At 39.8% G+C, this 69,956-nt stretch overlaps 7 protein-coding genes across 10 annotated transcripts in view; 3 read left to right on the top strand and 4 right to left on the bottom strand.

Annotated features, from left to right (window-relative positions):
• Nucleotides 1-10,513, top strand: part of LOC307151775 (von Willebrand factor A domain-containing protein 5A-like) — an 11,099-nt gene extending 586 nt beyond the window's left edge. The window contains exons 2-23 of the mRNA XM_079859922.1: nt 1-144; nt 220-442; nt 524-690; nt 769-883; nt 955-1,130; nt 1,575-1,663; nt 1,751-1,895; nt 2,901-2,980; nt 3,057-3,171; nt 3,257-3,415; nt 3,502-3,605; nt 3,688-3,947; nt 4,501-4,563; nt 6,481-6,555; nt 6,833-6,857; nt 6,986-7,023; nt 7,502-7,582; nt 7,875-7,899; nt 8,017-8,069; nt 8,935-9,053; nt 9,131-9,254; nt 9,376-10,513. The exon at nt 1-144 is cut by the window's left edge and continues 59 nt beyond it. Of these exons, the coding sequence (XP_079716048.1) occupies nt 1-144; nt 220-442; nt 524-690; nt 769-883; nt 955-1,130; nt 1,575-1,663; nt 1,751-1,895; nt 2,901-2,980; nt 3,057-3,171; nt 3,257-3,415; nt 3,502-3,605; nt 3,688-3,947; nt 4,501-4,563; nt 6,481-6,555; nt 6,833-6,857; nt 6,986-7,023; nt 7,502-7,582; nt 7,875-7,899; nt 8,017-8,069; nt 8,935-9,053; nt 9,131-9,254; nt 9,376-9,455 (2,460 nt within the window). The 3' untranslated portion in view covers nt 9,456-10,513. The remainder of the gene's footprint in view (nt 145-219; nt 443-523; nt 691-768; nt 884-954; nt 1,131-1,574; nt 1,664-1,750; nt 1,896-2,900; nt 2,981-3,056; nt 3,172-3,256; nt 3,416-3,501; nt 3,606-3,687; nt 3,948-4,500; nt 4,564-6,480; nt 6,556-6,832; nt 6,858-6,985; nt 7,024-7,501; nt 7,583-7,874; nt 7,900-8,016; nt 8,070-8,934; nt 9,054-9,130; nt 9,255-9,375) is intronic.
• Nucleotides 1-11,133, bottom strand: part of LOC307151674 (uncharacterized protein) — a 15,235-nt gene extending 4,102 nt beyond the window's left edge. Inside the window, exons 1-2 of the mRNA XM_079859790.1 lie at nt 10,502-11,133; nt 1-454 (exon numbers count right to left, since the gene is read on the bottom strand). The exon at nt 1-454 is cut by the window's left edge and continues 7 nt beyond it. Coding sequence (XP_079715916.1) covers nt 1-454; nt 10,502-10,977 — 930 coding nt within the window. The 5' untranslated portion in view covers nt 10,978-11,133. The remainder of the gene's footprint in view (nt 455-10,501) is intronic.
• A 7,214-nt stretch (nt 11,134-18,347) lies between these two features.
• LOC307151777 (von Willebrand factor A domain-containing protein 5A-like) lies at nt 18,348-29,450 on the top strand. Of its 4 annotated transcripts, none has more exons than XM_079859925.1 (22): nt 18,348-18,718; nt 19,924-20,126; nt 20,202-20,424; nt 20,528-20,694; nt 20,771-20,885; nt 20,959-21,134; nt 21,746-21,834; nt 21,934-22,078; nt 22,966-23,045; nt 23,123-23,237; nt 23,323-23,481; nt 23,576-23,679; nt 23,773-24,017; nt 25,256-25,279; nt 25,833-25,898; nt 26,573-26,635; nt 26,816-26,845; nt 27,599-27,623; nt 27,725-27,771; nt 28,634-28,752; nt 28,830-28,953; nt 29,077-29,450. In XM_079859925.1, the coding sequence occupies exons 1-22, from the start codon at nt 18,679-18,681 to the stop codon at nt 29,154-29,156; spliced, it is 2,439 nt and encodes an 812-aa protein (XP_079716051.1). In that variant the 5' UTR covers nt 18,348-18,678; the 3' UTR covers nt 29,157-29,450. The 4 variants fall into 4 exon arrangements, with proteins under 4 accessions (XP_079716051.1, XP_079716050.1, XP_079716053.1 ...); XM_079859924.1 differs by having other exon boundaries at nt 27,719-27,771; XM_079859927.1 differs by lacking the exon at nt 25,256-25,279.
• A 4,765-nt stretch (nt 29,451-34,215) lies between these two features.
• LOC307151673 (von Willebrand factor A domain-containing protein 5A-like) lies at nt 34,216-35,476 on the bottom strand (the record flags this gene model as incomplete). The annotated part of the gene is made up of 4 exons (XM_079859789.1): nt 34,216-34,570; nt 34,684-34,807; nt 34,885-35,024; nt 35,467-35,476. The coding sequence occupies 4 exons, from the start codon at nt 35,474-35,476 to the stop codon at nt 34,491-34,493; spliced, it is 354 nt and encodes a 117-aa protein (XP_079715915.1). The 3' UTR covers nt 34,216-34,490.
• Nucleotides 35,477-38,366: 2,890 nt separating this feature from the next.
• LOC307151778 (von Willebrand factor A domain-containing protein 5A-like) lies at nt 38,367-49,852 on the bottom strand. The gene is made up of 12 exons (XM_079859928.1): nt 49,794-49,852; nt 48,910-49,112; nt 48,606-48,828; nt 48,360-48,526; nt 48,167-48,281; nt 47,918-48,093; nt 47,369-47,457; nt 47,153-47,297; nt 46,991-47,070; nt 46,800-46,914; nt 46,556-46,714; nt 38,367-38,493 (listed from the first exon to the last, which is right to left on the bottom strand). Exons 1-12 carry the CDS (start codon nt 49,831-49,833, stop codon nt 38,386-38,388), a joined length of 1,620 nt encoding a protein of 539 aa, XP_079716054.1. The 5' UTR covers nt 49,834-49,852; the 3' UTR covers nt 38,367-38,385.
• A 1,318-nt stretch (nt 49,853-51,170) lies between these two features.
• On the bottom strand, nt 51,171-61,649 carry LOC307151672 (von Willebrand factor A domain-containing protein 5A-like). Its single transcript, XM_079859788.1, has 21 exons — nt 61,534-61,649; nt 60,983-61,185; nt 60,679-60,901; nt 60,419-60,585; nt 60,226-60,340; nt 59,977-60,152; nt 59,800-59,891; nt 59,567-59,711; nt 56,704-56,783; nt 56,512-56,626; nt 56,268-56,426; nt 53,647-53,750; nt 53,334-53,551; nt 53,157-53,218; nt 52,989-53,012; nt 52,828-52,837; nt 52,450-52,485; nt 51,878-51,904; nt 51,607-51,725; nt 51,406-51,529; nt 51,171-51,290 (listed from the first exon to the last, which is right to left on the bottom strand). Exons 1-21 carry the CDS (start codon nt 61,571-61,573, stop codon nt 51,211-51,213), a joined length of 2,319 nt encoding a protein of 772 aa, XP_079715914.1. The 5' UTR covers nt 61,574-61,649; the 3' UTR covers nt 51,171-51,210.
• Nucleotides 61,650-68,683: 7,034 nt separating this feature from the next.
• The window catches only part of LOC307151779 (von Willebrand factor A domain-containing protein 5A-like), a 10,281-nt gene continuing 9,008 nt past the window's right edge, over nt 68,684-69,956 (top strand). The window contains exons 1-3 of the mRNA XM_079859929.1: nt 68,684-68,897; nt 69,605-69,807; nt 69,889-69,956. The exon at nt 69,889-69,956 is cut by the window's right edge and continues 155 nt beyond it. Of these exons, the coding sequence (XP_079716055.1) occupies nt 68,858-68,897; nt 69,605-69,807; nt 69,889-69,956 (311 nt within the window). The 5' untranslated portion in view covers nt 68,684-68,857. The remainder of the gene's footprint in view (nt 68,898-69,604; nt 69,808-69,888) is intronic.

Genomic DNA, 69,956 nt, shown 5'->3' with positions numbered 1-69,956 from the left:
TCCACTCTGCTGTATGTGAATGAGGAAGAGCGCCCCCTGGAGGCCTTGTTCGTGTTCCCTCTGCCCGCTGATGCTGCTGTCTGCCACTTCAGTGCCAAGATCGGAGAGCAGGAGATTGTGGCAGAGGTGCAAGACAGAGAAACCGTGAGTCCAAATATAAGTCTGCTGGACATTCATTTGCATATTTTTTGCACCACGTAACAAAATTGTGTCTTGCAGGCGAGGGATCATTATGATGACGCCGTGAGTTCGGGTCAGCAGGCGTTTCTGCTGGAAGAGAGCGCAGAGAGTCCTGATGTGTTCAAACTGAGTGTCGGGTGTCTGTCGCCGGGTCAGAACGCTGCCGTCACCATCATCTACGTCACCGAGCTCGATGTGCAGGCCGACCACTCGCTGCGCTTCTGTCTGCCGGCTGTACTCAACCCCCGATACACACCAGCAGGTACAGCAGCTGCTACACACACTTTATTAGCGGAGAGAAGCTGATTCTAACACACTCTCTCTCTCTGTGTGTGTGTGTCAGGTTCAGGAGCTGGTATAGTCTCAGAGATTTCATCAGGATGTGGAGCTGTTCCCTACACGCTGACTCTCAGTGTCCATGTGAGCTCTCCAAAGCCCATCTCCAAACTAGAGTCCAACTGCACTCTGGATCCTCTAGTGTTCCTCCGCCCGGATCACACTCAGGCTACGGTACTGTGTGTGTGTCTTCATGTGTTTATCTGGATGTGTGAGCACAGCAGTGTTATGCATGTGTTTTTATGTGTGTAGGTGAATCTGAGTCCTGGTCACATGTTTGATAAGGACGTTGAGCTGTTTCTGTACTATCAGGATACCCATCAGCCCTCTGCTATAGTGGAGGCAGGAGTGGCCACTGCCCCATCAGGTCGGACCTGCAGATCACTGGCATTATGGGATTGAGTGATCAAGGTTTCACTGACACTCTCTCTATTTCAGGCTCTCTGATGAGGAACCCAGTGGTCATGATAAGTTTGTACCCAGAATTCCCAGAGGAAGTGATGTCATCACTGGCAACACAAGGAGAGTTTATTTTCGTGATGGACAGATCAGGCAGTATGGGTGTCATGATGCATTATGGGAAAGGAGCACAGATGCGCATAGAAAGCGCAAAGGCAAGATTTAAGATTCAAAGCATCATGCTTTTTAAGTGGAGGAGATTTTTACACATTCATAAATTTTGTGCATATTGATAACATTGCAACACTTTTTTGCATTGCAGCCATTTTTTTTTTGCATTTTTTATGCATTTTTTGCATTTTTTGGAAGAAATTTATAACATTTGAAAACATCAAACACAACAAAAAATGGAAAACCAATATTCATGTTTTTCCAAAAACTGCTCATTCTGATGGAGCGCATCACAAATAGAGTCAGTTTTGATGTCATGTTGAGTTTAAATCATGACTTCTGTCATGAATGTGTGGTTTGCCCTTGTCTCTTTATCTTGTGTTTTGTTCAGCACTTTGGTCTGCCATGTTTGCTGATTTTAAATGTGCTATATAAATAAATACAATCTTGAAACTTTAGAAATACCTGTCCATGTCTCTCTACTATAGGACACTCTGCTGTTACTGTTGAAGAGTCTGCCCATGGGATGCTACTTCAATATCTTTGGATTTGGCTCTCATTTTGAGTCCTTCTTCCCGTTAGTAACTAGATCTTCATTCATAGATATTCAGATATTCAATTTTGAAATCTGTCAGAGGAGATGTGTTTGTGTGTTTCACTGCAGTGAGAGTGTCGAGTACAGTCAGGACACAATGGATGAGGCTCTGAAGAGAGTGAAGAGAATGCGAGCAGACCTGGGCGGCACAGAGATTTTACAGCCTCTAAAACACATCTACAGTCAGCCCTGTAACCCTGACCATCCCAGACAGGTACGACAACACCTCAACATGCACCTGAACGACACACTGACAGTCATGTGGAAGTATCAACTAGGCTAAAAAAATATAAATTCTGCCATTATTTTCTCACCCTCATGTCGTTCCAAACCCATAAGACTTTTGTCCATCTTCAAAACACAACTGAAGATATTTTTTATGAAGTCTGAGAGGTTTCTGTTCCTCCATTTAAAGTCCATTCACCCAATACTTTGATGCTTCAAAAAGTTCATAAAACGCAAGTGAATGTAATCCATATGAATCAAGCAGTTTAATCTAAGTCTTCAAAGGATGAACTTATAAACACTGATAAACACACATACACACACTCTAAAAGTGAACATGTGCAGTTGTTGCTTTAAGGAGGTATTTTTACCTGATTATACCTATAAATTCAAATTTTGTTGTTGTAACCTACTTCAATCAGTTTGATGTAACATAAAACAAGGGAATGCTGTTTTAACTTAATTGAGTTACACTGACCCACCAACATGCAATTTCCAATAAAGCTCAGGATGGACACAGTCGGCACATGCTCACCTGCTCCTTGGCGAATTTTGCCTCAATGAAAAATTTTGATTTGGGATCATTAAACACATTAACTTGCATCAAAGTGAAAACCACAATTGACCGTGCTACTCTTTGCCACAATGGTAACCACAACATTCAATAACAGAAACTCCTCTAAATGTCATCTTTCACTTTACTTAAAAACATAAAATAACACTTAATCCCTAATTGATGGCAAAGGCTCTGTGGTCTACTTGGGTTCACGATGATGAAGGCAGCCCTGGGCAGTGGATCTGTAGTTGATGTTCAATGATGTTCATGCATGACGCGCCAGAACAAACCTCATTGGTTCTCGTGTATTAAGCACACACCTTTGAATCTCTGTGTTTACCAAGTTTAGATGTGAAAAGCCCAAATTGAATCTGGTTATAATATACAGCAATCGTGTCTCTTCAGAAGTATCCCTTTAAGATGCTTTTCTCTCTTCAGCTGTTCATCTTCACTGATGGAGAGGTGGGAAACACTAAAGAGGTGCTGGACCTGGTGAAACATCATGTTCACTCTCACAGGTAAAGGTCTGCTGGGTTTGATCTTCCCATCATTCATCTCTTCATCACTTACAGTAACAGAGTTTATTGTCTTCAGGTGTTTCTCATTCGGGATTGGTGAGGGTGCAAGTACCTCCCTCATCACAGGAATGGCCAGGGAAGGATCTGGTCACGCTCAGTTCATCACAGGCACCGACCGCATGCAGCCCAAAGTAAAGCTCTCCACTGGATTTCACAGGCACAGATGTTTCCTAGTCAAATGTCTCAATGGTTTCTCTTTCTCTTAAACTATATCAGGTGATGCAGTCCCTCAGGTTTGCGCTGCAGCCTCCTGTGTTTAATATCTCTGTGGATTGGAGCCTTCCAGATGGCATTACTGTTGACACACTATCTCAACCCATCAAAGTGCTCTTCCAGGGTCAAAGGGCACTCATTTACGCCCAACTTAAAGGAGAGGTGGGATGATTTAGCATGTTAATGAGAATAAGAGACCACTGTCTCTCATTTGTTTAGATGATAAAAAATCTGCCCCTCTTTTATAGAGTTCAGAAGGTTTTGAGGGAAAAGTTACGGTCAAATACAGGCTTAAAGATCAACCAGTAACAAACCAGCTCCACTTCTGCCTCAAACCAACTGAGGAAACTGGGTAACACACACAAACACATTGAATTGGATGACATCAACTCTTTGCTTTTCAAATCCAACAAATTTCCTCCATGTTTTTGCAGGTTGTCCGTCCACCGGCTGGCGGCTCGGACCCAGATTCGTTCCCTGGAGCAGGAGGAGAGGTCACGTGGTGCAGATGTTGAGGGCATCAGGAGCAGGATAGTGGAGCTCAGTGTTCAGGCAGGAGTGAGCAGTGTTCATACAGCCTTCATTGCCGTTAATAAAGACAGCAGACAGACTGTGAAAGGACCCCTGATGCAGAGAAGAGTGCAGACATACAGTCCCAGGATGCCAGTACAGTATGCATTTGGAGCTTTGACTGGTAAGATAATTAATATATAGACTCTTCTTTTCAGTCTCATATCAGTGCTGTTTTAAAGCTCTGATTGTGTCTGTATGGTTGTGTGTGTTTTGTGTTTCCCTGACAGCAAGGATTTCATATGCTTTTCTTGTCATTTCACAGTTTAATACATTTGAGTAGTTGAGTTGCCCTCATTAAGATATAAAATGTTCAGTTTTAGGGAGGATGTGGTCAGTGGTTCTTTTCAGTCTGTGGGGGTTTCTTGTGCTTACAAGAATGTGTTTGTGGTATTTGCTAAGACAAACTTCCCAACATAACATAAAATCAGAACAATTGAGTAACATTCACTGGAAATGACAGAGTGCTAAAAATGGCTCTTGTACCTGTTTTTATGGGTACATCGACAAACAAAACAATACAAATGGTTATTGAAAGATTGTTTTGGGACAGAAATATCCATATCAGTCCATCTCTATTCCAAAGCTTTTCTTGTTTGTTAGTTCTTTTGGATGTGTCTGTTCTTGGCTTTCTCCAGATCTGAATCTGTTCTGACCTTTGGTTTCTCTTCCTGTAGGTCAACAACCTGCTCAGTCACTGACCTTTCAACATAGGTCTTTAAATTCTAGCTCACTGCTGGGTAACTGCACTTCAATGTAATATTATTTTTATGAAAGTGTGAAGTATGCAATGTTGAAGAAACTGTTGCATTAAATTATTGCTTTATACGCCTCACCAAACCACATCACTAAACAGAGAGCACTAAATGATTCACTGTCACATTACAGTTAACAACATGTAAAATTAATTTGTTTTCAGGGAGAGTATCTCAAGCCCAGGACTGCGTTCTCCGAAACTACCTTAACGCTACGTTGTTCTTAAGTTGTACCTTAAGAAGTACCTTATCGTTAATACGTGTTTTCCGAAACCTTCTTAGTTAAGTATACCTTCTGTAAGTCATACGTTCGTAAGGTTGGTCTGGAGCGCTCTTAGCTATACCTTATCGCTGCTGACGGTTCATACCGCTAGTGGCCACCACTACGCAAAAAGCTTTTTTACATCGCAGTTTAATTACACATAGAAAATTTTATATGAACATTTAATATAAAATCTGATTTAGTATTAAAATTACATTTTTACTTTACTTTAAAATTTTACACATAAAATACTTAAGTTGTTATAGCCTACACCCAGTGTATGGAAGTGTTTTCATTAATAAAGTTTCCATACACTAATGGTTGTTAGCTTTTTTAATTACTATCCTAAGGCACATCAGCTGGCGAACCATTTGACAGAAAAGGCTTAGGAGTCTATATAAAGAAAGATGAGTTTACACAAACTTTATAGCTATGGCAGCGAGACAGCGAGTACTTGTTTTAAATCAAAGACGGCGCCGTCCGCGGAGCCAGTTAGTGTATGTCAACTACATGGCTGGTGGATAATCAGCATACGTTGTGGAGAACATTAACACACTTATGGCCGTGAGGGTTTGGGATTGCACACTTGCTAAATTATAAACACATACTCATATTTATTTCTGCATGTACATATTTCAATGAGCCCCGATAAATGCAGTTTGTACTATTTCTAAAATGCTTCTTTATAAAGAACATTGTTTTCTCAATACTTTACCTATACCGCTGTGAAGGAAAGAGCGCACAATCGATCATCGAGGCCTCGATATCAACCTATTCAGCGCCTCCACCATGGACAGCGCCTGCTAAGGTCGAACTTAAGAAGGTTTACCTTAAGCAACATCCTAAGGTATAGTTCGGAGAACACACGTAGGAAATGTATACCTGTAGTTAAGGTGTACCTTTTGAGTCTTCGTAGCGCGCTAAGAGACAACGTTATCGGAGAACGCAGCCCTGTTTAAAAAACATGGTAAGATAAATCATGTTGACTAATCTTCTTTTGTGGTTTTGTGCTTAGGTGTTTTTTGTTTTTGTTATGCAGCTTTGCATGTGAACATAAAAAAAAAAAAACATGTATGTTTTATTCTAAGGTGCTATATAACACACACACACACACACACACAGACTTCAACATTAAGCCTTGTTATACTTATTTTATAACATATTTTTATACTTATTTACTTATAGACTTTACTATTAATCTCAATTATGTAAAATAGTCATAATAAAGAATGAGGAGATGTTAAAACTTTTGACTAGTAGTGTATAAATATTTGGGCTATCAAATTAAACCTATTAATGCATGTGATTTAACCGTTTAACATTTGTTAATGCAAACACAGTTAGAGGACTACATGTTTGTACATAAGACTGCATCTGAGGAAAGATTATTTAATTATTGCTGATTCAGTTTAAAAAAAAATGTTGTTGAGTGGTTGTTGTTGTTGTTGTTGTGGTGGTGGTGCGTGTTAACCAAGAAATTAATTTTGCATTCATTATTCATAGCTTTACATATGGTGTTTATGGTTTTTCTTTAGAGATGGCAAGATCCTAATGTGGCTCTGCAAGAAAAATAAATGTTTATGTATTGTTCCTGTTTGTTCACTTTTATTTCTTATCTGAATGTGCTTGCATATTGACAGTTGTAGCAGATTCCCAGCAGATTCAAAGGTCAGGGATTCGGAGGATGGGCGATTGTTATTCACCACTTTCTATGAGTAAGTAAGTTTCTGAGAGGAAGTGAACATACACACCGAAGGCCATTTCACAAACTTCTGTCAGGGCTCCGACATTGTGATGTACATCATCATCAAACAAATGTGTTTAATTTGTGCTGATCATAAATGTGTTCATGCCTCATTTTTTAGTCTGTTACTTTGAATTTTTCTACTGTAACAAGAGAAACATACAGTCATTTTAGAGTGATTTTATAGTGAAAATATAATTCTTCAGATTTACTTAAGACATGAATTCTCTTGTTTTCTGTCTTTTCAGGGAAAAAAACTCAGCCTCCTGGAAAGTAAGACAATGAATCCAAAGTGATTGACATGTTTTTGTGATATGTGTGTGCGAGTTTTATTTCAAACTCTATGTGAACCTCTAATGCAAAGTCACCTTATGGTTAATGATTGTTGTTGTCAATTGCAGAAAGTCTCATCAAGCAATATTTAATGGCAAGCAAAGGGGTATACTAACACATACACAACTCACGTTGGGTTTTGATGTTTTATGGGGACTTTCCATAGACATAATGATATTTATACTGTAAAAATGGTATATTCTATCCCCTAAACACAACCATCACAGAAAAAAATATTTTTCTAAAACTTCATTTACTATGATTTATTAGCTCTTTTCCTCATGGGGACCTAAAAATGTCCCCACAAGGTCAAAAATGACTAAAAAAAAGAAGGTTATTACTGGGACATTTGGTCCCCTTTATGTGTTTACCACACACTAACTGCTAAACAATTCAAATCAATTTGCAAAATGCCTAGGTTATGTATTTCAGAAATGTACATATACAAAATCACAGTAAGCTAAAAATGTATTAATTTAAACAATGTAATAATTTAATGCAGAAACAATGAGCTCATTGAAGTTATGAATACTTGTTCACTTTTATTTCTTATCTGAATGTGCTGGCTGCTGGCATATTGACAGTTGTAGCAGATTCCCAGGAGATTCACTCAAGGATTCAGAGGATGGGCGATTGTTATTCAACACTTGAGCCAAACTCTCTGAGTAAGTAAGTTTCTGAGAGGAAGTGAACATACACACTGAAGGCCATTTCACAAACTTCTGTCAGGGCTCCGACATTGTGATGTACATCATCATTTATCATTTTGAGATTACTAAACAAATGTGTTTAATTTGTGCTGATCATAAATGTGTTCATGCCTCATTTTTTAGTCTGTTACTTTGAATTTTTCTACTGTAACAAGAGAAACATAGTCATTTTAGAGTGATTTATAGTGAAAATATAATTCTTCAGATTTACTTAAGACATGAATTGTCTTGTTCTCTGTCTTTTCAGGGAGAAAACCTCTGCCTATTGGAAAGTAAGACAATGAATCCAAAGTGATTGACATGTTTTTGTGATATGTGTGTGCGAGTTTTATTTCAAATGTGAACCTCTAATGCAAAGTCACCTTATGGTTAATGATTGTTGTTGTCAGTTGCAGAGATTTTAGAGAGTCTCATCAAGCAAAATCTCTTGGCAAACAAAGGGGTATACTAACACACACACACACACACACAGTTGGGTTTTTGATGTTTTATGGAGACTTTCCATAGACATAATGATATTTATACTGTAAAAATGGTATATTCTTTCCCCTAAACGCAACCATCACAGAAAAAATTCAGCAATTTTACATATTCTAAAACTTCATTTACTATGATTTATAAACTCTTTTCCTCATTGGGTAAGGAAGGTAAAAAAAGGTAAAAAAAACAAAAAAACCTCAAGGTAAAAAATGACTATTAAAATAAAAAGGAAAAAAAAAAAGAAGGTTATTACTGGGACATTTGGTCCCCTTTATGTGTTTACCACACACTAACTGCTAAACAATTCAAATCAATTCACATTTATTTGAATAGCACTTTTCACAACACACATCATTTTTAAAGCAGCTTTACAGAACGTGCACATTACAATTTAGAGTGATCTGTTATCAGAGGTGACTGTCTAAGTTATGTATTTCAGAAATGCACTGTACATACAGTATACAGTCACAGTTAGCTAAAAATGTATTAATTTAAACATTGTAATAATTTAATGCAGAAACAATGAGCTCATTGAAGTTATGAATACTTGTTTGTTAACAAATGATTGACATTTAGAAAATATAGCATTGAAATGAAGATTTCAATGCATAGAGATGAAACAAGAGATGAGTCTTTTTATAATCTTGGAAATAAATTTTATTTTCCCTTTTTTTTCTTCAAATTTGTCTATAATTGCATCAACTGCGTCATTCCTAACATAGTCCAATATTGAGGTCAAAACAACCAACAAGGACAAAGAGGCAAGAAATTTCGGGATTATTTTTGAACAGATTTTCCTCTTTCTCTATATGTGTGTTCAACTGCAGACCCGTTACTCCAGCTGGTTTCTCTCCAAAAGGCGTCAGGCTGCTGGGATCTGGACGCCACACTGGCTGATGCGTTTGGGAAGACGGAGGATGAGCTGACCAATCAGAAGCCAGCACAGGTGAGAGATGTGATGAATAATAAGACAGCGGTGATTGTGTCCAGTAACAAGTGCAGTGTATGATGGTTTGTGCACAGGTGGAGGGGTCAGTATGGGCCACTCTCCTGGCTCTGATCTGGTTATACGGCTGTAAAATAGACCAGCGGGTCGAGTGGCAGTTTGTGGCCATGAAGGCGGCGTCATGGATCGGCTCTCAGAAAGGTGAGATCTCCATTCCAGACCACATTCACTCAGTCAGCGTTCATCAAGACACGCTTGAGCAAATACCTTCAGCTCTTTGACACACACTGATGATTTGAGTGTGTGTGTGTGTGTGTTTCAGTGGGGGATCTGTCTCAGTCTGTGTGTGTGGGTAATGTCCTGCTCGGATGTCAGGTGACCAAAGAGACTCTGGGAATCTGAAGACGTCTGTGTTTCTACTTCCTGTGCCGTCAGAAGACAAAAGAACTACTAGATTCATTTACTGTTTCTGTTAGTGTTTCATTAGAATTTAGTTCTTATCTGAAATCAGCAGCATATTTTTATATAAAATATTTTAAGAATCTCATTATGTTTTTGCTGTTTTGAAATTGAAAATAATTTTAATCAGATTAATCAATCACTGAGGATACTTTTACACAGCAACAGAATCCTGTTTAGGTGCTAAAATGATTATGTTCACACAAACATGTTAATGTTGAATTATGGCAGCAAAAACTACTATTAAAGTAATAAAAAATATTTAAATAATCTTTGTCATTCTTTTTGATTGATTGATTTTATTTTAACCCTTTTTTTTTTTAAATACGATACAGCTTTGCATAAAAAGAAACATATCGGGAACGTTGTTAGTGGAAAGGGAGCGCTGTCATCAGAGAGGTACAGGCTCAGACTGCTGGCATTCAGAGGACTGTGGCAGGAACCTCAGAAATGAATGGCCATGATGGAAACCTCTTGGACTCAGGATGGTGCAAACCAAAACAATCAAAAGAAGTATGTACAAATATACAATATGTACAAATCCCTCTGGAAGCAGTGCCGCCAGACGCAAATACTGCTTCCTCAAGCTACACAAGGTTTGCTCGCCCTGCAAGACACCAACTGAAGTGGCCTTATGTGACGACCTGAAAAAAAGAACAGAAAAAAGATAGATGTGACTCAGCACATTCTTCTCATGAGAAAATTAATGATTTTTAGCCGATCTTAGGTTTACTACCTTAAACCAGTTGTGGGACAGGATCAGCCCCAGACTAAGTCGCCGTCTTGGCTTCTCCTTTAGCAGAGCCCTGAGGAGGTGACAGCATTCTGTGAAGGAATACGTCTGATTATTACCTTTAACTTTACATCTGCTCTATTGGATCATGTTAAGATGTTTTGTATGACTGTGAATTATTGATTCTAGATCTCACCTTTTGACAGGTTGGGTCTGGATCATTGCTTCTGCTTCAGCAGCATCAGGTCATAATCACTAGGGAAATGTCCACACAACATCACGAACATCAGAATCCCTAGTGACCATGCCGTCGCCTGCCTGCCGTGGTACTTCCCTCTGAGATGGTACTCGGGAGGACAGTACGCTGCTGTGCCTGAGGAAAGAGGTTATGTCTGATGTGTACGTTTGCATTATCTCGTAACTCATCACTGGAGGTAAAGTGCCAAACTGCAGCTTTGAGTGACAATACATACCCCAGTATGACCTGTACGCCGAACTCCTCAGAATGTCCCCACACCCGAAGTCAATCAGCTTGACTTCAGACGTCTCGCTGTTGATCAGGAGATTGTCCAGTTTAATGTCACGGTGGAGAACTCCGCGACGGCAGCACGTGTTGGCAGCGTGAGCCGCCTGCCTCATGATGTGCCGGACCTTCTCTTCATAGAGTCTTCCACCGTGACGCCTCATGAACTGGTCCAGATCCTCACAGGGAGAGGGACATTCGAGGACCATGACGAAGTGGTCAGGGTGGTCCCGCCAGTCCAGCAGCCGGATGATCTCTGGCACACTGGGACCTTTACTGGCCAGGATGGTGAGGGCGATCTCTTTAGGAAGAGGCTTTGGATGATCAGGCTAGAAGAATTTTGCAAATAAATATTCAGCTCAGTCTTGGACCAGTTTGTTAATTGAATAAACAATCAAATTTGTCTGTGATAAATGTTAATATGAGATGTTTTATAGTGTGCAGCGTACTTACACTGAATAAACATTCAGTGTCTTTCGTCTTTGTGACGTATTTCACGGCCACCTGATGAACAAAACAAACAATTTGTGTGTAGAAGCCATAAAATACACTAAGCGGGCTTAGAGTGATTTATCATAAGATAATTCGCTAACTAGATCATGTTTAATTTATTTGTACTTACTTTGAGATCATCCTCCAGACGTCTCCCTTCGTACACCACACCAAAACCACCTTTCCCCAGCTGATCACCGATAGTGTAGTGACTGAAGATGTAGTCTATCAAAAGAAAAAAAAATTACATGATGTTTCGAACTGCGAGAGCAGTTTTTTGTGACGTGACGCTGTATTTATTCTAAAACGTATTTAAACTAACTTTCATATAATTATTAGTTTTAATTAATAATAGAGACTACATAGAATTATAAGGAAAGGGCATTAGAGACTTCATACTATAGGAGAGATTAATCATTTTCTTTTTCCAATTAATGGATATTTATATATGGTGATTACTTTTTAATGTACATAAACAAGATAAACATATTCTCATAAGATGGTCTGGTGTAATTTACCATCACTACTTCTTGCATCCCATGCTACCTTCCTCTTCTCTCCCTCATCCTGCGTCTGCTTCTCCTCTCCCTGACCTGAGCTGCTCTCTGGAGCCTGTTTGCTGGCAGCTCTGAAGAAAGAGGCCAACCTCCTCCACCACTTCTTCCTCTTTCTACTCTCCTGCACTCTCCCTGACTCCTTCTTCTCCCCCTCCACCACTTTCTCCTCCTCTGTCCATCACCCTCCTCTCCTCCTCCTCCTCACATCCTTCCTCTCCATCACCCTCCTCTCCTCCTCCTCCTCTCCTCCTTCCTCTCCTCCTCCTCTCTCCATCACCCTCCTCTCCTGCTCTTCTCCTCCTCCTCTCCTCCTCTGTCCATCACCCTCCTCTCCTCCTCCTCCTCACATCCTTCCTCTCCTCCTCCCTCCTCTCCTCCTCTCTCCATCACCCTCCTCTCCTCCTCCTCCTCACATCCTTCCTCTCCATCACCCTCCTCTCCTCCTCCTCCTCTCCTCCTTCCTCTCCTCCTCCTCTCTCCATCACCCTCCTCTCCTGCTCTTCTCCTCCTCCTCTCCTCCTCTGTCCATCACCCTCCTCTCCTCCTCCTCCTCACATCCTTCCTCTCCTCCTCCCTCCTCTCCTCCTCTCTCCATCACCCTCCTCTCCTCCCCTCCTTCCTCTCCTCCTCCTCCCCTCCTTCCTCTCCTCCTCCTCTCTCCATCACCCTCCTCTCCTGCTCCTCTCCTCCTCTCTCCATCACCCTCCTCACATCCTCCCTCTCCATCACCCTCCTCTCCTCCTCCTCCTCTCCTCCTTCCTCTCCTCCTTCCTCTCCTCCTCCTCTCTCCATCACCCTCCTCTCCTGCTCCTCTCCTCCTCTCTCCATCACCCTCCTCACATCCTCCCTCTCCTCCTCCCTTCTCACATCCTCCCTCTCCTCCTCTCTCCATCACCCTCCTCTCCTCCTCCTCCTCTCCTCCTTCCTCTCCTCCTCTTCTCTCCATAACCCTCCTCTCCTCCTCCTCTCCTTCTCTCTCCATCACCCTCCTCTCATTGCTCTTTCCCTCACCAGCATCAACATGGGTCTCAATCTCATCGCGATGATGAGGATGTTGAACCGCCGTGTTGATGCTGGGTTTTGTGGGTGTGCTTTGATGTTTATCGCTCACCTCGCCAATCATCGAAATCACTTTACAAACTCGCTGTCCCATCGCTGTGAAAAATCACTGTCTGTCACTCTCAACCACTACAACAAACCCACAAAGTGTGTAAGACTGTGACGCGCTTATCTATCTATAAATTACAGAAACGTTTCTCTGTCTGTCTGTGTGTCTGTTATTCGCATATCTCTCGAACCGTTAGTCCGATGGATTTCAAACTTGAAAAACATTCTGACATTACAGAAACATCTGTCTGTCTGTTACAGTGTCTGGTTTGTGTTTCCCCAGGTGTCCACTAGAGGTCTCTTCCCCATACTGTCACCATTACTTCTGGAACTGCATTTCCCACAATCCCTGTCTGGACTCATCACTGTTCATTGCATTCAGCTGTTCCCTATCACATTGTTAGTTTCTGTGTATATATACCCTGTCTGGTTAGTGTTTGTCACGGAGTCGTTGTTTGATGTCACTTACACACTTCTGAAGTTTGTTTTGCGCCTGTTTTTGTTTTGGTTCTTGTTTATTTGTTTATTGGACTGCTAATATGGATTTTGAACCCTGCATGGATGACTACGAATTGGATTGCCCTAACAATAAATATACTGCTTATAGATCTACCTGTTTTCCCATGTGTTCCCGTGACAGAACGACTCCGTCTAAACATAGATCCAACGGTATGGATTTTCGTGTCTCTTCCCCAACCACGAAGACAGAGAGGAGGCAGCAGAGGGGGAATTTGCCAGTGGAACAGGTTCCTCCCCGTATGAAAATTTTTCAATGCTTTGCATTATGGGCCCGCCAGACTGAGGAGGCCATGGTGGTCAATTCCCCTGAGCAACCTTCCACCGATGACAGAGAGTCTTTTAGGGGAACCCATCTGGCCAGGTTTTCGGGGGCTCGTGGAGGCCGCAGGGGAGGAGGTGCTAGAGGTGAGCCTTGGACCCACTCTCCACTTCGGTCTATGTTACAGTGTCTGGTTTGTGTTTCCCCGGGTGTCCACTAGAGGTCTCTTCCCCATACTGTCACCATTACTTCTGGAACTGCATTTCCCACAATCCCTGTCTAGACTCATCACTGTTCATTGCACTCAGCTGTTCCCTATCACATTGTTAGTTTCTGTGTATATACCCTGTCTGGTTAGTGTTTGTCACGGAGTCGTTGTTTGATGTCACTTACACTTCCGAAGTTTGTTTTTTGTATACTGTCTATGGGAGAACTCAGCCAGCACAGCTTCTCAAGAGCGGCTGCACGAGGGCTGATGGCGACACAGCTGTTCCATGATTGGCCGGATTCACCGCATGACAACGATCACGTGTGTTTCGTGTTTATTCGAACACCTTTAGTTCCTCTAAAGCTCACAAATCAGTTTTTTTTATAACAGTAAACACTCTTTTCATGTAGTTGAGATATTATATTGTGTCATGTTTATCAAATTAAAACTGATTAAAAAACGTAGACTCCACTTCATTGATAGTAGCTTATGTTGAACTTTATTCTTGTTCAAACAGATGCTGTATGAAGCAGTACATAAAGTATTGAATGAAAATGTCTCTGAAACATTGTGCATTATTTGGCAAATATTGCATTTATTTCACTTCAGCTGTGGTAAAGTATGCAAACACTACGTGAGCAGTCACTACGGGAACCAGAAAGTGTCCGACTTCACGTCTATGCTTCACGTCTCCGTTTGCAGCTCCTCCCCGCCTGCACGCGGCTACTCTCGCCGATCGGTTACATCCAGCCGCAGCCGATGTCTAACACACCTATCAAAAGAAAAGGGCAAAACACAATGAAAACTGGAGGTGGCCAATACAAACCAGCACAGATTCGACTACATAATAAGGAGCTTAAATTACTATTATTATTATTATTAAATGTCATCTTGTTGTGTTGTTGGATTCTAGAATCGACGGAGTACAGGCTCCAATTTTACATTTTATCGCATAATGTTTTCTAAATTATTGTGATTATTTGTGTATCATCTATGATTGTTGTTTTGATTGATTGGGACTAGACTTTTTGAAGAACCTGGTAAGAAAGGGTAATCAAATACTTAGTTAAAAAATGAATATGCTGTATCTGGAATTTTTATGTCAAGAAAATATTCACATAATTAAAATTGCACCGTAATGTCACTCTTTACATTGTCGTCTTCTGGCCTTGGCGCTGGCTAGGCAGAACTTTGTGATCGTACCACACAAGTCTTGTAACGTTAAGTGGCCATTCAGCACATAGTTATAGGCATCTAAAGATGTATATGCCCTCATGTTCTCTTTACACTCAGTTTCTCTATCGGGCAGGTGTAGAGCAGGCTTCTCAACCGGAGGTTGCGTTAACGTTAATACTGTCAGATCGTCCATCCATTAACTGAGTGTACGGGAAATACGGACTGCAAATAACAATCGCGGCCCTGGACAGTGAGTGAACTTGCACATTAAGATAAAATTGGATTTTCTCCAGTAATTGTTAAAAAACAAGCTAACAAAACTGGCAAACTAACGTTAGTGAAGCGGCCAGAGGGATCTTTCTGCCTCCAGCCTCCACACAAATACGTCACAATGTTTACCAACTGTAAAAGGGTCAGCAGCCGCCATTTTGAAATCGAAAGTGAGGCCATATTAGACATTACATAGCCGTTTCTCAATATGCGTTCTTGTCTGTTTGTGTTCTTGTGAACTTGTGAAACGTCATCAGTTGCTGCCCAAGTACTGTTCCAATTCAAAGTTCACATCTAGCCAAGTCCAGTTCAAATCCCCGGATGTGTTCTTGATCCGCCCCTTTTACCGAGGATGCATCGAGAGGTGACTTGTGCGAACTTGAGACAGCCAGGTATCCCAGAATGCATCTCACACCAACCAGCAGCGGAGGAGAAACCCCACGTAATTTAAAAATACTGCTGTAACTGTGTCACGAAATGTAGTTTTAGGAGTATTTCAGGCGAGAATGTAGTTGTTTAAAGATCAAATCTTTGGTTTATTCATAAAGATAGCGCCTATTTGAAAATTTGATCTGACGTTTTCGGAGTTGTGAGAACCAGGCAATCGGACGCTCGGCGCTCGTACCCCGCCAAGAACAGCTTTCCTCGGCTAGTGCTGCTGACTTGCTGCTGGCTCGGATGTCTCTAGTCTAGTGGTTTAACATGAGATATAAATCGTCTTGTGTATATCTAACGGGCGATTTATTTATTTTATTTGTCTCATTAATCTATAATTTGTTCCCTGGCAAAACGTTAAGCTGAGGGCAAAGTGAAGTTCCATAGCTTTATTTAGTCTATTTAAAGGGGCATTCCACCCATTTGAACATTGTTTTTTATTTAAAGTGTGTCATATATGTAGTCGAAATGTAAAATAAATTTTGAATTTGGTGCCTTTGTGACCGAGGAAAGACAAAAAATAACTTCAGGACGCATTTGTATGAAAGACAACAACTCCCACAATGCACCACATTGCACAGCTCCGCAAGCCACTCCCACTAATCCAGAAAGCGCATATCTGCCTATAAGAGAAATCACTCTTCCGTCAACAAGGCTAGCTACCACCAGAGCTTGAAATTAATTTCACATTCACACAAAATGTCTAGTTAGTTGGCGAACTCATTAGTGCATTACTCCTCGTTTGTATTTCTTTCGAAAAGGTGAATTATTGCATGGTACCTGGATGTTCAGAACATATGCGGTGCGAAACTAGGATAGTTCACAACACAAACGTCCGTGTCCTCGTCTGATTTAGAGATTTCGTCCAGGAGAAATTGTCATCGTTGAAATTCTTTGCCGCAGACGGACTCTATCTCTGTGTTCGTAGCGGTTCGTAGTTGCATAGTGAGATCACCGGCGCCACCAGTCCGCCCTAACTCGAGCCAGTCCGGGCTCCTCGTCCGTGGCAGGCAGGTCTTCTGCCTCGGCTGCTCTTCGCTATAATGCGGCTTGTAAAGGTAGCCACAAACACCTGATTCAAGCATCAGACTTCCGAAATCCTCTTCTTCTATATCATATTGAGCACACTCCTCCGCTATTGTCATAACTTTACATCTGTCTCCACAGCGCCTGTTAGCTTAGCTTCAAACAAGATGGAGGATATTGCTTTCAGTTTCAGAGAGTAAAGTCCCACCCACTGATCTGTAATAGGTCTGTAGCGTGAGCGGGTCCCGCCCCCTGGGAAAGATGAGGAACGAGTGCTTGTAGTCTCAACAGAAATCCCCTCCTCTTACACTTCCTCCTACAATGACGCAAAATGACGATTTTTGCGTCATTGTAGGAGGAAGTGTAAGAGGTAAATAACGGATTTCTCCCGTCTCAGGGGAAAATGAGAGAGTGTTGCACGACCAGAATGACTGGGTTTCTAACAATGCAAAGCTTAATGCAAATGGGTGAAGTGTCCCTTTAACGTTGTAGCCTAGAGAGCTGACTTTTGTTTGACTGAATCGTTTGCTTTATTATTGTATAGCTTCTTATACCTTTTAGGCTACTTATACTTTTATAATGGCTATTATTGACATTTAACAAAAAAAGGTTATGTCATTTTATTTTATATATTTAAAACATATAAAATATTTTATTATAGCCTACATTCTCTTCACTGAATGTACATATATAATAAAATAAAATTACACAACCCTGTCTCTTTTTGCTAAATGTTAATTTTAATGATCAATATTATAATGTTTTTTTATTCATCATTCATCAAGAGTCAGGGTTGTGCTTTATATTTCGTGTTGTTATAAATATGCAGTTAAGATAATCAATTGCGTTGCCTGAACCACATTTGTGTGGCCATTATGTTTAAGATTTTTTTAAATGAAAATGAAAAGAGGCAGAGTGGTGGTTTATAACATATTTTGTTTTATTTGTAGCCTAGATATACATAAAGAGATAACCGGAGTAGCCAGAGCGAGCTGAGTGACGCTATCAAGTACGCCGCTGTTCCATTTCAGAATTATCGGACTTGTGTCCTCCCGTCCTCGGGAGTTCGTTCTCCTGAGTCGAACTTGTCAAGTCCGAACTACCAAGGACTCAAGTCCGAACTTTGCGTACTTGGTATTGAGAAACGGCTAATCTCTAGTGAGGCTCCGGTGGGAAGAACTCCGGAAGTAAAGATAAACAACAATGCCTTGGACTACCAACCTGAAGCTGCTGCCGCGATTTACACTATGTTAATATCCAATATAGGATATGTAGTTCATTCCTGCTTCTTTTTTTACTTTCTGAATTATATAGGATAATACACTTATTAAAACTTTTTTTAAGGAATATCACAATTTTTAATTTTTACAGCAAACCTTTCTTGTGCAGGACTTTACTCATTCTATATATATATATATAAAATATTTTATTTATAAATGGATTTCACTGTATATAGTCTAAAGAATGAAAGAAATGTATGTACAGGTTTAGAATTGACACTACATAATTAAACACAACAATACGCATCGCATTCACGACTCTCCTGTGATTAAAGGCGACACTTCCGGTTTTCTTCCCACTGGAGCCTTACTTTCGATTTCAAAATAACGGCTGCGTGGAATCAGCGCATAGCAGGATCTTTGATCTCAGTGCAGACTTCAACGGTCTTCTGACTCGGACTGAAACGACTTCTTGTTTCAACGACTTCCAGAACTGCGCTAGAAACACTTATTTACTCATTAATTGAGTCTTCTGTCAATATTAAGGCACATTTAAAAGGTGTATTTTCGGTTTTTGATTTTCACTTTCGCTCACTTTTAAAAGTGGGTCATCTTGTCAGTTCCTCTAACGCTGTGTGAGAATGATGAACTGCGGTCTTGTGACTGAGACAAATGAGCCGGGTATGAATTCACCTGTTTACTTTTACTGTTTCTTTATTTATTTTTTAATATGTGGGAGAGCTGGAGTGTTTTTCAAGTTGGGAAGTTTGTTGCGAAGTCTTTATCTCGGTATTATTTTATAGTGAAGGTAGGGTGACCACCTGCTAATAAGCCCAAGGGGGGACAAGGGGTATGAGGGACAATGTGGGACACTGTCTGGCGCGGCGGTGCCCCACTGGCAGACTCACTGATAGTGGTTTACCCATTTCTAGCACATACCACCTTGCATAGTATTAATAATGCCCTATTCTCCTAAACGTGTAATTTTTGATGTATGCTCATGAATAGGCCAACCAATGTGTATTTTTTTTCTAAATAAAGACTCATAATATTTTGAACATTCAATGAATTGACAGATGTACTTCCACTTCTATTTAATTTTATTTATTTTTCATTACAATTTATTTACTTTAAATAAATTAATAAATTATAATATAAATTTATAGGATTAACAGGAATTGTAGTTGCTCAACACCACAGGAACAGTTAAAAAAAAAGTATTTAAAAAAAATACGATTGACCTCGTATTCCCCTCCCTCCATGTCCGATTGAGAAGGACGTTTTGCAAAGGTCACAAAAAGCCCTCTCGGTATCCCCCTCAACACCTTTCAGCCACAAATATTAATTTCCCCAGTCTTTCTTGTACCCACACCTTCTTCTGTTTAATTGATGATGGCGTTGCCTCTCAGACAGTCTCTTTCTCGAATTTTTCGAATTGGAAAGCGCGCATTTAAAAGTTCCTTCCTTCCAAGTGTGTCTGGTATGCGCGTGCGTGCGCTGTCATGACAACAACGAAAAAGTTGACAACCTAGTCAGCAGTTCAACTGAGGGGTTTGTGTGGCAACAATAGCGTGCTGAAATGTCAAGTAATGTTCGTTTGTCTGCTTGGGGCTCGTGTATATAGAGCGACCAACTTTTTTTGAGCAAGCATAGATTATGCGTGACACGGTCTCAATTTGCGTGACGCGTGAATTGGGCTTCAAACGCTGTGCGCGCACGCGCTACGCGGGACGGGTGGTCACCCTAAGTGAAGGTAGTTCACAAATGCCATGTTCTTCCTAATTTGGAAATTTTTATTATATATCCAATCTATATCTTGTTTTTATGCTAAAATAGACGTTTTGTGATGTGATGTTGTTCTTGTTCTGTTGGTTTGTGTGACTCAGTGCCTCTGAAGAGCATCTCAGTGGAGGTTCGTGTTCAGGATCATGTCTCCACAGTCTCCTCCACTCTGCTGTATGTGAATGAGGAAGAGCGCCCCCTGGAGGCCTTGTTCGTGTTCAGTCTGCCCGCTGATGCTGCTGTCTGCCACTTCAGTGCCAAGATCGGAGAGCAGGAGATTGTGGCAGAGGTGCAAGACAGAGAAACCGTGAGTCCAAATATAAGTCTGCTGGACATTCATTTGCATATTTTTTGCACCAAGTAACAAAATTGTGTCTTGCAGGCCAGGGATCATTATGATGATGCTGTGAGTTCGGGACAGCAGGCGTTTCTGCTGGAAGAGAGCGCAGAGAGTCCTGATGTGTTCAGACTGAGTGTCGGGTGTCTGTCGCCGGGTCAGAACGCTGCCGTCACCATCATCTACGTCACCGAGCTCGATGTGCAGGCCGACCACTCGCTGCGCTTCTGTCTGCCGGCTGTACTCAACCCCCGATACACACCAGCAGGTACAGCAGCTGCTACACACACTTTATTAGCGGAGAGAAGCTGATTCTAACACACTCTCTCTCTGTGTGTGTGTGTGTGTGTGTGTGTGTGTGTGTGTGTCAGGTTCAGGAGCTGGTATAGTCTCAGAGATTTCATCAGGATGTGGAGCTGTTCCCTACACGCTGACTCTCAGTGTCCATGTGAGCTCTCCAAAGCCCATCTCCAAACTAGAGTCCAACTGCACTCTGGATCCTCTAGTGTTCCTCCGCCCGGATCACACTCAGGCTACGGTACTGTGCGTGTCTTCATGTGTTTATCTGGATGTGTGAGCACAGCAGTGTTATGCATGTGTGTTTATGTGCGTAGGTGAATCTGAGTCCTGGTCACATGTTTGATAAGGACGTTGAGCTGTTTCTGTACTATCAGGATACCCATCAGCCCTCTGCTATAGTGGAGGCAGGAGTGGCCACTGCCCCATCAGGTCGGACCTGCAGATCACTGGCATTATGGGATTGAGTGATCAAGGTTTCACTGACTCTCTCTCTCTATTTCAGGCTCTCTGATGAGGGACCCAGTGGTCATGATAAGTTTGTACCCAGGATTTCCAGAGGAAGTGATGTCATCACTGGCAACACAAGGAGAGTTTATTTTCGTGATGGACAGATCAGGCAGTATGAGTTTCAAGATGCATCGTGGGAAAGAAGCACAGACGCGCATAGAAAGCGCAAAGGCAAGATTTAAGATTAAAAAAATCATGCTTTTTAAGTGGATTGTGTGCATATTGATAACATTGCAACACTTTTTTGCATTGTAGCCGCTTTCTCCCCTTGTTGAACTGAAAGAATGACACACTTTCTCTCTTTAGTCGGTCAGCATATCCTCGTTTAGATGAATGATCATTAGATGTTCCCTTACATTGTTCATTCATGATCATGAACAGATTGTCTCTTGTTCAGACTCAAATCACTGACTCTCGTTCAGTAAAGGGGTTTATTCGTTCAGTAGGTCGAATGATCCTTCACAACCCACTCGAATGCTTTTGGCTGTAGTCACACGGTTTAAAATAGAGTTCACTAATTTAAAAAAAGAGTGTACAAGAAATAACAGTGTATTAAAAAGTGAACAAGAACGATTTGTTAAAAAAACACTGATTTGTTAAATTTTCTTTTTTGGAAGAATTTTATAACTTTTGAAAGCATCAAAAACAACAAAAACCAAATTCATGTTTTTCCAAAAATTGCTTATTGTGATTTATGCTTATTCTGATATAGTGCATCACAAATAGAGTCAGTTTTGATGTCATGTTGAGTTTAAATACCTTTCCATGTCTCTCTACTATAGGACACTCTGCTGTTATTGTTGAAGAGTCTGCCCATGGGATGCTACTTCAATATCTTTGGATTTGGCTCTCGTTTTGAGTCCTTCTTCCCGTTAGTAACTAGATCTCCATTCATAGATATTCAGATATTCAGTTTTGAAATCTGTCAGAGGAGATTAGATGTTACATGTGTTTGTGTGTTTCACTGCAGTGAGAGTGTCGAGTACAGTCAGGACACAATGGAGGAGGCTCTGAAGAGAGTGAAGGGAATGCGAGCAGACCTGGGCGGCACAGAGATTTTACAGCCTCTAAAACACATCTACAGTCAGCCCTGTAACCCTGACCATCCCAGACAGGTACGACAACACCTCATCATGCATCTGAACGACACACTGACAGTCATGTGAAAGTGTCAATTAGGCTAAAAGTATAAATATAAATTCTGCCATTATTTTCTCACCCTCATGTCATTCCAAACCCATAAGACTTTTGCCAGCACATTTCAAACCAAACTGACGCCCATGTAAATTCGACTACGAGGTTCATAGTCGAATCAGACCTCTCCGAATCGAATCGTCGAATCCTCGACTATTAGAAGTCAGCCCTAGTCCTGAAATTTGAAATTAAATTTTGTTATATTTTAGCTTACCTCAAGGGCATCCAAGATGTAGGTGTCTTTGTTTCCGCAGTAGTTTCAATTTTGATATTTTTAGGTCAAACTGTTCTTGTCTGTTAGTCATATAGTGCAGGTCTATGGTCACCACCTCAAAGAGCATGCACAGAGAAGTCCAAATTAAACAATTCCCCATCGTAAGTACACATTGATGGCCTAAGACACGAAACGAGCGGTTTGTGTCAGAAAACGAACAGTATTTATATCGTTTTTACGTCCAAGTGATCTGCACACGTCACACACCTTTGCATCTCTGTGTTTACCAAGTTTAGATGTGAATAAAAGCCTAAATTGAATCTGTTCATAATATACGGCAATCTTGTCTCTTCAGAAGACTTGGATTAAACTGCTTGATTTATATGGATTACGTATACTTATGTTTTATGAACTTTTTTAAGTAAATCTAAACGTAAATCTACTTTCAATGCCGGGACAGAAATCTTTCATTAAAATTATTTTCATTTGTGCATCAAAGATAAACAAAAGTTTTACAGATTAGGAACGACATTACAGAATTTTCATTTTTGGGTGAACTATCCCTTTAAGACTAAGATGCTTTTCTCTCTTCAGCTGTTCATCTTCACTGATGGAGATGTGGGAAACACTAAAGAGGTGCTGGACCTGGTGAAACGTCATGTTCACTCTCACAGGTAAAGGTCTGCTGGGTTTGATCTTCCCATCATTCATCTCTTCATCACTTACAGTAACAGAGTTTATTGTGTATCAGGTGTTTCTCATTCGGGATTGGTGAGGGTGCAAGTACCTCCCTCATCACAGGAATGGCCAGGGAAGGATCTGGTCACGCTCAGTTCATCACAGACACCGACCGCATGCAGCCCAAAGTAAAGCTCTCCACTGGATTTCACAGGCACAAATGTTTCCTAGTCAAATGTCTCAATGGTTTCTCTTTCTCTTAAACTATATCAGGTGATGCAGTCCCTCAGGTTTGCGCTGCAGCCCCATGTGTTTAATATCTCTGTGAACTGGAGCCTTCCAGATGGCATTACTGTTGACACACTGTCTCAACCCATCAAAGTGCTCTTCCAGGGTCAAAGGGCACTCATTTACGCCCAACTTAAAAGAGAGGTAGAATGATATAGCATGTGTTTCTTTAATGAGAATAAGAGACGAGTGTCTCTCATTTGTTTAGATGATAAAAAAATCTGCCCCTCTTTTATAGAGTTCAGGAGGTTTTGAAGGAATGGTGACAGTCAAATACAGGCTTAAAGATCAACCAGTAACAAACCAGCTCCACTTCTGCCTCAAACCAACTGAGGAAACTGGGTAACACACACAAACACGCAGAAACACATTGAATTGAACTGACATTCACTTTTTGCTTTTCAAATCCAACAAATTTCCTTCATGTTTTTGCAGGTTGGCTGTCCACCGGCTGGCGGCTCGGACCCGGATCCGTTTTCTGGAGCAGAAAGAAAGGGCTAGTAGTGCGAATCTGAAGAAGAGTGTCAGGAGAAAGATAGTGGAGCTCAGTGTTCAGGCAGGAGTGAGCAGTGTTCATACAGCCTTCATTGCCGTTAATAAAGACAGCAGACAGACTGTGAGAGGACCCCTGCTGCAGAGAAGAGTGCATCAGAGAAGAGTGCAGCAGCAGCAGACACACGGTTAGTGCGACGATTGTGAACTTGTGAGGATGTCTGTGTCTGTTCATATTATCATTACAAAAATGATGTTCTTGTTACATATTTTACATTTGGTTTGTTCAAAAAATCGAAATCAAATGCTGTTTCAGGGTCACAGCAATGAAATGTATGGCCAATACTGTATGTCAAGTTAATCTAGTGTTTGTAAACCAAGTTTTCAGACAGATGTTTAGTGCTCTGATTGTATGTGTAAAAGTGACTTGACTATTTACTATAGTACATTTGATGTGTTAATCTCATTTGGATGTAAAAGCAAATGTTTTTATATATACATATCAGCTTAATCCAACATATAATATATTTAAAATTAATTGCATGTCATTCAGCAACACAAGTCATCCAGCTTTTATTAACAGGATATTCTAATATCAATCTAGATTACTGCAAAGTGCAACAAGTCTTTCATACCAGCCACTGAGCGTACACACAGAGTAACGTTTTAACTTTTAACACAATCAAATGTATTTAGAAAAAGAACGTTTCTAATGATGATTTCTGTCAGTCGTTTAACATTTCGATTGTAATTTACAGCTATTTACAGCTCTCACATTGTGAACATAAAGCCTTGCCTACTTAGATTTGATTGGTCATCTCAAACATTTTGACACCGACGAGCAGTGTTGCAGCACCAAAGTAGAGTTAATATTAGGCAATTATATCACAACCTTTATTATATACACCTCAGAAAAATACAGAGGTCTGAACATTGGGGACGGCCCTGTCCATATGACCTCATCAGGTTGCATGTGAAGGAAGTCTAGTTACCATATTGGAAACAAAACATTAGTTTGGCTTTTTTTAATGTAAAAATGTCTCAACTTTTGACAGTATGAATGAATTAGTCAAAGAACAAATATCGAAAATGGCAGCTTTTTAAATGACAAGCTCCACTCACATTTTTCAAGTTAAAATTATGATTTCAACACACTGTAGTTCTTGTGGTGTGTGCAACTCATTTTAATGTGAAATTAATTTGTGTTTTAGGCATGGCTTTTGGAGGCTTTAAGTAAACTCTTCTTTTCAGTCTCATATCAGTGCTGTTTTAAAGTTCTGATTGTGTCTGTATGGATGTGTGTGTTCAACTGACAGCAAGGATTCAATATGTTTTACTTGATCATTTCAGAATAGTTCATTGTCAGGTAACAGTTTACATTTAATATCTACAACTAATGATGATGTGAAATTAATTTGTGTTTTAGGCATGGCTTTTGGAGCCTTGACTGGTAAGATAATTAATATATAGACTCTTCTTTTCAGTCTCATATCAGTGATGTTTTAAAGTTCTGATTGTGTCTGTATGGTTGTGTGTGTTTTGTGTTTCCCTGACAGCAAGGATTTCATATGCTTTTCTTGTCCCTTGACAGTTTAATACATTTGAGTAGTTGAGTTGACCTCATTAAGATATAAAATGTTCAGTTTTAGGGAGGATGTGGTCAGTGGTTCTTTTCAGTCTGTGGGTGTTTCTTGTGCTTACAAGAATGTGTTTGTCGTATTTGCTAAGACAAAATTCCCAACATAACATCAATTCAGAACAATTCAGTAACGTTCACTGGAAATGACAGAGTGCTAAAAATGGCTCTTGTACCTGTTTTTATGGGTTCATTGACAAACAAAACAATACAAATGGTTATTGAAAGATTGTTTTGGGACAGAAATATCCATATCAGTCCATCTCTATTCCAAAGCTTTTCTTGTTTGTTAGTTCTTTTGGATGTGTCTGTTCTTGGCTTTCTCCAGATCTGAATCTGTTCTGACTTTTGATTTCTCTTCCTGTAGGTCAACAACCTGCTCAGTCACTGGCCTTTGATCAAGGGCCTATCATTTCTAAGCTACTGCCGATTGGTAACTGCACTTTACTGTAATATTATTTTTATGAAAGTGTGAAGTATGCAATGTTTGAAGAAACTGTTGCATTAAATTATTGGTTTATAAGCCTCACCAAACCACATCACTAAACAGAGAGCACTAAATTAATCAGTCATTACACAACATGTCAAATCAATTTGTTTTCAGGGAGAGTATCTCAAGCCCTGTTTAAACTTTGATGCTTCAAAAAGTTCATAAAACGCAAGTGAACGTAATCCATATGAATCAAGCCGTTTAATCTAAGTCTTCAAAAGATGAACTTATAAACACTGATAAACACACTCTAAAAGTGAACATGTGCAGTTGTTGCTTTAAGGAGGTATTTCTACCTGCTTCTACCTACAAATTCAATCAGTTTGATGTAACATAAAACAAGGGAATGCTGTTTTAACTTAATTGAGTTACACTGACCCACCAACATACAATTTCCAATAAAGCTCAGGATGGACACAGTCGTACCTGTTTTTATGGGTTCATCGACAAACAAAACAATACAAATGGTTATTGAAAGATTGTTTTGGGACAGAAATATCCATATCAGTCCACCTCTATTCCAAAGCTTTTCTTGTTTGTTAGTTCTTTTGGATGTGTCTGTTCTTGTCTTTCTCCAGATCTGAATCTGTTCTGACCTTTGATTTCTCTTCCTGTAGGTCAACAACCTGCTCAGTCACTGACCTTTGATCTAGGGTCTCTCAATTTTAGCCCTCTGCCGGGTAACTGCACTTCACTGTAATATTATTTTTATGAAAGTGTGAAGTATGCAATGTTTGAAGAAACTGTTGCATTAAATTATTGGTTTATAAGCCTCACCAAACCACATCACTAAACAGAGAGCACTAAATGATTCACTGTCACATTACAGTTAACAACATGTAAAATGAATTTGTTTTCAGGGTTTTCTCAAGCCCTGTTAATAAAAAAAGGTAAGATAAATCATTTTGACTAATCTTCTCTTGTGGTTTTGTGCTTAGGTGTTTTTTGTTTTTGTTATGCATGTGAACATTTAAAAAAAAAAATCATATGTATGTTTTATTCTAAGAATGGACACACACACACACACACACACACACACACACACACACACACACACACACACTTCAACATTAAACCTTGTTATACTTATTTTATAACATGTTTTTATACTTATTTCTCTCTTGTCCTTCACTGTCATGACTCCTCCTTTTATGCTTCCGCTCCTCCGTGAGAGATACGAGACCAGTGCGTCACGCAGGTGTCGCTCATCAGTAATCACACCACCGGCCTAATGACTTTACTATTAATCTTAATTATGTAAAATAGTCATAATAAAGAATGAGGATATGTTCAAACTTTTGACTAGTAGTGTATAAATATTTGGGCTATCAAATTAAACCTATTAATGCATGTGATTTAACCGTTTAACATTTGTTAATGCAAACACAGTTAGAGGACTACATGTTTGTACATAAGACTGCATCTGAGGAAAGATTATTTAATTATTGCTGATTCAGTTGAAAAAAAAAAAATTGTTTTGATGTTGTTGTTCAATTTGTGCTGATCATAAATTTGTTCATGCCTCATTTTTTAGTCTGTTACTTTGAATTTTTCTACAAGAGAAACATACAGTAGTTTTAGAGTCATACAGTCATCTTCAGATTTACTTAAGACATGAATTCTCTTGTTTTCTGTCTTTTCAGTTAAACAACCTCCGCCTCCCGGAAAGTAAGACAATTAATCCAAAGTGATTGACATGTTTTTGTGATATGTGTGAACCTCTAATGCAAAGTCACCTTATGGTTAATGATTGTTGTTGTCAGTTGCAGTGATTTTAGAGAGTTTCATCAAGCAAAATCTCTTGGCAAACAAAAGGGTATACTAACACACACACACACACACACACACACTCACGTTGGGTTTTTGATGTTTTATGGGGACTTTCCATAGACGTAATGATATTTATACTGTAAAAATGGTATATTCTTTCCCCTAAACGCAACCATCACAGAAAAGATTCTGCAATTTTACATATTCTAAAACTTCAATTACTATGATTTATAAGCTCTTTTCCTCATGGGGACCTAAAAATGTCCCCACAAGGTAAAAAATTACTATTAAAAAAAAAAAACGAAGAAGAAGGTTACTACTGGGACATTTGGTCCCCTTTATGTATTTACCACACTATAACTGCTAAACAATTCAATTCAATTCACAACACACATCATTTCAAAGCAGCTTTACAGAAAGTGCACGAGTCCACATTACAATTTAGAGTGATCTGTTATCAGAGGTGACTGTCTAAGTTATGTATTTCAGAAATGCACTGTACATATACAAAGTCACAGTTAGCTAAAAATGTATTAATTTAAACATTGTAATAATTTAATGCAGAAACAATGAGCTCATTGAAGTAATGAATACTTGTTTAACAAATGATTGACATTTAGAAAATATAGCATTGAAATGAAGATTTCAATGCATAGAGATGAAACAAGAGATGAGTCTTTTTATAATCTTGGAAATACATTTTATTTTCCCTTTTTTTTCTTCAAATTTGTCTATAATTGCCTCAACTTTTGAGTCAAAGAACCGATCAAGAATGTTATGCTTTTATGTCATTCCTAACATAGTCCAATATTGAGGTCAAAACAACCAACAAGGACAAAGAGGCAAGAAATTTTGGGATTATTTTTGAACAGATTTTCCTCTTTCTCTATATGCGTGTTCAACGGCAGACCCGTTACTCCAGCTGGTTTCTCTCCAAAAGGCGTCAGGCTGCTGGGATCTGGACGCCACACTGGCTGATGCGTTTGGGAAGACGGAGGATGAGCTGACCAATCAGAAGCCAGCACAGGTGAGAGATGTGATGAATAATAAGACAGCGGTGATTGTGTCCAGTAACAAGTGCAGTGTATGATGGTTTGTGCACAGGTGGAGGGGTCAGTATGGGCCACTCTCCTGGCTCTGATCTGGTTATACGGCTGTAAAATAGACCAGCGGGTCGAGTGGCAGTTTGTGGCCATGAAGGCGGCGTCATGGATCGGCTCTCAGAAAGGTGAGATCTCCATTCCAGACCACATTCACTCAGTCAGCGTTCATCAAGACACGCTTGAGCAAATATCTTCAACTTTTTGACACACACACTGATGATTTGAGTGTGTTTGTGTCTGTGTTTCAGTGGGCGATCTGTCTCAGTGTGTGTGTGTGGGTAATGTCCTGCTCGGATGTCAGGTGACCAAAGAGACTCTGGGAATCTGAAGACGTCTGTGTTTCTACTTCCTGTGCCGTCAGAAGACAAAAAGACTGTTTCTGTTAGTGTTTCATTAGAATTTAGTTCTTTATTAGCTTAAATCAACAGCATATTTTTATATTAAATATTTTAAAACTTTCATGATAATGTTTTTGCTGTTTTGAAAATGAAAATAATTTTAATCAGATTCATTGGACGAGTCCTCAATCTCAAAAATATATGTGCTAAAACGATTATGTTCACACAAACATGTTAATGTTGAATTATGGCAGCAAAGACTACTATTAAAGTAATACAATATTAAAATAATCTTTGTCCTTCTTTTTCATGCAAAGAAAGTAAAAAAACACCTTAAAATAGTCCATACAGTACATTGAAGCCATATAATACCTTACTATGTTTGAATTCCACACATGAAGTTTCAACATAAATTTAATTTCACAACTTACTCAGTACAAATTTGATATCATGTGCAGGTTTGTGAGAGAGCAGCGTTTGGTGGTTTCTTCACAATAAGGTACAAAGCCACAAGGCACTTCCTGTAACTAAATTCTATTAAAACACCTGCATTTTCACCTCTAGCTTTGGATCAAAGCATCTGATAAATGACTAATTGTAATTATTAATTTCAGACCTTTTTTAAATTCAGATTTGCTTTCACAGGCTGGATGGACCCCCAGAATGAAACAAATGGAGCTCTGACATCAGAACGGTCAATTTATTTAGGCTAGTGTTGTTGCCTTGTATACACTGACAAAAGTTATTGACAAAATGAACTCCACTGAAAGAGCTTTAATGATTATTTTTAATAAACAGATTAAAATCATTCGACTGACTGAGATAAATCACAAAACCTACTACTGAGTAAAACCAAAGGGACTTTGTTTGGACCCAGAGGCTTTTTTGACTCCATCTTGACTATCAATCTTATATGCAAGTAAATTTTACAATTGCGATGTAATTCTAATACATTTGATGTCATTTCACACACCCCTCCCCCCATAGTTTATTAATTGTCATTAGTTGTCACTGTATTGCTTATGTAACTTTATACAGCGACTGTAAATAGGTCAGCAGCAAAAACCCTCACAGTAAAATGTAATTTCCTCTAAAAGAGCTTGAGAATGTTGATCTCGTGTCTGAGATAAATTAGCCAGGTATGGCTCACCTATGCTTACCGCGTTTTTCCATCTTAAAAATATATCTAAATTACGACAAGCTCTCAATGACAAATGCAGAAAAGTTATTTCATGCGTTCATGAGCTCAAAGCTAGATTATTGTAATGCTCTACTGGGTGGTTGCCCTGCACGCTTAATAAACAAACTGTGACCATGTGACCTGTGCTATATTTTTGAGTCTTTGACCTTAGAAACACATTTTGAGTTTTATAATAAAACATAAAGCCTCAGGTCTTAAATAATATAATTATGTTTCCAATATATAATCATTTAAATGGACATTGTCTGTCAGTGATTTACTAAAGCCATTGGACCGGACCTCAATCACTGAGGATCCTTTCACACAGCAGCAGACTAATGTTGGAGTGCTTATTATGTTTAAACACAAATTTAAGATAAATAGTCAAAAATTGCATTCTATAACCAAAAGTATGTGTATATAAAATTTCAGCACCCTTAAAATTACGAAAAATTAAAGAGCTACAATTAAAAAAGTTTCTAAAGGATGAATTCTGTTTGTAAAGTACAAATAACTGATAAATCACCCGTATTGAAGTTGCCTGGAATTTTCCATTGGAAATTCCACTTGGCTCAGAAGTTTGAGTCGTTTTTGAATATAGCCTAAATAATATTCATGTTTATAGACAAACTTATAACTCAGTTTAACCCTCATCTTCTCCTTGTCCAGAAAGCTTATCATTTAATTTTGATATTATTTTTCGTTTTTAAATGCAATTTCTTTGGAGATATTTTGTTTACCTTAAAATTACTAGATTTGATCAATAAATAATTTAATTTAAGCAAATTCTTCACATTCTTTCAACATAAATACAAAATTAAGTCCCCAATATGCATTCCCCTAGCCTGACGTCGTCATACTCAGATTCTAGTAAGAACTTCCCGACTTAAAAATTTTGTGGGCGGGGCTAAGTTCGGCTGGCATCCAGGCTAGCATTCCCCTGTTATAGGAGGATCTTTGTTGACATCTTTGTACGCATGCGCGAGTGGTTGTGTGGCAACAAAACAAACAGTATGGCGGGCTGTAAAGACGCGACGAGCACTTTCAAGAGAGTTAGCGGGCGAAATCCACAATATATAAGCACTTTAACATCTGAAGAACGGAGGAGGTTTGGAGAGAAGCTCGAAATTTGTATTGGTGACAAAATCGAAGTTATTCAAAGCCCATATGAGATCTGGGATGACAAAAAAAAAACGTATATATGAAAACAGTTCTAAAATAGGCCATTCATTGAAGGTGCGCCTTATAGTGCGGAAAATACGGTTGTCTGGGTGCTGTGGATAGCGGTTGTTTGGGACACCTGAATCAGAACGCGAAATCATATGACTCGGTTGATTTGACTCAGTTTTTTTTATTTTTTTTATTCAATCTTCTATAAATACATAGTCACCAAGACTTAGGCCTACCATGAACAAAATGAGCCTCACAAACTCGATCAGTAACGTTAGCTGCAGGAATCCAGGCTTTCTTCTGAGCGTCCAGGTTCAATCGCCTAATTGCATGCAACCATTTCTTTCGTTTTTCGCAATCCTTTTCGGAGGGAATTCGAAAAAACTTTTTATCAGGCCCCCAACGAGCCACACAATCGACCACACAACAAGAGTGAACCATCCTCTTATCTAAATCCTCCTCCAAAACGTGCAAAACAATCAAATTACAGGTATCTAGCGGTGTTTCTTGCCACACGATTCCCATGATGCAACGCGACAAACATAAACAATGACATCACAAAAGATCCGCCTATATCAGCTCAAAATATCTTATCTGATCTCTGCCGACCTCTTGTGGGGAAAATATATATATAACATGATATTTCATGACACTTGCCACTTCAGCACCCGTCGGGACTTTTTTACCAGAACATAGCCGAGCCTTTACTCGGGGTAAGGGTGTTCGTTCGTCAATCTGCTCCCCGTCCATAAAATGGTACGAACACACATAACACATGTGTTCTTCTTCTTAACACACATGGTACGAACACACAGCGCTTGGGTGAGCACTTCAAGTTTAGCGCCTTCCGCCATTGCCTCAGGTGCTCCTCGTGTAAATCGTAAAGTAGGCTACACCACAACATTCCGATCGCTTTAGCTACATTGTGTTCGTAACACCGTTGGTTAAATTGTTCTATCCTCTTAATCCAATTGTTATGTCAGCCCCTAACTGAGCATATAATACTTAACATATTTTACCGTTACAACTATAGAATTACGCTAGAAACTAGCGTAGGTCCTTTCAGCCGGAAGTTGAAGTCCCGCTTAGCCGGAAGTAAGATGACAAAATTAGCGTAATAGAATGCCGAAGTTATGACGTCATTTTGTAGGACAACCCGGAAGTTAGCGGCGCATGGGTTCCCTCGATCGAAAAGCAATGCATTTTCCCCATAGACTTTTTGGAAAATTGCAAAAAATATAAATAGAGAAAAAAATAAGATCTGTGTTCAACAAGAGTTGTGACCCTAACACGTTTTGTCTATCAAGATAATCTTTACAAGTTAATCCAAAATCTATACATTTTGAAGCCTAAATAAAGCCGTCAGATATAAAATGCTAACGGTAGGCTATAAACGGACTACAGCACACCATGGCCGCGGATCAACGTCATCATCAAGCTTCCTCAAACTTTGTTAACCAATGTTTTATATTTATCATCGTGTATTTTATATTGTGTGTGTGAAAAGCGGTTAACGATAACGTTAGCGACATGGTGCAGTGCTTTGTAGTTTGTACCTGACTGCAATCACCGCTCAGTGGTTAACACACATGACGCCACGATCTGGTGGTCCGCGGCGTTCTGCTCATCAGTTTCAGCGGCCCACGGGCAGGTTGCTGACAAATGCCTCAACAATTTCCCACATGTGGTCCATGCTCATTTTATTCATGAAGTTATAGTTCATCCTTAATTTTAATAACATTTAATGTATTTTCTTAATAACAACAAGTGAAAATTAAAAAGTGATCAGCAAACCAGAAAGTGCATCATATTCAGTTTATTAACTTGCCATGAATTATTACACAAATGTTCAGTAAATGCATGAAGAGGTATGCCTAAGCTAAATATTGTTTTGACAGTGGCATCATAAAATGCTTGATATATGACTCATACCATATGGAGGCTACAGTAGCCTAGCTAAAGTGAACGATAATGCTAACTAACGTTGCCATGCAAAACTCACCACAACTAACTTAGTTAGTCTTGTCCCTCATGCTGGCCCTTACAAAACCCACAAGCTGACCCTCGGACACGCTACACTCAACTACATGACCCGATTTGAAGTGGTTTTCACCCCTTTTAACACTTTTGTTTTCCTCCTTGAAAAAAGCCATCATGGCAGCCAAGGAGATCATGATTGCACTGATCAATCTACCGTGCAAAAAACGCAACACAGGTTTTTTTTTTTTTTTTTTTTTTAATGATCTTCAGTCTTCACAGACTTTCGCGGGGTTTAACCGGTTTAACCAGACAGTTACACGAGCTCCACCAATCAGATGCATCACTGTGGGATTGTTCAGGATTGTGGGTAATGAAGTACTTCTCCAAGACATCGCGAATAAAAGGCATTTATCTCAAAACAAGGTTAGTGCCCCATGAACTTTTGGCGGTTATATGAGCATATACAATCGCTTAGTACAGCCGAAGCTGGTTTTAAGTCTACCATGTATGGTTACGTTTTTATGGCTTATACCCCAACTGTCAATGGAGAAATTTTATTGAATTTTTACTTCCGGCACCGGCTGTGGGCGGGACTGTGATGCTCTATTTAGAGCTTGATTAAATACATGCTTCGTTTATAATGGGGAGGACGTCTTAAGCTATGAAACTTGCAGGACGTTTTAATGGTACAAAGACCTCTTATATACCAAAAGATCAAGGCAAATTTGGTTTCTCATGTCATGACCCCTTTAAATGATTATATCTTGGGGGGGAAATTACATAAGAAGAAAAAAATCCAGAACTATTTTTCACTTTGGTACAAAAAACTCAAATGATCTTGCAGGTCACTCACATATATTTTTCCAAACTGGTGTTGATTTGAACAAATTAAACAGATTAAACCTTAAGGAAACAAGTAACGGAAAAACAGTAAATGAAACTGTAGTAGTTCCTTTGTCTTCTGACGGCACAGGAAGTAGACACACTGACGTCTTCAGATTCCCAGAGTCTCTTTGGTCACCTGACATCCGAGCAGGACATTACACACACTCACACACTCAGACAGATCGCCCACTGAAACACACACACTCAAATCATCAGTGTGTGTCAAAGAGCTGAAGATATTTGCTCAAGCGTGTCTTGATGAATGCTGACTGAGTGAATGTGGTCTGGAATGGAGATCTCACCTTTCTGAGAGCCGATCCATGACGCCGCCTTCATGGCCACAAACTGCCACTCGACCCGCTGGTCTATTTTACAGCCGTATAACCAGATCAGAGCCAGGAGAGTGGCCCATACTGACCCCTCCACCTGTGCACAAACCATCATACACTGCACTTGTTACTGGACACAATCACCGCTGTCTTATTATTCATCACATCTCTCACCTGTGCTGGCTTCTGATTGGTCAGCTCATCCTCCGTCTTCCCAAACGCATCAGCCAGTGTGGCGTCCAGATCCCAGCAGCCTGACGCCTTTTGGAGAGAAACCAGCTGGAGTAACGGGTCCTTCTGAGGATCAGGAGCAGCTGAACACACAAAATTATGTTGTTCATATTATGTGCATAAAATTTGTTTAGAAAGACCTTTGTCATTGTCAAAAACATTCTAATAATATATAACAATAATAAGTATTTTTAAATAAATCAAAATAAAATCTAATGAATTTTATGACCTACTACATTTGTCAAAATGTTAAATATATCGATACAAAATATATTATATACACAATAATTGTATTATATACAATATTATATACAAAATAATGTTCAGTGCATTGGGGCTTTTACCTTCTGTTGGCTCGCTACAGTCACATTGTAACTCTGAGCATAACCATTCACCTCCAACCAAATCAGGGTGCCCAAAAAGAACAGACAACACACACAAATTTATGATATATTATTAAATGATTTGTACTTAAAAAAAATCTTATTATTTATTTGGGGGGGGGGGGGGGGGGGGGGTAGTTACCACTCATCATTATTCCACATTGAAACTCTGAATATGAATCTGAAAAACATTTGATTTCTCATATCATTGAGGTGAACACAAAATGCATATTTTTATATGATTTCTTTTCAAAATTAAATCATGACAAACAAATTCAGTCAAGTGTGGTTGAAGTTCAAGCTCAGTCAACATTTCATTACATACAAATAACAGATTGAAATAGTCAAGTTACAGTAAAAGCAATTTATACACACACAATAGCTGTGCTTCCTCTGGAGTCAGGAGACGGTCAACACCGCTGCTCATTTCCCATTTTATTATAATCAGGCTACCAGCTAACTTCAACATTTAAGACAGTTTCAAATCTTTTCAGCTCAAAACTCAAAACTCACTTTCAGACACCAATGAGTGTTAGAAATAACTTCCTTGCGATCCAATGGGGATTCTGATCACCGAATGAGGCAGAAATATATTTATGTGCGATGCTAAAGGCTACTAATGCTAGCCATTGCAATAATAAATACACGTTTATGGATAATACCAGAGACTGTTTGAAGAACGTAGACAAATCATATTATGATTATAATCCTATATTTATTCGGTTTCATATTTTATCTGTCTCTTCCCTGTGCCTTTGTTGATACTGGAATAATATGTCATAAATTACATGCACTCCGGTTAACTCGTATAACTCATAACTCCTGTTTTCTTCTCGTGAAAGGATAACAGTATAGTGAAACGGGAGTGAAGGGGATTTGGATTGGAATCCACTGCTGCTTCAATGTTTATGTAATGAGTGACTATAATCAAGGTATTAATCAATATTTTTCCTTCTAAATATCACATGAGTTGAATGACTTCTCTGGAGGTTTTATTTTGTTATTGAAGTTACCAGTGTGATTACTGAAATGTTCTTTTCATGTATTCTTTTTAATGTCTGTATTTGATATCTGAATGCAGTAACATTGCTTGCTTATTTATCCCAGCTTCCAGAAATTAAATATGGACTTTTGTTTTTGACACATAGGGGTCATTGAAGTCTATAGTTTAAGGGACCATTTGTCAGTTAAAGCCTATATTTTCCATTTAGACTAAACTGTCCTATCCTGAGAGAAAGAATTTGTTATCTTGATGTTTTGAGACGACTACGTTGGTACGTTCATAGTTAGAGCCTGGCCAAATCCAGCCTTGGAAAAGCTGTGTGTCGGTGTGTGTGTTAGTCTTCTTGGTTGCAGGTTAAGGAACCACTGGCATTATTGGAGATTGACTGAGTTGTTCGGGACACGCTGGCGCCCAGAAACCCAAATCCCCGACCTGGAAGGTCACGACGTGCCTAACTTCAGGGTCCGAGTGTCAGCTGCATAATCTATGGAGATATGCTTCAGTCTATGTATATGAGTGGAAAATTACTATGTTTATCTATTTCTTAGCCAATGAGAATCACTCAACCTGTGAGCAATGACGTAGCTTAGACCTTGGGTATAACTGCTGTCTGTGTGTGTGTGTGTGTGTGTGTGTGTGTGTGGTATAACTGCTGTGATCTTTGTAACTGTAAGCGAGACGGCCTACGAACTCCTGTGTGAGTCTTGAAGCTGAACTTCTGCTGATGAAACTGCAAACTATCTTCAGTAAAACTTTTCTTCAATTTTTTCTTCTTTCAAACATCTGGTCCTTGAGTCCTAAACTGTTAACCCCCGACAGGAGAGATCGCTCGACCCTCGTCAGATAGCATCATTTTGTGGAAAATTAATAGAAATGCTTACTCTTTCTAAAGAAATGTGATGTAAACATGATATTTTATCAATATATTTCTTAATGTGTAAACCTTTGGATTTAAAAGCCTTATGATTTGTGCATTCCTGTGATCATAAATAAATGAAAGTAGGTGCTTTTTATGTAAAATGGTAAATGGTTTGATGATGTGCACTCCTGATACAAATTAATAAATTAATGTCAGGGTAAAAAAAATGTATTGTAAAACACTGGCCAAATATCAATGCTGGAAAGCAAACGTTCGCTTCTGTCATGCTCATTAGCTGGTGGAAAGGTGGGGTTGTGTGACGTTGTTCTATGGAGGCGTGTTAAGGGTGGGTTTTAGGGTGGCAACTGACCTGACAGTGGAAACACAGCATGATTTTGGGCTCAGTGCTTGAGGTCCAAGGCTACTGGCCCCAGCCAGAACACTGTTAACCCTGGCTCGCACTGGCCCGACAGTGGAAAAGCGGCTAATCGTCGCACTAACCGTATGTCTGCACTCTTCTCTGCAGCAGGGGTCCTGTCACAGTCTGTCTGCTGTCTTTATTAACGGCAATGAAGGCTGTATGAACACTGCTCACTCCTGCCTGAACACTGAGCTCCACTATCCTGCTCCTGATGCCCTCAACATCTGAATCACATGACCTCTCCTCCTGCTCCAGAAAACGGATCCGGGTCCGAGCCGCCAGCCGGTGGACAGACAGCCTGCAATGGCAAGATAGGCAAAAACTGTTTACTGGGATTCATTATGATCAAATAGCAGATGCAATTAAATAGTATCAAATTGTCAGTAAATAAACTACATAAGTAAAAAAGTAACTTTGATATGGATGCACTAATATTAATCCTGGCCAATACCAATAAGCCAATAATTATTTTCATGTTATAGCTGAAAAACAATAATTGGCTGATATAAAAAAAAAGCTATTTTATTGTGTCGAAAAATAAACAAAAACACTAAATTGATAATCAAATGAGGTATGACTATCTATATTGTAATGGATTGTTGATTTTGTAAAGAAAAAGTGTTAAAAAAAGTCTTAAAGTGTTGTCCTAGCATGTGTTGCATGTAACACGTTACCCCAGCACTTGTTATAGATCTAGTCATTTAAAATGTGTTTTAGAGGAGAGTTGGTCTGAAGCAGGACTGGAGCTGTTGTCAGTGTTTGTATATGTTTGTGTGTGTTACCCAGTTTCCTCAGTTGGTTTGAGGCAGAAGTGGAGCTGGTTTGTTACTGGTTGATCTTTAAGCCTGTATTTGAATGTCACTGTTCCCTCAGAGCCTCCTGAACTCTATAAGAGAGGGAAAAGGCAGATTTCTATCATCTTCGGTTTTCTTGGTTATTTTGGTCTGGACCTAAAAAGATAATTATACATTTGGTCCTGATTCGCTTCACGTTCATATTGTAATTTTTAGCACCGAACCTAAAGATACAAAACAAAAGGCTTTTATTATGTATATTCTAAGATGGTATTTACCGAACATCCAAAACAAGGTATTTTTTCCAGCTGCACAACTCGTGAAGTGCTTACAAAATGTTTAAAGGAGTCAAAAGAGCAGCAGGAATCCCTCCGTCACACACACTAACAAAGATTTGCAGGTGAGACGCGGTTCTGATGCCTGTACTGAACTGTGATGGGAAACATCATGACTATGACAAGAAAAACTTTATTAGGGTTGCCTTTTTGTGACATCAAGCCCTGTGTTTAGGTTATTTTCACTTTGATTTCTAATTTCAAAAAATAAGAGAGAAGTCTTGTGGCTGACGCGTGTTCCAGGATGCAAAAATAAAAACGAACTCTTTCTCTTGAATCACGGTTGCAGGTTTATTTTAACAAACAATATGTGACTTCTGTATATACAAAATAAAACGTTCCTTCCAAACACTGACTCGTGCACATGCACGTCTATAAACTGACAGGAAAAACACGGTCAGAAAAACCGTGCGACTCCTTCTCCATCAACCCTTATCTTTTTTTTTAGCACCGTCGTTGTCTACGTGCTTAAAGTGGCAGTACTTATTGAAATTACAAATGCAACGCTAAAATCCAATTCTTAATTATCTACATTATAAATCCTAAATTATGAATTATGTGGATCATGAACAAAATGAAATATCAAATATAAACTTATTTTACGTTCTTGAATGTAAAACAAACATTTGGCACCTACATTACCGGCCCCTAATTGTTCTAGTAACAAATACCTTAGAACAATTACTGTATTTCTCTTAACTATGCACAATAAACAGTATTCACATTAGAAAATATTCTAATTTCTCACAAAACAAAGATGCTATTAATAAGCAAGTTAAATGTCTATTGCTTAGTCATTTAACCTTTCCAAGATATAAAGTCCATTACCACTCCATTTCTTAAGGAGAAATAACAAAAAACAAAGAGAGCCAGAGGTTACTAGCACATGGCTCATCGTTGGGGCTTAGTCTTTACCACTAGCCCAATCAGATTCCACAAGCAGACAAATCTTCGTAATGGGTCGGTCCAAGATGTTAGTCTTTGTCTTTATCCTTACTCTGCGAACAAAACCCTTCTTGTCTGGGAAAGCTTCGATGATTTTGCCCATAATCCAAGAATTTCTTGGCGCACAGTCATCTACGAGAAGAATGACGTCACCTTCTGCAAAGTTCCTAGATGCTGTGGCCCACCGCTGGCGCTCTTGGAGTTGAGGTAGGTACTCTTTAATCCATCTCTTCCAGAATAAGTTGGACATATATTGCACCTGTTTCCATCTGCGTCGTGAGTAGAGGTCGTTTTGGTCAAACAATCCTGGCGGTAACAATGGTGTTGTTTTCAGTAACAGCAGGTGATTGGGTGTGAGAGCCTCCAGATCGTTAGGGTCACTGGATACCCTAGTGATCGGTCGGCTGTTGATGATCGACTCTGCCTCACATAAAACTGTAAGAAGGCCTTCCTCATCAAGAATTTGCTCTCTTGCAGTGGAATTCAGCACCTTTCTGACTGATCTTATCAACCTTTCCCACACACCACCGTGATGTGAAGCAGTAGGAGGATTGAATGTCCATTTGATTTCATGCTGATGGAATAGATGCTGAAACTCTGAGGTGTTCCAATCAGCAATGGCAGCCTTCAGCTCGCGATTGGCAGCAACAAAGTTTGTACCGTTATCTGAGCGAATCTCCTTAACTTGTCCTCTACGAGCCATAAAACGCCGAATTGCATTTATGCATGAATCTGTGTCTAATGACGAGGCAAGCTCAATGTGCACTGCACGAATGGTCAAACAAGTGAATATGACTCCGTATCTTTTCAAGAGTGTTCTTCCACGTCTCACCTCGAACGGTCCGAAATAATCTACACCTACTCGGGTGAAGGGAGGATCATCTGGCATCACTCGCTCTTGTGGAAGATCAGCCATTAGTTGATTTCCAGCCTTTCCATGTAAGCGTCGACACGTCATGCACTTTGCAATTACTTTTCTGATGGCTGTGTTGGCCCTCGGAAGCCAAAACTTCTGGCGTAATTCAGAGAGCATGTGATTGCGCCCTCCGTGTCCAGTCTCTTTATGTATCTGTTGGAGAATTAAATCGGTGATATGAGAATCTCGGGACAAAATAACAGGCTGTTTGTTACTTTCTGGCATAGCTGCCCGGCTCAGTCTCCCACCAACTCGCAACAGGTCATCCTGAAGTACAGGGTTCAGTTTATACAAGTGACTACTGCGCCTCATACTCTGTCCTTTGTGTAAAGCAAAAATCTCTTCTGAGAATTTCTCTTTTTGACAGAATTTGATTATGTCAAGTTCTGCTTGACCCAGTTCTTCTACTGTAAGTTGTGTATGCCTAAAGCTTGCTTTGAAATGATCAATCTGATTTTGAATCAGATGTTGACTAAAATCTAGGCTGTTCTTTGTATTAGACGCACACAGCTCTCTGCGTTTTTGACAGAGACTCCGTAACAAGGCTTTAAACTTCAGGAACCATGCCACAGCTTTTTTCAACTTAATCCATGATGAGAAGTAGTTGATCAGTCTCATGAATGGAGTAATGTTTTCTTCCACTTCTATTTGGTTTACTGTGACATTTTTGATTTCAGGATCATCTGAAGTGATGTCTGTGTGATTCAATGGAATGCTGGGCCAACACTCTTCAGGACTGTGAAGAAACTCAGGTCCAGACACCCAAGTCGTGTTCTTCACGAACTCATCCACTCCTTGCCCTCTAGAGGCGCAGTCAGCCGGATTCTTGTCTGTGCTGACATGTCTCCACTGATCCACATCAGAGTCTTTCAGAATAGATGAAACTCTGTTTGCCACGAATGTGCGGAAACGAGTGGTCTCATTTTGGAGATACCGTAGTACTACCGTACTGTCAGTCCAAAACATTGAATTTGCAAGATTCAGTTGTAGTTCTCTTCTTAGAACACCATCCATCTTGACAGCAACAGTAGCAGCGGTTAATTCCATTCGAGGAATAGTAGGAGGTCTGAGAGGCGCTACTCTGGATTTGCCCATCATAAACGCACAATGTGTCTCATTGTTTGCGTTGCGCAGGAGAAGGTAGCTGACTGATCCGTAAGCATTCTCACTCGCGTCCGCAAAGTGATGTAATTGAGCAAATACGCAACTTCCAAACCCTTCAGGTTTGAGACATCTTGCAACTGAGAAGTGTTCTAAAGCAGAAAGACTGACTAACCAGTCAAACCACCGCCTTTTCACATGCTCGGGTAAGTCGTCATCCCATCCAGTCCTCAGTCTACACAGTTCTTGCAGCATAATCTTCGCTGGTAAGACTACAGGTGACAAGATGCCTAAAGGGTCATAGACTGATCCAATGACTGACAGAAGACCTCTTCTTGTAAATGGGCGATCTCTAATGGTGATCTTGAATTTGAACGTGTCTGACTCGACACACCAGTTGAGACCGAGAGCCCTCTCCAGAGGAAGTTCCTCATTATCCAGATCCAAGGTTTTCATTTCTGTAGCCAGTTCAGACTTCGGGATCGAATCGAGCACTTTACGTCGGTTGCTCACCCATTTGTTGAGACGGAATCCTCCATTAGCACAGATCTTCATAAGATCCTGACACATTAACATGGCTGCCTCCTCTGTGGCAACAGACTTGAGACAGTCATCGACGTAAAAATTCTGTAAAACCGTCTGAACCACTTCTTCTCTGAACTGCCCACGCTGATCTTCAGCACACCTCCTCAAGGCAAAATTGGCGCAACTGGGTGAGGATGTGGCCCCAAACAAATGCACAGTCATCTTGTGCTCGTTCAGTGTTTGATTGCAGTCACCGTCCGTCCACCAGAGGAACCTGAGTAAATCAGAGTCTTCATCAGACACCTTTACTTGGTGGAACATTGCTTCCACGTCCGCCATAATCGCAACAGGCTCTTGTCTGAATCGGATAACAACACCAATCAGACTGCTGGTCAAGTCTGGACCCTGGAGAAGTTGATCGTTCAGGGATGTGCCTCTATAGGACGCTGCACAGTCAAACACAACTCTCAATTTCTGTTTGACAGGGTGGTACACAGCGTGGTGTGGTATATACCACACTTTCCCTTCTTTGTGCTTCAGTTGATCATTGGACAATTTCACTGCATAGCCCTTTTGAATCAGGTTGTCCATAAAGTCTGTATACTCCTGTCTAAAGCAGTCATTCTTGAGAAACTTTCGCTCTAAATTGTGTGCTCGTTGCTCAGCAATTGGGCGATTATTTGGCATGTTGACCAATCTGTTTTTGAGGGGTAGACATAAGGAGTAATGGCCGTCTATCAGTTTAGCAGATTCCATGACCATATCCATAAACTGATGGTCCTCTCTGGACATTTCCACTTCGTCATGCTTTCCACTTTCGGAAAAATCCATTTTAAACTGTTGTAACCACAGATTTTCTAAACTGCTCACTGATATGCGGTTTACCACTGTCTTTGTTGGCTTTCTCTTGTCTGCATGACAGCAGGTTTCCCTCCAAGGTCCGTTCACAAACCAGCCTAACCTGGTCCGAACTGCATATGGCCCATCACCAACACTGCGCACCACCTCCCACGGCTCCATAGCTTTAGGTACGTTTGCTCCAATAAGCAATCCAATGTTAGCTTCAATTTGAGGTAAGTTTATGCCTTTAAGGTAGGTCCACCTTTCAATATCCTTTTGTTGTGGTATGTTTTCCTTTCCAACAGGTATTGACTTTTGCGTGAAGACATCTGGAAGATCTATGAATTCCTCACCAGACAAACTACTGATCTCCAAGCCCGACACCTTGTACGTACAGACGGGTTTCTCTTCATTCATGGTTCTTAGTAGTATGTCAGTCTTTCTCCCAGTGAGCTTCAATTCATCCATCAATGCTTCTGTACAGAACGTGGCTGAGCTACCCGGGTCCACGAATGCGTAAGTTTGCACCACTGTTTTCCCTTTCCTGGCCTTTACTTGAACAGGAACGATTGTAAGTAAACAGTCATCTTCCCCGGCCCCATTCAGCTCACAACCCTTTGATTCTGCATTAACAAAAGCACTTAAGATTGTTTGAGTTTCACTGCTTTTAGTATTCTTCTCTGATTCCACAGCTGTGTTCCTTTTCTTGATATGTAGCAACGTAGGATGAATTAGAGAACACACCTGACAACTAATTCTTCCTTTGCAGAATTTGCTCATGTGCCCTTGCTTCAAGCAGCCAAAACAAAGTCCTTTTTTCTTTAAGAACTCTATCTTTTCATCATGTGACTTTTCTTTAAGTTTACCACACAGGTCTATGGAGTGCTCACCCTCACAAAAGAGACACGTCTGCGTTGTTATCATGGAACTTGTGTTTTCTCTTGACTTTGTGTTTGGCTTTTGTTTGTCCAACTGTACATAACTTGTGGTGAATGATTTCTTGATTACACCTTTTCTTTGCTCTTTGTTATTGTTTTGTTTAGTTGTAGATGTTTTGGCAGCTGTGCTATCCTTTATGTCTCCAAAGATTGGATGAAGTGCAATTTTGGCTTGTTTATTTATGAACTCCACCAAATCCATGAACTTGACTCTCCTGTCACATCGTTCTTGAACATCACATGCAACACTTCTCCATTTTTCACGTAGCTTGTATGGAAGCTTTGTTACAATTATTTTGAGGTTTGCAACATTATCAAGCTCCTCCATGTAACTCACTTCAGCCATGGTATTACGGCAAGCTGTCAGAAAAAGTGAAAACGCATTGAGAGCTTCTGCATCCTCTGGCCTGATAGACGTCCAATTCAAGACTTTGTTCATATAGGCCACAGCAATTTTGTAGTCATTTCCAAAGTATTCCCCAAGTAACTGTCTGGCTTTGTAATAACCTTCATTTGGATGCATATGAAGACAGCTCTTTATTAACTCCTTAGGCTGTCCACTTGTGAACTGCTCTAAAAAGTAAAGACGATCCTTAGGGCTTTCAGTGCGAGATTCTACGCCATGCTCAAAGGCTCTTACAAATGTATTGTAATCAAGAGGATCACCACTGAATACAGGAATGTCTAATGGTGGCAAAGTCATCATTTTCTGTTGTTTCGCTATCAACTCTGTTATAGTATTCTGACAAGTCATAACACTACAAAGTGTTTCAATTGCGTGATCATCTGTTTCATTTTTCGCTGTAAACTGATGGGTGCCTATAGGATGAGGCTGAAGAGGTACGAATTCACCACGTTCGTTTTTTGTGTTGGTGACTGGATTTCGACTTGCAAGTAATGGAATACATCCAGAGTCAAATGTCGTTGCATGCGCAGGGCTCACTTGTGATGAACGCTCATTTTCAAAATGTTCTAAAACTCTTAATTTGGCATCAGAGGCAGCAATTACCGTCTGTAAATCTAATTCTTCTCTTTTTGATTTTAACTCTGCTTCCTGACGCTCAAGATCTTGTTTTTGTTTTAAAGCCGCTGCCTGTGCAAGCAATGTAGCTCTTTCTATTTCTGCTTTAAGGCGCACTGAGGAAGTATTGGACACTTTGCTTCCAGTGGTTGAACCACGCTTTTTGCTCCTACTGCTCAATGCAGACACAGCAGAGACGCTGTCAGAAGGATGGATGTCTTCATCACAGTGCCTAGCTTGTTCTAAACGCTCCTCAGCTGCTTTAATCCACAGTTCCACGTGTTGAATAAATCCATGTATACGACTTGCATTTGGCTCATACCAAGAGCTTTGATCCTTCTGGAATTCTTCCACATACATTAATTGCTCTAAACTGTCATTCATCTTGCTCAATTCTCCAAATGAGTCTTGATAATTCAAACGCAATTTCTGTTTAACTGTGTTCACGTTAACATCGTCTTCCATTAGTCTTTCAATCTGATTAGCTTGGCTAGTTAAATGTCCTAACTTGGCCTTTCTAGATTGAATTAATTTATGCAGCTTTTTTTCAATAGCCTTCTCTGTCATTTTCGATTCTCTTTTTCCACAAACTAGATGTCCAGTAACTTCGTTCATTTTGGCAAACTTCCAAAAATAGCGAAACAAGTTGCAGCTTACCAAACCTTTTTCCACACGCAGTTAGTTACCGTTCATCTTCTGTGGACGGCTATCCTTTAGTTCCTTGTTAACGTTATCCAAACAGTCCGCGATGTCCACGAGCATCATATCCTTTCCAAAATTCCTCTTCCACACGAAGCCAGGGTTTTTCTGACTATATGTTTAGGTTATTTCCACTTTGATTTCTAATTTCAAAAAATAAGAGAGAAGTCTTGTGGCTGACGCGTGTTCCAGGATGCAAAAATAAAAACGAACTCTTTCTCTTGAATCACGGTTGCAGGTTTATTTTAACAAACAATATGTGACTTCTGTATATACAAAATAAAACGTTCCTTCCAAACACTGACTCGTGCACATGCACGTCTATAAACTGACAGGAAAAACACGGTCAGAAAAACCGTGCGACTCCTTCTCCATCAACCCTTATCTTTTTTTTTAGCACCGTCGTTGTCTACGTGCTTAAAGTGGCAGTACTTATTGAAATTACAAATGCAACGCTAAAATCCAATTCTTAATTATCTACATTATAAATCCTAAATTATGAATTATGTGGATCATGAACAAAATGAAATATCAAATATAAACTTATTTTACGTTCTTGAATGTAAAACAAACATTTGGCACCTACACCCTGGTTTTGGTTTGTTTAGATATCTTTGGTCCATGTTGCGTTCATATTTCAGTTGAATCACACCACCCTTGTCAGCGCTTGTTTGTTGAGCACCAGGGTTCAGATGGCAGCGTTCACACTTATTCAAATGAACCGCACAAACAGAGCAATCGCACCAGGGTTCGTTTTAATCCAACCAAATCCAACATGTCAAGTGTGAACACACCTTAATTCTCATTAAAGAAACACATGCTATATCATCGTACCTCTCCTTTAAGTTGGGTGTAAATGAGTGCCCTTTGACCCTGGAAGAGCACTTTGATGGGTTGAGACAGTGTGTCAACAGTAATGCCATCTGGGAGGCTCCAGTTCACAGAGATATTAAACACATGGGGCTGCAGCGCAAACCTGAGGGACTGCATCACCTGATATAGTTTAAGAGAAAGAGAAACCATTGAGACATTTGACTAGGAAACATTTGTGCCTGTGAAATCCAGTGGAGAGCTTTACTTTGGGCTGCATGCGGTCGGTGTCTGTGATGAACTGAGCGTGACCAGATCCTTCCCTGGCCATTCCTGTGATGAGGGCGGTACTTGCACCCTCACCAATCCCGAATGAGAAACACCTGAAGACAATAAACTCTGTTACTGTAAGTGATGAAGAGATGAATGATGGGAAGATCAAACCCAGCAGACCTTTACCTGTGAGAGTGAACATGATGTTTCACCAGGTCCAGCACCTCTTTAGTGTTTCCCACCTCTCCATCAGTGAAGATGAACAGCTGAAGAGAGAAAATATCTGATTCATAAGCCTAGTTTATATTTTAACACCAATGTCAATGAGTAGTTGAGGTGTTGTCGTACCTGTCTGGGATGGTCAGGCTTACAGGGCTGACTGTAGATGTGTTTTAGAGGCTGTAAAATCTCTGTGCCGCCCAGGTCTGCTTGCATTTCCTTCACTCTCTTCAGAGCCTCATCCATTGTGTCCTGATTGTACTCGACACTCTGACTGCAGTGAAACACACACAGTCATCTACTCTCCTCTCATATCATTAGAATATTTTAAATGTAGCTACTAACGGGTAGAAAGACTCAAAACAAGAGCCAAATCCATAGATGTTGAAGTAGCATCCCATGGGCAGACTCTTCAACAGTAACAGCAGAGTGTCCTATAGAGAAACATGGAAACATAATGAAATAATTGTCTTAATAACTAGGCGGTATCAAATCAATCACCATTGAGTATTTCACTTCATCAGCAAAGCGGCTCTGTTTCTCTATGTAGAATGTGAGAGAGAAAAATGGCAGACGAGGTTAGCCTCACTTCGTATATCAGCCAATTTTCATTTTCATTTAAACTGTTGATAATCTAGCAGCTAGGAAGAAAAAGATTTTGAATATTTGATCACCAACAAATTTACTAAGCTACTACTTGGCTATTTTTGACACTAGACAATTTGAAATTCTAAGTGAAATTTCTGCCTAAAAGTAAAAAACCTCTGCCTACTCTATTTTAAAACCCATAGAGTTTGAGTACCAGAGTAACTGCTGCATTTCTGCTGTTACCGCGTTACCAAATACCAGCACATGTCTAATGTCAAAAGACCCAAAGGCACACTTAAATCTTACCTTTGCACTTTCTATGCACGTCTGTGCTCTTTTCCCATGATGCATCACTTCATCCATACTGTCTGATCTGTCCATCACGAAAATAAACTCTCCTTGTGTTGCCTGTGATGACATCACTTCCTCTGGGAATTCTGGGTACAAACTTATCATGACCACTGGGTCCCTCATCAGAGAGCCTGAAATAGAGAGAGAGAGTCAGTGAAACCTTGATCACTCAATCCCATAATGCCAGTGATCTGCAGGTCCGACCTGATGGGGCAGTGGCCACTCCTGCCTCCACTATAGCAGAGGGCTGATGGGTATCCTGATAGTACAGAAACAGCTCAACGTCCTTATCAAACATGTGACCAGGACTCAGATTCACCTACACACATAAAAACACATGCATAACACTGCTGTGCTCACACATCCAGATAAACACATGAAGACACACACACAGTACCGTAGCCTGAGTGTGATCCGGGCGGAGGAACACTAGAGGATCCAGAGTGCAGTTGGACTCTAGTTTGGAGATGGGCTTTGGAGAGCTCACATGGACACTGAGAGTCAGCGTGTAGGGAACAGCTCCACATCCTGATGAAATCTCTGAGACTATACCAGCTCCTGAACCTGACACACACACACACAGAGAGAGTGTGTTAGAATCAGCTTCTCTCCACTAATAAAGTGTGTGTAGCAGCTGCTGTACCTGCTGGTGTGTATCGGGGGTTGAGTACAGCCGGCAGACAGAAGCGCAGCGAGTGGTCGGCCTGCACATCGAGCTCGGTGACGTAGATGATGGTGACGGCAGCGTTCTGACCTGGCGACAGACAGCCGACACTCAGTCTGAACACATCAGGACTCTCTGCGCTCTCTTCCAGCAGAAACGCCTGCTGTCCCGAACTCACAGCGTCATCATAATGATCCCTCGCCTGCAAGACACAGTTATATTACGTAGTGCACAGTAAAAATATAAGCAAATCGGCATCCTGTTGGTTTGTATTTGAACTCACGGTTTCTCTGTCTTGCACCTCTGCCACAATCTCCTGCTCTCCGATCTTGGCACTGAAGTGGCAGACAGCAGCATCAGCGGGCAGAGGGAACACGAACAAGGCCTCCAGGGGGCGCTCTTCCTCATTCACATACAGCAGAGTGGAGGAGACTGTGGAGACATGATCCTGAACACGAACCTCCACTGAGATGCTCTTCAGAGGCACTGAGTCACACAAACCAACAGAACAACACCTCAAATTTAGCAGAACAACATCACAAATAAACCTTTACAGCAGAACATAAACCTCAAATAAAACAGAGCATCTTAAATACACCTAAAATACAGCAGAACATCACATCTCTCTGAGAGATAAATAAAGGAATAGACTCCATCCCCATAAATAACAGAATAAAGGAGAACAGGAAAAAGTGACAACATGCCCCGCCAGCTGACATTGAAATATACTTGATAAAATAGAAAAACCCAAATTCGGTTTTAAAAAATAAATAAATCGTAAAGATAGTTTGCTGTTTCAAATTCAGATTTCTATTGGCTATAACGTTAAATCCGCAGTGCGCTGTTGTAGACATGTACATAATCTGTCATTATTCATTATTTGTGAATTCTGGTGATGCGGTTGGTCACTTAGATTAGATTAGAAGACTGAAATCAGTGTCATCTTGACCTGTTTGATTTATGGTTGTTTTTTCCACAGCAAAGCTTTTGTCCGTCAACGCCTAAATCCACTAGTCAGTATTCAGGAATGTGAAAAAAAAAAAAAAGTTATTCATTTTTATAATTCCCAATAAACACGCAGACCGCGTTAATACAAAAACACCACAACAACATATAAGTGTTAAGTTAGGAAACAGTAAAAGTAAAAGTAAACAGGTGAATTCATACCCAACTCGTTTTTCTCATTCACAAGACCGCAGTTCATCATTCTCACAGTTAGAGGAAATGAGGATTTTACTTCCAGTCGAAAGTGAAACTAAAACAACGAAATAATGCCTTTAAATCTTCACAGACCGACTAATTTATGCGAGTAAATCCAGTGCATTTGAACGTTTCTAATAACGTTACACCAGATCTTATTCGGTTCTGTTGTGTTCGAGGATGGGCCGAGACAGCGAACTGATGACACAGCGAATTTCGCAGACACTGGGCGAAGCCGACATGAATATTCACGAGTTTCGTGTAAAAGCGCCACTGAAAATATTAGTGCACTCTCCTCGGATCACAGAAACTGTTTTCGGTAACGTAATTGTCGAATGAAGTTTTGCTTCTTTTCTAATAACTGTTTATGTATACTCAATAGTGTCGTAAATTTAATGAGACACTGATTTGTCAGTGTTTGATAATTTTCTTGAATGTATCTGTGGTGGCATAATAGTTTCAGTGGTGATTATTTTGTCATTCCCCATTTCTCATTTGGTAGCCGGAGTAACTTCAGTCAGACATTAGTATTAAATCACAATGAGAAATGTTTGTCTTTGACATGCATGAATTAATGAATTAACTTTTTCCGCAAAACACACAATTCTCTATATGGGTAGAAACATGGAGATTTGATGAAATTATCAACCCTGCAGCACCTTCACAAGCTTACCACAACAACTAAAATGTTAAAATTGAATTACAAGTGGTTAATTGAACAACATGCAAACGGGTAAAACTGAAAATATTAGTGCACGCTCCTCAAATCGCAACTGTTTAATGGATTATTTCGAAATGGTAATAAAAGTGTCAATGTTAAGCATAAACTGCAACCGTTTGCCTGTTTAAAACAATGCATAGTTTGTGTTATATGATAAATTGTCTCTTCTGTTTTGCCTGATTGATGACAGGCATTCAGATAAATAAATAAGGGCAGAGCAAACATGAGCAAATAACCTATGCTGCTATTACCACAATATTACTTGGCTAATACACTAAGAGTGTTAAAGTTTTGAATACCATACAGAACCAACAGGACACATCTTTTTAAAACACTTTTTTTTTTATCTGATTCAAATTATTTTCAATTTCAAAACTGCAAAAACACAGAACAGAGCAGTTTTTATGTGTGACCTGATCCATTTAAATTATTGTATCTTGGGGGGGAAATTATATAAGAAGAAAAAATCCAGAACTATTTTTCACTTTGGTACAAAAAACTCAAATGATCTTGCAGGTCACTCACATATATTTTTCCAAACTGGTGTTGATTTGAACAAATTAAACAGATTAAACCTTAATGAAACACTAACAGAAACAGTTAATGAAACTGTAACAGTTCCTTTGTCTTCTGACGGCACAGGAAGTAGACACACTGACGTCTTCAGATTCCCAGAATCTCTTTGGTCACCTGACATCCGAGCAGGACATTACCCACACACACACACTGAGACAGATCGCCCACTGAAACACACACACACTCAAATCATCAGTGTGTGTCAAAGAGCTGAAGATATTTGCTCAAGCGTGTCTTGATGAACGCTGACTGAGTGAATGTGGTCTGGAATGGAGATCTCACCTTTCTGAGAGCCGATCCATGACGCCGCCTTCATGGCCACAAACTGCCACTCGACCCGCTGGTCTATTTTACAGCCGTATAACCAGATCAGAGCCAGGAGAGTGGCCCATACTGACCCCTCCACCTGTGCACAAACCATCATACACTGCACTTGTTACTGGACACAATCACCGCTGTCTTATTATTCATCACATCTCTCACCTGTGCTGGCTTCTGATTGGTCAGCTCATCCTCCGTCTTCCCAAACGCATCAGCCAGTGTGGCGTCCAGATCCCAGCAGCCTGACGCCTTTTGGAGAGAAACCAGCTGGAGTAACGGGTCTGCAGTTGAACACACATATAGAGAAAGAGAAGTTATAAGTGCATTCAGTAACAAGTCCTTCTGGGGATCAGGTTCTACTATATTAATAATAAATCTAAAAAAATATACAAATATTTATATTTAACACACACACACACACACACGTTCTTACCCAAGTTGTGAGACCAACGTCGCTTACCTAAAAGACAAACTCATTTCAAGATGCATACTGAATATATGCGGTTATGTGATAGAAACATTCTGACATTATAATAATTGTATACATGTTCTGAACAAATGTAATTGCTGCTCGGCATGAAAGTGTGTAGCCACAATGCTAACATACTGTGGGAGGTTTCTTACCAGCTCCCAGACGAACACCCTACATCTGATAGCTTAGAAAATAACAGCACACCTCACCTCAACAAGCCACATGAGTTTAAGGGATTTGCTCATGTCTGTAGCACATATGGTTCGACACGAGCATTCTGTGCTCTTGCTGAGTGTGGTTTGGTTCTGTAAGTAGCAGCTGGACTGCGCTTCAATCTCGTTCTTCTATTCACTGTCTCTCATTAGGTATTTTTTATAAATAAACACATTAAATGTACATAATGATAACATGTCTTGATAATATGAAGAACTAAATTACTCAAATAAAATGATTACATGAACAAACAATCAAATAAAGCAATAATTAAATGTACAAATTTCACAAAACTAATACTACATCGGGGTGCCATTTACCCAGCCGTGACGTAGACTTGACCCGTGGCTGTGCGTCTACAGGAAGAGAAACCAAAAGTCAGAACAGATTCAGATCTGGAGAAACAGCCAAGAACAGACACATCCAAAAGCACTAACAAACAAGAAAAGCTTTGCAATAGGGATGGACTGATTTAGTCATTTTTGACTGAAATGTTTTTTTTTGTATAATCCTAAAGGCCGAGGCCAGTATTTGTTTTTCAAATGTCAATGAATCCATAAAAAAGAGCTGTTTTCACCATTCCGTCATTTCCAGTCAATGTTACAGAATGGGCGCAAGTAGAAAGTTGTGACTCTGGTTTTAGCAAACAACACAAATACATTCTCACAGGCACAAAGAGATAGAAGAGAATCACTTACCACATCCTCCCTAAAACAGAAAAAAAAAAAGAATACATTTTACATTGCAAACTGAGAATTGATATGAAAAGCCTTTAAAATCCTTGCTGTCATTCAAACACAACAAAACACTGATCCATACACATTCAGAGCACAAAAACACGAGATATGATTGATCTTACCCCTGAAGGCTCCTCATCGCTTTCCTAAAAAACACATTTATTTCACATCTTAAAGGCAACATGGAACTTTCTAAATACATTTCCAAAACTTTGACATATTAATAAGGAGAAAACATTGCATGTACTGTAGTAAATAGTCAACAGGCAGTAAAAATTATTCATACTCACACAATCAGAGCTCCATCGCCCACCGCCTCTTAACATTGGTCTGTTTGGAAAATGTAGAAACCCTAAAACAGAAATTGATTGCGATAATCATATGAAATGTATAAGGGAACATTGGTTTTGAATTTATAATATGAACAGACACAGACATCCTCACAAGATCACAATCGTCGCACTAACCGTATGTCTGCACTCTTCTCTGCAGCAGGGGTCCTTTCACAGTCTGTCTGCTGTCTTTATTAATGGCAATGAAGGCTGTATGAACACTGCTCATTCCTGCCTGAACACTGAGCTCCATTATCTTTCTCCTGACACTCTTCAGATTCGCACTACTAGCCCTTTCTTTCTGCTCCAGAAAACGGATCCGGGTCCGAGCCGCCAGCCGGTGGACAGCCAACCTGCAAAAACATGGAGGAAATTTGTTGTATTTGAAAAGCAAACAGTGAATGTCAGTCCAATTCAATATGTTTCTATGTATGTTTGTGTTTGTTACCCAGTTTCCTCAGTTGGTTTGAGGCAGAAGTTTAGCTGGTTTGTTACTCGTTGATCTTTAAGCTTGTACTTGACTGTCACCATTCCCACAGAGCCTCCCGAACTCTAGGAGACAGTAAAAGATGACAGAATTAGGATTAATAGCAAATAAAAAGCTAAAATTTATGAGCTATAAGGAGTTTTCTGGCCTCTTTTCTAAGCATTTAAATATAATAGGTAGTTAAACCTTCAGGCTTCAGAAAGTGTCACAAAAGCACCAAACACATCATGGTTGAAATGACTCGTGAACTGCATTATACAGTAGGTCTTCTCTAGGGTTGGGTATTGTTTGAACTATAACGAATCCGATTCTCGAATATCGACTTTCCTTATTTCGATTACAAAAAGGTAAATAAACAAACAAACTTGGATGTTATTCACATTAATTCTAAGTCTTATTGCAAAACATTTAATTGTAGCTGAATACCATGAACAAAAATGAACAGGCTAACACTTGTGGGGCGGCAGTGGCTTGGTGGTTCAATCCCCGGTTCCACCTGACCAAGTGTCGAGGTGTCCATGAGCAAGACACCTAACCCCAGCTGCTCCTGACGAGCTGGATGGCGCCTTGCATGGCTGACACCGCCGTCGGTGTATGAATGAGTGAGTGAATGTGAGGCTATGTAAAGCGCTTTGGTGGCCATAGGTCTGTGAAAGCGCTATATAAATGCAGTCCATTTACCATTTAACACATAGGAACTATTGCCTATGGCAGTGGTTCTCAACTCTAGTCCTCGGGACCCGCTGCTCTGCACATTTTGTATGTCTCCCTTATTTAAAGGGGGTGGGGGGGTGAAATGCTATTTCATGCATACTGAGTTTTTTACACTGTTAAAGAGTTGGATTCCCATGCTAAACATGGACAAAGTTTAAAAAAATAAATTGTACGTTTGAAGGAGTATTTCTGTTCCAAAAATGCTCCTTCCGGTTTGTCACAAGTTTCGGAAAGTTTTTTTCGAGTATGGGCATGTGTGACATCAGATGTAGCGGAATTTCCTTATATGGGTCCTAAGGACACTTCTCCGGAAGGGCGCGGGCGCGCACGCAACCGTAGACCAGAGCGAGAGAGCGAAAGCAGTACGCCCATCAAAGCACTATGCTCGGCTTTAGGGAAGTCAACGTCACCAAAGAAGTGGGTTTTTGGTTGCCAGGGCAAGACAACCCTGCACAGATTCCCAAAGAACCCAGCGCTAAGGGACCAGTGGATGGAGTTTGTTTTTTTCTGAGCATCAGCGGAGGTTGTGCAAGACTGTTTGTTCCCTGCATTTCGACGATGATTGTTTTATAAACAAAGCCCAGATCGACGGATTTGCAGATCGTCTAATGCTTAAGGATCGAGCAGTCACAATGATAAAGGTTCGCGGTCGTGCGTTGGAACCGGGCGGTGAGTAAAACTGTTGAACAAATGTCTCTGTGTGTTGTTAGCTTGGCGCGTTAGCACAGCTTTAGCTTTGCCTTCAGCCGCTCGTTTTTTTTCCGGAAAGACTCGGTACAGCCTATCTTTCTTTTATAAATATAATAAAACTAAAGACTTTTTGGAGATATGAAGGATGCTACTCTATAGGTACTCAAGATTAACAGGAGATTGAGTGAAAATGAGCATTTCACCCCCCTTTAACACACCTGAATCAGATCATCAGCTCGTTAAGAGAGACTCCATGAACTGAACTGAGTGTGTCAGATAAGAGAGACATACAAAATGTGCAGAGCAACGGGTCCCGAGGACTGGAGTTGAGAACCACTGGCCTATGGTTTAAAAATATCACAGCAAAAACAACTGGCCTAACTAATATAAATTTCAAGCAATTTTAAAGACAAGTAAACTCAGTAATTAAAAAAAACCAACTAAACAAATTAGCAATCACACATTTAAACACAACTGAACCAAGATATGACTGAAAAACAACAACAACAGTGTTTTAAGATTTTCAGGTATTCAGGTACAGAAACTAATAAAATGTAAAATAACACTGCTTTTTATAAATAAAATATACATTACAAATATAGTAACAAAAGTTATTCAGTCAAGAACAGCTAATTAATTTTCTCTTTGTCTTTTGTTGTTTGATTATAATTTTAGGCTGCTGTCACCTTAAAAGCTAGACAAATCCAATATACTGATACACATGTTTAACCAACTGCATTTACAAGGATATTTTTTTTTATATTTTGTGCCTATTTGTCCATTCAAATTCAAAAAGATGCGGAAGAGAACTCATGCAACATTCAGTAAAGAGGCGGCTTCTGTGCGCACACTTTGGATAAACAGTGCACGGGTGTTCTTGCACTTCAATCACATTAAAATGCACACAGAGGAACCGATAAGCGGAATCGCTTTGGAGTTTCTTATCGAATCACCGGCTCTTGTAAATTTTAAAACCGGTTCTTGATACCCATCCCTAGTCTCCTCAAGTCAAAAAATACCTTTGTGTGTGAAAAAGAAAAAAATGTAATTTCTTATTCTTGTTAGTCTGCCACAACGCTAATTAATCAGTAAAATAAATAAGCATATAATTAATTCAGAAATTACTCTAATTCATGCATCTAATTAATAAATGAAAAATACATGCTATATCATCCTACCTCTCCTTTAAGTTGGGCGTAAATGAGTGCCCTTTGACCCTGGAAGAGCACTTTGATGGGTTGAGACAGTTTTTCAACCTTAATGCCATCTGGGAGGCTCCAGTTCACAGAGATATTAAACACAGGAGGCTGCAGCGCAAACCTGAGGGACTGCATCACCTGATATAGTTTAAGAGAAAGAGAAACCATTGAGACATTTGACTAGGAAACATCTGTGCCTGTGAAATCCAGTGGAGAGCTTTACTTTGGGCTGCATGCGGTCGGTGCCTGTGATGAACTGAGCGTGACCAGATCCTTCCCTGGCCATTCCTGTGATGAGGGCGGTACTTGCACCCTCACCAATCCCGAATGAGAAACACCTGATACACAATAAACTCTGTTACTGTAAGTGATGAAGAGATGAATGATGGGAAGATCAAACCCAGCAGACCTTTACCTGTGAGAGTGAACATGATGTTTCACCAGGTCCATCACCTCTTTAGTGTTTCCCACCTCTCCATCAGTGAAGATGAACAGCTGAAGAGAGAACAATTTATATCAGACATCGGAAATCCTTTGGTAGCACCTTTGGACAAAATTTGAAAATCTGAAAAAATGTTAACCAATATCTTGCAATGGCAGCTCAACCTTTGTACTCCATGAAATACTACAGACGTCAGAACCCCAAGTGGTAACGCAGCTCATCCGTGTAAACGTGCCGAATGTGTAATGTATATGTGTAATGTCATTTTCCTCATTTTTCAGTCTAAAAGTGACCAAACAACTGTGCCTCCCCTAATTTAAAACCCATGACCCATAGAACTTGTGTACAAGAGTAACTGCAGCATTTCTGCTGTTCCATAGGCGCCACCTACTGTCAGAGAGTGAACTAGCCTGTTCATTACAATATTACATATACATATTACAGATATGTCCCATATTACAGAATACCAGAATGTCCAGAGACCAAAAGGCATCAAATTAGCTCTAAACATACATTTGCAAAATTATTCAACCCCCAAAAGTCAAATTTTGTAGCGAATCTTTTACTGTTATAACCTCAAATAAATGTTGACTAAGTTCTTACAAGCTTCTGACACTCTCTATTGGGATTCCTTGAATGCAAAAGCTTCTAGTTCACTGATATTCTTTGTTTCCATGCTATCACTTTCTTAAAATTTCACAGAAGATTTAAGGAAATTTATATCTGGAGACTGCGCAGGCCACTGAAGAACATTCCCTGCACTGAAATGTTTTTTCCTCCAATCATCAGGCAATCTAGCAAGTCTTTAGCACTAAATTGATGGTTTTTCTCAGCTGCTCTGATCAAAAATCTTATTCCCCTTGATGAAATTGTGCCCTGGAATGTTTGCTATGGTACCATACATTTTAAACTTACAAATTATACTGCCAACTAGGGGTGTGCAGTGGAGCTAATATCTGTATCTGTAACATTCTCAAAATTATTCGTATCTGTATTCAGATAAAGCCGTAAGTGGGCGGGGCTTTACCCGGAATTTTGTAAAATTACTTGAGAAGACCGTTGTGTCTATGTTTTAAAAGCCTATCTGTTTTCTTTGTAGTTATCACTGAAAAAATATGATAAAATAATATTTTTTATTAGGATTATTTTTTATTAGGTCTGAGCCGATAGCCTCGTATAGGCAAGGCTTTGAGGTGTAAAGCGGTTGTGCTTCGGGCGACCTGAGTTCGAGTCCCAGCTCAGGGACCTTTCGTGATTTAAAAAAAAGTTAAACAGCAAAACAGTAAAAATAGATGTTCCAACTTTACAGAAAAAAAAAAAAAAAAAACAAGTTTACAGTCAGCTGTCTGTTAGCCGTCACGTCACCTCAGCTAATCCCGCCTCTTTGCCCATTTTCGATTTATCACAAAACCATAAAATGACGCTCGGTGACACGCTGCCAAGATGGCGACGGCCGGCTCCGCCCACTTTGGGCTTCAAAAATGCTCTTCAGAAACCTACGGGTGACGTAACAGACACTACGTCCATATTCTTTTAGTCTATAAGTAAAATGTGTATGATGTAGTATTTTAGTTGATTTACTCTTGCCAAGCTCTGATTTCAGCAAGACGCATGAATAAGCAACAACAACGCGGCTATTTGATTTGTGCTCATTTCATTCATGCACCGATTGATCGGCTGGCGACCGGAATTGGCCGATTTTCACGTGATCGGCCGTGACCGGCAACCGGCCGGTCAGTCTGACAAATGCCGATTTTATGCCGGTCAAATGCACTCGGGCGCTGCATGATTAACATCACGCAACATCAGAATCACACGTGCACACGGAACACACATGTAGGAAACCTCGTGAATTACGTCCGTTCAGAACGCAAGTGCATATTTTTTTTCAGCGTGCATGTTAATCGATGAGTGCTTTCACAACAGGAGCTGGAGCAGCGCGTGAGTGTCAAGCAGGAGCGTCGCGAGCAGTGAAGCGTGTGTTTCGGCGCCGAGTCTATTTGCTGCACTGCTCACGCTCAATTAAAGGGAAAGCACACTTTTGATGGATAAAATAGCCTAAATAGGGTTTCACAAAAAAATGCACAGAATTTGCGTGTTTTAACAAGAACTGGAGTAGGCTATGTCAGAAAAGAAAACAAAGACTAATATTTATAGAAAAGGTACCAATTTAAACTTGTTTTATTATTCAGTTTGTACAAGTGATTGCAATAGGCCTGTGTGTGAGTGCTTTGAGAAATATCTTTATACTGCAAGGCTATTTATTTTTTATTTATATATTATTTTATTGCCATTCCCTGTTTTCATACAGACGTTTAGTTTGCTAAATAGAAATACATATATAAAAAATTATTGGATATTGAATGTGAAAAGGAAATGGTTCTTCCATAACACTGCACTTTAGATGTTTGAATTACCCACACCTGGAGTAATTTATATAGTTCTATTTTATAACGTTTATCTGTTCAAAAAACATATGTACTATGCAAATTGTAAAATGTTCTATTACAGAAAAGATATAAAATAAATATTTGTGTGTGCTGTAAAGTGGTTAGAAATAATGAAATCGGAATCGGCTAAAATCGGTATCGGCAGGTCAAACTTAATGAAAAATCGGAAATCGGAATCGGCCCAGAAAATTGTAATCGGTGCATCTCTAATTCATAGAGTTAACATTCACATCACACACTCATTAGTGCATGTGTCAATGAAGCATTGATGTTTAGGGGGAATAAAATCCTTTTAAAATTTGTGCTGTATCACTATAAAAGTCATAAATGTACATACAGTGATGTAATCAATTCATTCATTCATGCATGATGAGGTGTTGTCGTACCTGTCTGGGGTGGTTGGGCTTACAGGGCTGACTGTAGATGTATTTTAGAGGCTGTAAAATCTCTGTGCCGCCCAGGTCTGCTTGCATTCTCTTCACTCTCTTCAGAGCCTGATCCACTGTGTCCTGACTGTACTCGACACTCTGACTGCAGTGAAACACACAAACACATCTCCTCTGACAGATTTAAAAATTGAATATCTGAATATTCTGTATGTGAATGGAGATATAGTTACTAGTGAGAGAAGGCCTCAAAACGAGAGCCAAATCCAAAGATATTGAAGTAGCATCCCATGGGCAGACTCTTCAACAGTAACAGCAGAGTGTCCTAAAGTAGGGAGACATGGAAAAGTATTCTAGTGTGTCTCATCTGAATACGAGTCAAAAGACCCAAATGCATATTTAAATCTTACCTTTGCGCTTTCTATGCGCGTCTGTGCCCCTTTCCCATGATGCATCACTTCACCCATACTGCCTGATTGGTCCATCACGAAAATAAACTCTCCTTGTGTTGCCAGTGATGACATCACTTCCTCTGGGAATTCTGGGTACAAACTTATCATGACCACTGGGTCCCTCATCAGAGAGCCTGAAATAGAGAGAGAGAGTCAGTGAAACCTTGATCACTCAATCCCATAATGCCAGTGATCTGCAGGTCCGACCTGATGGGGCAGTGGCCACTCCTGCCTCCACTATAGCAGAGGGCTGATGGGTATCCTGATAGTACAGAAGCAGCTCAACGTCCTTATCAAACATGTGACCAGGACTCAGATTCACCTACACACATAAAAACACATGCATAACACTGCTGTGCTCACACATCCAGATAAACACATGAAGACACACACACAGTACCGTAGCCTGAGTGTGATCCGGGCGGAGGAACACTAGAGGATCCAGAGTGCAGTTGGACTCTAGTTTGGAGATGGGCTTTGGAGAGCTCACATGGACACTGAGAGTCAGCGTGTAGGGAACAGCTCCACATCCTGATGAAATCTCTGAGACTATACCAGCTCCTGAACCTGACACACACACACACACACACACACACAGAGAGAGAGTGGGTTAGAATCAGCTTCTCTCCGCTAATAAAGTGTGTGTAGCAGCTGCTGTACCTGCTGGTGTGTATCGGGGGTTGAGTACAGCCGGCAGACAGAAGCGCAGCGAGTGGTCGGCCTGCACATCGAGCTCGGTGACGTAGATGATGGTGACGGCAGCGTTCTGACCCGGCGACAGACAGCCGACACTCAGTCTGAACACATCAGGACTCTCTGCGCTCTCTTCCAGCAGAAACGCCTGCTGTCCCGAACTCACAGCGTCATCATAATGATCCCTCGCCTGCAAGACACAGTTATATTACGTAGTGCACAGTAAAAATATAAGCAAATCGGCATCCTGTTGGTTTGTATTGGAACTCACGGTTTCTCTGTCTTGCACCTCTGCCACAATCTCCTGCTCTCCGATCTTGGCACTGAAGTGGCAGACAGCAGCATCAGCGGGCAGAGGGAACACGAACAAGGCCTCCAGGGGGCGCTCTTCCTCATTCACATACAGCAGAGTGGAGGAGACTGTGGAGACATGATCCTGAACACGAACCTCCACTGAGATGCTCTTCAGAGGCACTGAGTCACACAAACCAACAGAACAACACAAATACACATTAGTTATCTGAGAGATAAATAGAGGGTTTAATATATCCAATATAGTTGAATAGAGAACGTAACATGTGACAACAGGCCCTATTACCATTTTGAAAATGTGACAACTCGTCCCAGTTGACCGTTAAAAAATATAAATTTTCATCCTTGAGAACAATCTGTCGGTTAAAATCTACATTCATCCAATATTGTAATAGCAACTTAAATAAAACCCTCGCGACAAACGTCCCTGTGTGGAAAAACACCACAGCTGTCGAACATATTAAAAACTAAAGTTTAAATTCAGGTAACAGTAAACAGGTGAATTCATACCTGGCTCATTTTTCTGAGTCACGAGACCGCAGTTCACCATTTTGACGCTCCGTTAAACGAAATGACGATTTTCCGTTAAACGAAGGAGAAACTCAAACACCGAAACTACCTTTATGTGCCTCAAATCTTCAAAGATCTACTCATTTAATGAGTAAATCTGTGGTTCTGAACGTTTCTAAAGCGGCCAAACGTTTGGGGTAAGTGAATCGATTTCACCGAGTAACCGCTGCTTTACTCATGAATATTAATTAGGCGACGTCGTAGGCATGCTGAAGTGACATCACGTGCCCGTTTAACTCTCGGGTCATTTTGACCTGAAACTCATTTTTATTTTATCTTTAAAATTAGTTCATCGGTGAGTTCATCAAAAGTGCTTAGCACTTTTGTCGCACTTGAACTTGAAATTCACAAAAGAAATTTGACTGGATTCGAGGAGTTTATGTTTTTCTTTTTTCAAATTTTTCAAATAAAAATCAATCAGTCACAATGCAGACCACACAGATATGAAATGGTTAGACTTGAACACATTTACAATGCAGAACAACTACCCCTACCCCCCACATAAATGCAAAATAAATGGTGAAGTTATAACAGCATTTTCAAATAAATATTACTCAAGGTTGTACATGTACTTGTACTTGCTCAAAATTTAAACTAAAAATGCACACACAAAAAAATTATATATATATATATATATATCTCTATAAATTACAGGAACGTCTGTCTGTCTGTGTGTCTGTGTGTGTGTCTGTATGTCTGTCTGTGTGTGTGTGTGTCTGTTAACCACATATCTCTCGAACCGTTAGTCCGATGGATTTCAAACTTGACAGGTGTCTCGCTACGGTCACGAGTAAGTGCAGTGCCAAGTTTGACGTTGTTTGGATGAGAAATGCTAAAGATATCGTTAAATATATCATTTTTATAAGGTTGTGGTTTAAAAATAAACATTCTGACATTAGAGAGTTGTATCGGTCAAAGAAGCCCCAAGAAGGTTGTGGTTTGAAAATAAACATTCTGACATAAACACTCTGTCAGCTACACTGTTTACTTCTGAATATTATAGTTTGGTTCCAAAACGTGATAAATCCATTTTGATTAATTGGAGTAAAAATGTGTTTTCTTTACCAAGAAACCAACAATTACTAAAAACAAACACAAAAACTGATTTTGCACGGGCACTTTGCACTGCTCCCTGAATCAACACGCTTATTCATTTGTGGATGTTAACTGAATCTATATGTCAGCTATGCTGTTTCTGAATATTATATTTCATTCTGGTGCGCTTAACGTTATTGCTACTGTGTAATAGTAGCCTATGCTATTCACCAACTAAACATATCCTATTCAATGCGTTCATAGTCTCTTTCACGGGCATCATTTGTTGATTTCAAACTTGACAGGTGTCTCGCTACGGTCACGAGTAAGTGCAGTGCCAAGTTTGACGTTGTTTGGATGAGAAATGCTAAAGATATCGTTAAATATATCATTTTTAAAAGGTTGTGGTTTAAAAACATTCTGACATTAGAGAGTTGTATCGGTCAAAGAAGCCCCAAGAAGGTTGTGGTTTAAAAATAAACATTCTGACAATCTGTCAGCTACACTGTTTACTTCTGAATATTATAGTTTGGATCCAAAACGTGATAAATCCATTTTGATTTATTTGAGTAAAAATGTGTTTTCTTTACCAAGAAACCAACAATTACTAAAAACACACACACAAACTGATTTTGCACGGGCATTTTGCACTGCTCCCTGAATCGACACGCTTATTCATTTGTGGATGTTAACTGAATCTGTAAGTCAGCTATGCTGTTTACTTCTGAATATTATATTTCATTCTGGTGCGCTTAACGTTATCGCTACTGTGTAATAGTAGCCTATGCTATTCACCAACTAAACATATCCTATTCAATGCGTTCACAGTCTCTTTCACGGGCATCATTTGTAGTGGCCTATACACAAACTGTTTACTCAAGCGCAGCGTTTTCTCGGAGTTCACTGTGTGCTTTCTACCATGCACAAAAGAAAATGTCACTGAACTTTTGCTGTGGAATTGTAACAATGAGCACTCAAACACACCAAACCAACAATTACTAAAAAACACACACAAAAACTGATTTTGCACGGGCATTTTTTGCACTAGTATATTATAATGTCAAAATATATACCTGAAGAAATACTGAAGAGAAAAACTGAAGTAACTGACTTTAGGCCCCAAATGAATCAATTCATTACTTGCTCCATATAGAGCCAAAGAGTGGGCTTCTTTGATACAACTCGTTCTGGATCCATGGTATGAAGTGACGTAGCAGTCGTTTGCATAATGACTGCCTCCAGCGTAGACTATTCACCTTATTCCGCCCCGCCCACTTTTACTTCTGTCCAGTACTTCCGTTGTATGTGACAGTTGAGAACAATCGCAGTTTGATGCTGGCTTTGCCAGAAAACTTTTGTACAAGATAAGGCCGTGTGGACTATTCTGGGGTGCGTGCGTTTCCCGAAAGCATCGTTAGCCAACTATGGTCGCAAGTTCATCGCAATGTCCATTGAACTCTATTGGTAACGACGGAACTTGCGACCATAGTTGGCCAACGATGCTTTCGGGAAACGCACCCCTGGGCTACACAACGACGACGCAAACTGTAGGCTATTTAAAACTTAAAACTTTTTTAAAACGTTAATTGCAGTTTATTTCATTCCGACTCAAACATCATTGCAATCGCCTCGCACGCATCACCCGTTACTATGGTAACGGTAAACACAGCTCACATAAAAACGGCTCTGTTCTGTTCTGTGTGTTTGCGGTTTTGAAATTGAAAATAATCTGAATCAGATAAAAAAAAAAGTGTTTTAAAAAGATGTGTCCTGTTGGTTCTGTATGGTTTTCAACTTTAACACTCTTAGTGTATTAGCCAAGTAATTAGCCACAAACTATGCATTGTTTTAAACAGGCAAACGGTTGCAGTTTATGCTTAACATTGACACTTTTATTACCATTTTGAGATAATCCATTAAACAGTTGCGATTTGAGGAGCGTGCACTAATATTTTCAGTTTTACCCGTTTGCATGTTGTTCAATTAACCACTTGTAATTCAATTTTAACATTTTAGTTGTTGTGGTAAGCTTGTGAAGGTGCTGCAGGGTTGCTAATTTCATCAAATCCCCATGTTTCTACCCATATAGAGAATTGTGTGTTTTGCAGAAAAAGTTAATTCATTAATTCATGCATGTCAAAGACAAACATTTCTCATTGTGATTTAATACTAATGTCTGATTGAAGTTACTCCGGCTACCAAATGAGAAATGGGGAATGACAAAATAATCACCACTGAAACTGTATTATGCCACCACAGATACATTTAAGAACATTATCAAAAGATTAAAAGATTAAATTACTCTCTAATAAAGCTGCAAATGGATCCCACTGTCTTTGCCTCATCACAACAAAAAGTCACATGTTCTTGTGAAATAAAGGATATTTTATATAAATTGCCCATAAGTTTCAAGCATTATTTTTCAACATCGTGATCAGGAAGTAACTCTCATAATACAATGAAACGGATAACAATACAATAGGGGTTATGCGGAACGCCCAACGTTCGAACCGGAAAACAGGTATAAGCATTTCCGGTTTGCACTAACGGAGTATTCGGGGCTCTGGAAGTCCGTTTGGCAATACGATACTTCTGAAATGGATAGAATGGGTAGCTCCTGTAAACACCGGCTATAAAAGGTCGCCATTGCTGTGTTTAACGTTACCTTCCCAGCTAACACAGTTACGTTGTGAAGACGTAACCGGACCGGACCATATTCGTCGTAGCGACGTGCCACATAACGTTCCAGCAACGTAACTTTGTGATTCCTGTATTCGTCGTGGCGACGTTATAGTGGTACGTCGCTGGAACGTGGCAGGTACTTCCTAACGACCAAAATACCACGTCCGCATTTATTTTTAATATACTTCTCACCTTTAGTCCTGGGAATTAAGATGTGCTTGATCGTAACCTTGAAATCCACATTGAACTGATAAATTCAAACATTTCATTCTCTGTAAAACCTTATAAATTCTAATAGGGAATTGTGTAGTTTTCTGTTAATACATTTAGGGATCAATACAGATAATGGAAACCAATACAAACCCCTATTAAATTCTAAATAGAAAATGCCCCAAAACCACACTGCATTAATTTATTAATCAGCATTTATTCAGTGTTTCTTTGTACAAACTAAGCCAATACATTTTGAACATTAACGATTTTTTAACCATGTTAACAAGTAATGAGTACATAAATGTAACATCAATTAATTAAGCAAAAAACATAATCAATGAATAATGTAACCAACTATTAAAATGTTTTATTCTTTTTACTGAAAAAAAAGTGTTTGCTATTCTTATTGATACTGCTCTCTATAACTGCTCGCGGAAAAACAATAAAGACCTTAAAAAAAAGAAATGAAAAGATTCAAAATTTTCTTTATTATTAATTTTATTTGCAGAAATAGGTTCAATTGTTTCCTCTAGTGTCCTATGAGGCACCTGCTACAGGTGGTATCTGGTGGTGATGTGCTTCATTGCTTCACTACCAGTAGCTAAACCTGAACAATGCGACAATTATCAAAGTCTATAGTCCTTGAGCTTCTCTGAAGACAAATAAAAAATAAAAATAAATAAAAACATATCGTTCATAAAGAGTAAAGATATGTAAAAGGAACAATATAGATGTCTAGCATTTTTCCTATTATTTCACCCACCAAAATATACATAAAGAGTTTTTTGTTCATGAAAATGAGCATGATGACTGCGTCCCAGCTGTGGAAACCGCTCTTTCAGACAGTGTTGAGGAGGCAGAAGGAGATGATGGAGAGCTGTGGGAGAAGAGGAAGAGTTTCTTTCTTACCCCACCAGCGGAGGGCAGGGTCTTTTGAGACAAGGAGAGGAGGATGGTCTCTGTTGTCTAACTTACGTATTCCTCCTCCTCCTCTTCCTTATCCCGAGCTGCACTGTCACCTCATCGTCCTTCTTAAGGTAGCTAAAAACAGAGGAGTACTTTATTAATGTTGCTAATCTACGGCTTTTAATGCAGTTTTTCGAAAATACAGCAAAAACAGTAATATTGTGAATATCATTCAAATGTAAAATAGCTGTTTTCTATTTTAATGTATTTTAAAATCTAATTTATACCTGTGATCAAAGCTGAATTTTCAGCATCATTACTCCAGTCTTCAGTGTCACATGATCCTTCAGAAATCATTAATATGATTTGATGCTCAAGAAACATTTATGATTATTATCAGTGTTGAAAACAGTTGTGCTGCTTAAGATTTTTTGTGTAAACCATGATGCCCTTTTCAGGATTCTTTGATCAATATAAAGTTCAAAGAAAAGTTTGAAAGTTAAATCTTATAACATTATAAAGTCTTTACTGTCACTTTTGATCAATTTAATCCATTCTTGCTATTAATGTCTTCCAAAATCTTACTGACCCCTAACATTTGAATTGTAGTGTACACAAAAACATGAAACAGCATAACTGTTTTCAACATATTAGATAATAATCAGAAAAATGTATTGAGCATCAAATCATATTAGTGATTTCTGATATATCATGTCACTGAAGACTGGAGTAATAATGCTGAAAATTCAGTGACGTCATCGATTAACAGCACATACATTTATGTTAAATATCAGTTTAAATAAATTAGTCAACTTCCAATCACCCATTGAACTGCCAGCAAAGCCTTTACAAAACTATCATAACCTCTTATCTACACAAAGATGTGATTATAAGCCCAAACTTTTGTAAACAAGAGCTAGGTTAGTTAGCCTACGTTAGCAGTGCCTCTTCTGAAAACGGTTGAGATGCTAACGGACTTTTTTGAAGACACTAAACCATTTCTATAAAGTAAATATTCAACAGATGTGTGTCAATACCACGTAAGAAAAGTGTCAGGAACAGTTTTGTATATTATGTGTGTGATTTTAGAGACTAAACTCACCTGAAAGCAATCGAAAACAACAGCAAGAGAGGGAGCTTTGCTGCTTATCAGGCATGTCGCTGCGCCGTTTCCATGGCAACTCTGCGCCGCTCCAGGGTTTGAAACGGTTTGAAAGCTAACCCGCACGCTCATAAAACACGTCAGTCACGCAGCATTTACATAAATAAACATCTAGAATTAACATTAACAGAAGTAACATTACATAAATACAAATCTCATGAATTTAAAACTCATTTTGAAGTTCTTCAAGTTTGAAGTTCAGTTTAAAGATTTTTTTGTTGTTGTTGTTTTTACGAACACCCAACCTCCTTAATAATAATAATAATAATAGCAATAATAACAATTATATACAACGTTATGACAACGTTGTGAGGACGTCGTGGTAAAGTTCCATTTTTTAGAATCTTGGCTAACGTTCCAGAAACGTGGTGGGCACGTCCTCAAAAGACGTCGCTGGTTTATCCCATGGAGAACGTTGTAGAGACGTGGTCCACTGGTCTCCAGATAACTTTCCAGATAATTTCAATTATATAAATAAATGCATTACAAATATTATCCTAGTGATGCCATTTGGATATTATATGGAACATTTATTTAATTCATCAAAGATTTTATTAAGTTATCTGGTGACCAGTTGACCACGTCTCTACAACGTTCTCCATGGGATAAACTAGCGACGTCTTTTGAGGACGTGCCCACAACGTTTCTGGAACGTTAGCCAAGATTCTAAAAAATGGAACTTTACCACGACGTCCTCACAACGTTGTCATAAAGTAATGTCACGCTGACCAAATGACGACTAACTGACGACGTCGTCACAACGTACTGTGTTAGCTGGGTTAGTAGCTGACGACCGGAAGTAGTTATATCTGTTTTGTAGAACCGGGAAGTATGTTGCGCATAACCCCTATTGTATTACACAAGATTAATGTTTTAAAATGCTTATTGTACTGTAACTGTACCTTAATGTATCATAAAGAATGACGTTTCGTGTCTAATAAAAGCTAATTATGCTCCAAAATCTTAACTGAAATCTTAACTGGGGGTCTGCAGCTGTATACTATTGCTTTAACACGAAACTCGTGAATATTCATGTCGGCTTCGCCCAGTGTCTGCGAAATTCGCTGTGTCATCAGTTCGCTGTCTCGGCCCACCACGAACACAACAGAACCGAATAAGAACTGGTGTAACGTCATTAAAAACTTTCAAAAACACTGGATTTACTCGCATAAATGAGTCAGTCTGTGAAGATTTAAAGGCATTATTTCGTTGTTTTAGTTTCACTTTCGACTGGAAGTAAAATCGTCATTTCCTCTAACTGTGAGAATGATGAACTGCGGTCTTGTGAATGAGAAAAACGAGTTAGGTATGAATTCACCTGTTTACTTTTACGTTTACTTTTACTGTTTCCTATTTCCTAACTTAACACTTATATGTTGTTGTGGTGTTTTTGTATTAACGCGGTCTGCGTGTTTATTGGGAATTATAAAAATGAATAACGCTAATTTTTTTTTCACACTCCTGAATACTGACTAGTGGATTTAGGCGTTGACGGACAAAAGCTTTGCTGTGGAAAAAACAACCATAAATCAAACAGGTCAAGATGACACTGGTTTCAGTCTTCTAATCTAATCTAAGTGACCAACCGCATCACCAGAATTCACAAATAATGAATAATGACAGATTATGTACATGTCTACAACAGCGCACTGCGGATTTATAGCCAATAGAAATCTGAATTTGAAACAGCAAACTATCTTTACGATTTTGGGGGGGGGTATTTTTAAACCGAATTTGTGTTTTTCTATTTTATCAAGTATATTTCAATGTCAGCTGGCGGGGCATGTTGTCACTTGTTCCTGTTCACCTTTATTCTGTTATTTATGGGGATGGAGTCTTTTAACCCTTTATTTATCTCTCAGAGAGATGTGATGTTCTGCTGTATTTTAGGTGTATTTAAGATGCTCTGTTTTATTTGAGGTTTATGTTTTGCTGTAAAGGTTTATTTGTGATGTTGTTCTGCTGAATTTGAGGTTTATTTGTGATGTTGTTCTGTTGGTTTGTATGACTCAGTGCCTCTGAAGAGCATCTCAGTGGAGGTTCGTGTTCAGGATCATGTCTCCACAGTCTCCTCCACTCTGCTGTATGTGAATGAGGAAGAGCGCCCCCTGGAGGCCTTGTTCGTGTTCCCTCTGCCCGCTGATGCTGCTGTCTGCCACTTCAGTGCCAAGATCGGAGAGCAGGAGATTGTGGCAGAGGTGCAAGACAGAGAAACCGTGAGTTCCAATACAAACCAACAGGATGCCGATTTGCTTATATTTTTACTGTGCACTACGTAATATAACTGTGTCTTGCAGGCGAGGGATCAGTATGATGACGCTGTGAGTTCGGGACAGCAGGCGTTTCTGCTGGAAGAGAGCGCAGA

This window comes from Squalius cephalus (assembly GCF_949319135.1).
Source record: "Squalius cephalus genome assembly, chromosome: 23".
In the NCBI taxonomy this organism is placed as follows: Eukaryota; Metazoa; Chordata; class Actinopteri; order Cypriniformes; family Leuciscidae; genus Squalius; species Squalius cephalus.
Note: the sequence above shows the minus strand (reverse complement) of the source record. Positions and strands in the feature narration are given on the sequence as shown.

Excerpts from the sequence above, each read along its gene's own strand:
- LOC307151672 (XM_079859788.1), bottom strand. The coding sequence starts at position 61,573 with ATGGTGAACTGCGGTCTCGTGACTCAGAAAAATGAGCCAG. Across the intron at positions 59,712-59,799 it reads TTTGAGGCCTTCTCTCACTA|TCAGAGTGTCGAGTACAGTC; the intron begins GTAACTATATCT and ends GTTTCACTGCAG. Across the intron at positions 51,530-51,606 it reads CCAATCAGAAGCCAGCACAG|GTGGAGGGGTCAGTATGGGC; the intron begins GTGAGAGATGTG and ends GTTTGTGCACAG.
- LOC307151777 (XM_079859924.1), top strand. The coding sequence starts at position 18,679 with ATGATGAACTGCGGTCTTGTGACTGAGACAAATGAGCCGG. Across the intron at positions 21,835-21,933 it reads CGTTTTGAGTCCTTCTTCCC|TGAGAGTGTCGAGTACAGTC; the intron begins GTTAGTAACTAG and ends GTTTCACTGCAG. Across the intron at positions 25,280-25,832 it reads GGCTTTTGGAGCCTTGACTG|GTCAACAACCTGCTCAGTCA; the intron begins GTAAGATAATTA and ends CTCTTCCTGTAG.
- LOC307151778 (XM_079859928.1), bottom strand. The coding sequence starts at position 49,833 with ATGATGAACTGCGGTCTTGTGAATGAGAAAAACGAGTTGG. Across the intron at positions 47,071-47,152 it reads AGCCTGACCATCCCAGACAG|CTGTTCATCTTCACTGATGG; the intron begins GTACGACAACAC and ends TTCTCTCTTCAG. Across the intron at positions 46,715-46,799 it reads CCGACCGCATGCAGCCCAAA|GTGATGCAGTCCCTCAGGTT; the intron begins GTAAAGCTCTCC and ends AAACTATATCAG.